Here is a 71,302-nt window from a genome sequence, read left to right as displayed (position 1 = left end):
TGACCAAATACTGCTAGACATGGCTGCAGAAGAAGCTACCACTGCCACCGAGGAGGCCGCGGCCACAGCGTCGAGGAAAGGGAAGGAAATTGCTGATGAAGCTTCAGAAAACGAAGCCTTCATGTTTCAAAATTTGGTTGGAGAAAAATTGTCAAAACCCGAAATAGAAGAACTTAAAGAGTATGCCAAATCTTGCGGGTACAAGCCAGGAGCACTCCTCTTCGGAGGTATTGATGATGAGAAATTAGATTGTATCCGAAACCAAACTGGAGCCAAAGTTATCGGTACTCTGTCAAAGAGTATCGGTTTTCCGAAGCTAGAAATGAACATTAGCCGCTACCGACGACAACATATCGTTGGTAGTTTATTTTATTCAAATTTCAAGGTGAACTACTTTTCCTTTAACTTTTATTGTTTCTAATAATGAAAACATGTCTAACGAAGGTTGGTTTTGTGCAGAGTATGCTGTTGAGCAAAGCCTTGAAGATGCAACAAGATTTTGGAGACAAGAAGCACGAAGTTATAATTGAAAATTTGGAAAGCAAAATAAAGGAGCAATCAGATGCTATCGAGAAAAAGAACTTTGAGCTCCAGGCAACCGAAGGTTTATTGGCGGAAGCCGAAGCAAAAATAACAGAACTGAACACGAAGCTTCTCCGCCAATCTGAGCAGTTTAAAGAAGAAAAGCAAGAACTTAATATAAAACTTGAAGCCGAAGCTCAACAAAATTCAGATTTGAAAAAACTATTGTCGGGCCTTCAAGAAAAATGTTTGGAATTTAGCAACAGATGCATTCAACGATTAAGAAAAATTTTCCACTCAGTTGGAGCCAGCAGTGAAAAATTCACCCCCTCAGCTGAAGATTTACCGAAGACCTTCGAACATATTGGGGATGAAATTGACGAGCTCGACGAAGTTATAGCTGGGCACGGTGACTTCTGTGCCTGGGTAGCTTCTCGGGGCACTGCTGCAGCTTTCCTAAAAGCTGGCTGTGATCACGGAAAGATTGTCAATAGGCCAAATTTTACTTTATCACCATCAATCTTAGATGACATTCCTGATCTCGCCCGAAGTATCTCCAATAGATTTATAAAAATGATATGGACAAAAGGTGGACGAGAAAAGGCTGGAAACGAAGCTCGAAGTCATCTTGAACCAGTAAGAAATCATACCTTGTGCTTACCTCTTCCTTCAAGCTCGATTTTGACTTACAACAACTTAATTCATGTAGGATGACGAAGCCGAAGTCGATGATTGAAAGAATGACGCCGAAGCTAAAATCCCCCGAAGATTAAGTAGAAGTAGACTGTAGACAGACTTAGGAAACTTTTGAGATAACTTTTTGTGAATGTAATTAAACTTGCCTTTAATGAGTTCTGTTCATACCTTGTATTATGCTCTTACCCTTCCATTAATGCGTGTGAAGTGCTTTGTTGTGGACGAAATTATCTTTTTTGAGCCGAAGGCGAAAAAACACCTTCCCTTCTTTTCGTACACAGCGAAGCATAGAAAACAACATCTCCCCCCTTTTTTCGAAGCTTCTCCTGTTTGTACGCGAAGAAGCTTTTCTATTATGCCGAAGCAACCACATATGCCATGATGATTATCCTACATATGCCTGGATGAATGTTTATGAATGCAAATGCTATGATGTAATGTAATGTGCGAATGAATGTCCAAACACATATCCGAAACCATACTCTCAGCCATTATTTTCTTAGAGACGATCACACATCAGCTCTGCATTCCCTTAGGAACGTCTTTGGAGCTTCTTCGCCTTTTACTTTTGGCGGAATCAGCGTTGACTTTTCGCTGTAAGCTCTGCATTCCCTTAGGAACGACTTTGGAGCTTCTTCGCCTTTTACTTTTGGCGGAATCAGCGTTGATTTTTCGCTGTAAGCTCTGCATTCCCTTGGGAACGACTTTGGAGCTTCTTCGCCTTTTACTTTTCGGCACTCGATGGTGCGCTCTCAGCTTTTACATTTACATTTCTTGGGGGATTTTGCTCTTATAGAACTAGAAAAGGAAATTACATGTGATGGCCCCATTAAAAATCTTTCTCCCCCTTTAGAAAGGAAAAGGGTGCCATGAAAAAGGAAAAACAAAAATTACATCAAATTACACATAATACCGCCGAAGCTCATCCACATTCCAAGATCTAGGAATGTCGTTGCCGTCCATATCCTTCAATCTGTATGAACCGGGTCTTGACGAAGATGCTACTAAGAAAGGTCCATCCCATTTCAACTGCAACTTGCCCACTGTTTCTGGGTTAGCCACTCTCCGAAGCACCAAGTGTCCTGGCTCAATATTCTTTAGCCGAACCTTTCTATCTCGCCATTTGATTGTCTCGGCTTGATACTTATTGATATTGTCCACAGCTTGAAGCCTGATCCCTTCTAAAGCATCTTTTTCCACAGAATAAGCTTCGTCAGAACCTGATTCTGCCGAAGCTACTACTCTTATTGATCCAGTTTTAGCTTCCTCCGGAGTTATTGCTTCATCACCAAATAATAACTTGAATGGAGTAAAACCTGTAGACCTTGATGTTGTTGTGTTGTGGCTCCACACCACTTTGGTTAACTGATCTGGCCACTTTCCCCTAGGTTGGTTGAAGATTAACTTCATTATCCCTGTCATTATAATGCCATTGGCTCTTTCAACGAGCCCATTTGACTCCGGATGCCTGACTGATGCAAAATGGATCTTCGTACCAATTTGATCACAGAAATCACTGAAAGCTTCGGAGTCGAACTGTGTTCCATTATCCATAGTGATGGCCTTTGGTACCCCGAAACGACAAACAATATTCTGCCAGAAAAACTTTTGAATGGTGGCCGAAGTTATTGTGGCTAAAGGCTTTGCCTCAATCCATTTGGAAAAATATTCCACAGCCACTACAACATATCTTAAGTTCCCTTGGGCCGGTGGTAATGGACCCAACAAGTCAAGGCCCCACCTTTGCAATGGCCAGATGGGTTGTATGAGCTGTGTCAAGGACGAAGGTTGTTTTTGATCTCTTGCACATTTCTGACAACCTTCGCACTTTTGAACTAATTCCGCCGCATCCGAAGCTGCCTTCGGCCAATAAAACCCTTGACGGAAAACTTTTCCAAGTAACGGCCTAGATCCAATGTGAGATCCACACAGGCCTGCATGTATTTCTTTCATCAACTCTATGCCTTCGGTTCTAGACAAACACTTGAGTAGCGGAGCACAAACTCCATGCTTGTACAACTCCCCTTCTATCATGATATATGGACGAGCTCTTGCCTCTATCCTCCTGTTATAAGTTTCGTCATCTGAAAAGAATTTACCCTGAAGGTAAGAGATGATCTCAGTTCTCCAATCTTCGCTATAAACAGGAGATATATTGAGGACTGCTCTTTCAAGAAGTTCCACCGAAGGTGCTTTTATTGTCTCGAAGAACACATCCGAAGGTAAGGGCAGCCCCTGTGCTGCTGACTTAGCTAGCAAATCAGCATGCTCATTTTGTCCTCGAGGGATATTTTTGATAGAAAATCCTTCGAAGGAAGCTTCAACTCTTCGAACCATATCCAGATATTTTTCAAGCTTCGGATCTTTAGCCTTGCAACTCTTGTCAATATGACCCGAAACAACCTGGGAATCAGTTTTAAGTATGGCCCTTCTAATTCCCATTGCTTTCAGCTTCCGAAGACCCAGAAGCAGGGCTTCGTACTCGACAATGTTATTTGTGCAACTAAAATCAAGTTTTGCCGCATAGCAAGTTTTAACTTTGGAAGGTGAAACCAACACAGCAGCCGCTCCCGCTCCGAAGGTTCCCCAAGACCCATCGCAAAACACTGTCCATGCTTCGGCGTCTTTATTTGTTTCTTCCTCCTGAGCCCCTGGCGTCCAGTCAGCAATGAAGTCTGCTAACGCCTGGGACTGAATCGAAGATCTATGAACATATTCAATACAAAATTCGTTGAGCTCTGCAGCCCATTTTCCAATCCTTCCAGTTGCTTCTCGGTTCCTCATAATATCCTTCAGAGGTTTTGAAGAAGGAACAATTATGTTGTAAGCTTGAAAATAGTGCCAAAGCTTCCTGGATGCCATCAAAACAGCATATAACACCTTCTCTAATTCTGTGTAGTTTTTCTTTGATATACTAAGAACTTCAGATACAAAATACACTGGGACCTGCTTCCTGACTTGGCCATCAAGCTTCTCCTGGACAAGTGCTGCACTTACCGCTGAGTGCGAAGCTGCCACATATAATAACAAAGGAGCCCCTGGCGTAGGTGGAGTTAGTGTTGTTAGATCTATCAAATACTGTTTCAGCTCTTCAAAGGCCTTCTGCTGGATTGGTCCCCATTGAAAGACTTCGGCTGACTTCAGCACTTCGAAGAATGGTAAGTTTCTCTCTGCTGATCTGGATATGAATCTATTGAGAGATGCCAACCTTCCTGTCAATCTTTGAGCCCCCTTTTTTGTAGTTGGTGACTCCATCCGAAGTATAGCTTCAATTTTACTTGGATTAGCTTCAATTCCCTTTGTTGAAACCAAGCATCCAAGAAATTTCCCCTTCTTTACTCCGAAGACGCATTTTTCTGGATTCAACTTTAAACCAGCTTGCCTGAAACTGGCGAAGGTCTCTTGCAAATCAGCAATATGATTCTCCTGTTTCGTGCTTTTTACAATGATGTCATCAACATAAGTTAGCACATTTCTGCCTATCTGAGACTGGAGAACCTTCGCAATCATTCTGCTGAAACTTCCTCCAGCGTTTTTGAGCCCCTCAGGCATCCGAAGATAGCAATATGTGCCACTTGGAGTTATGAAGCTAGTCTTCGGCTCATCTTCCTTCTTCATCCAGATTTGGTGGTAGCCTGAATAACAGTCTAACAGACTCATGAGCTCTGAAGAAGCTGCTGCATCAACTAAAGAGTCTATCCTTGGCAATGGGAATTCATCCTTCGGACAAGCCTTGTTAAGATCTATAAAATCGATGCACATTCGCCACTTGCCATTGGCCTTTTTTACCATAACAGTGTTAGCTAGCCATTCTGGGTACTTTACTTCTCTGATAACTCCTGCACTGAGGAGTCTTTTGACTTCGTTACGAGCACCTTCGGCCTTATCATCTGACATTTTCCGAAGCCTCTGCTTTCTAGGTCTGAAAGATGGATCAACATTGAGCGAGTGCTCAATAACATCCCTATTAACTCCGCAGAGATCATTGGCTGACCATGCAAAAACATCTTTGTTGTTGAACAAAAACCTTTCAAGGTTTTCTCTTGCTCTTCGGATAATTGAGAGCCCAACAGCACCTTCTGCTCTGCTATGTCCTCACATAAGAGCATGGGCTTCGGCTGATCTGCTGAAGCTGCTTTCTCCCTTCTGAATTTGTATTGTTCACAAGCTTCAGCTCCATCAATGTTATGGATTGCTTTTGAGTCAGTCCAGTTTCCTTCGGCCCTTCTGGCAGCTTCCTGACTTCCATGAATAGCAATGGGTCCTTGATCCGAAGGTATCTTCATGCAGAGATAAGCAGGATGAAGAATTGCTTCGAAAGCATTGAGGGTGCCACGACCAATAATTGCATTGTAAGGGTATTCCATGTCAACAATGTCAAACACAACTTGCTCAGTTCTAGTGTTGTTGATGAACCCGAAGGTCACTGACATGGTGATCTTGCCTAGTGCTACAATCTGTCTTCCTCCGAAGCCACAGAGAGGATGTGTGGCATCATGAATCTTATCTTCTGGCTCTTGCATTTGTCTGAAGGCCTTAGCAAATATGATATCAGCTGCACTACCTGTGTCAACTAAGACATTGTGGACCAGAAATCCTTTGATAACACAAGAGATAACCATGGCATCATTGTGTGGGTAATCCTTGAGCTGAAGGTCCTCTTGGGAGAAGGTAATAGGAATATGAGACCATCTTGACTTGATGAAGGGTCCTTGCACCCCAACATGTTGTACCCTTCTCTGTGCTTCTTTCTTCTGTTTCTTGTTGGCTGGCTCTGAGGACGAACCACCTGTAATCGGGAGCACCAGCTTCGGGTCCGAAGCAGCTCCAGCTTGATCATTGAACGAAGCCATTAGCTCAAAAAGTGGAAGTGAGTTCACCGGAGGTGGGCACCAATGTTGGGGACTTGTTCTTGAATGCTATGAATTAAGAACAAGACAACATAAAACGTTAAATGTTAACGTCCTTCGTCCATGAAACATTATTCCCTTGAGGATAATGAGCCTTGGACGAAGGTTGATGAGAATATAATTACGAAGCACAAGTCTTCGTAATAAAATTTTAAAAGATTGTATAAGATAACATAAAATAAAGGGTATAAAAGGGTAAATAAATCATAGATGAGTTATATTATATTTACTTAATGTATTGAATCGTTGAACACAATAATACCTCTGCCTTGGCAAAGGTTGGTTCCCGAAAGATGCGATTGCAATTACCAGAATGCGTGAACAGTAAAGGAATATTGTTCACTATTTATAGGCACAGGACACAGCCTATGAGGAATTACAATTATGCCCCTCATAAAAGTTTACAACGTTGACTCAGACCTTTATGGACTAAAAGGTCATTCTACTTTAAGTCGGTTTGTAATACCGAAGCTTCATGAAGAGGAACCTTCGGCCATCTCATACAAACAGCTTCAGCCAAAAGCCGCTTCTTCCTAGAAGACCTTCGGCGACGAAGCATAGACCCAACAATAACGGTTATGCATAAAACCGAGGCTTGCCTTCCAAAGCTGGGGCAGGCAGATCCTCTAGGGCAGGCTCTGGTGCTGGATCCGGGGCTACCTCCTAAGCAACTCCTTGCTCTGGCACGAGGATGTACTCTCCGTCCGCGAGGTTGCAATCTATCGAATGCAGTGAATAAGATATATGCATGCTATGATATGTAGAATTTAATAGCAATTATGCCTTAGTGCAGAAAAACTAAGTTAGCTAAATCATTAGGGTTTCCTTGTTATAAGAGGCTCTTAGGGTTTTAGGCTTATCAATTTAGGTTTGAGGTTCTTGCCTAAGCATAATGGATTGAGACTTGGAATGCCCCTTAAATGTTTTAGTGGGTACTCAAGGGGTTTTGCTGGTTTGGTTAGGGTAACATTAGTCTCCACTATTATTTTCCTTTTTCTTTTTCTATTTATGCTTTTAGGGTGGGTTTGAACTGCAACAGTGATTTAACTTTTTTCCAAAAATTCTGTAAAAATTACAGTGGGTTACTATTTGTCACCGTAGTCTGTCCTATAAATTTGAGGTGGATACTGATTCAGATACTACTTGTGCAAAATTAACAAAAACAAGTTTTAAAAGGGCATTTTACACTATAGCTGTGATTTAAGTGAGGTTTCTGTACCAAATTTTATTTTTGTCCAAATTCATAGGTGATATTAGGCCTCTGTGTTAAAAATCACAGAAAAAGGCCTATTGGATATTTAGTTGTGAATTTCTAAAGTTTCATGCCAAAAAGGTACTTATAACTAACTTGTTATTTGAAAAATATCAAACAACAGATTTCATATTTTTCCTATGTTCATAATAACAAAACATTAGTTATCCCAAGGTTTGGGGTGTTTTCTCCTTAGGGTTATGTTTCTAGGGTTTTTCTAAGGTTTCCTGGTTTTCCTAAATTAAAAGGTATCTCCTTTATTTTGCACTAAACAAGGGTATAATAAATTTTTCTAGTGAACTAAACTGAATAAGGGAGCCAACAAAAATGTGGGTGCTCCTTGGTTCTTATTTTAAACTACCTTTAATATTTTCTCTAACTTTAGGCTAAAAATGATTTAAATGGTAAACTCAACCTTAATTTGGTGTACAGAGGGGTTTATTATTTTTAAACAGGTTAGGAAGCGATTAAGTACTTCTCTGAGTTTTCTTAACCCAGTCTAATAGTGTAGCTATTTTCCCTTATTTTCTTTAGCTTTTGACTAGTTAATCAATTAAATCATAACTTTAAAGTTTTCTGCAACACTTAGTGGTTTTATATTTTTCCTAAGTAGTTTATATTATTTAGGATCTGGCAAAATTGGTTTGACTTGATTTGGATGAACCAAACTAAAGTTATGAATTTTTCAAGTTCTGTTGGCATTTAAATCAGAATATTTAAAAAGGTTTCCTGGAAATCCACATTGCACCGAAGACCCTAGGTTCTTTCTAAACTAATCCCTACAGTTATACCAATGTGCCACTATTCCTTTGAGTCACTGACAGCACACAAAACCCCCTGCCCTTTTCTTCTTCTCCCCCGAGGTCCCTCCCCTTATGTAAACAGTAACCGCGGAAAGGAATAGGGCGGCGTGGCTTACCGGCGGCGAGAGAGGTTCGGTGAGGGGCGGGGTTGGCTTCGAGAGGTCCTGGCGGTCACAGCGAGGTACGGCTTGACGACGGGGGTGGCCGGAATCGACCAGTCCACACGCTCAGGCGGGTGAACTCGTCGGCGGCGAGAGCTCCGGCCTAACCACGGCGATCTAGTTCAATTAAACGACACGATGAGCTCCACGGGATGACGTAGAGGCTATGTGTGCAGTGAATCGGAAAATGGCGCAGAGACTCACCCGGTCCACGTGCGCCGGCGGGGTTCCGAACTCCGGCGAGCACGATTGCGCCTTTCCGGTGGCGGGGGTCCTTGGTTCAAGCTCTGGCAAGCTTCACAGCCTCCTAGGGAAGCTACCTAGGGGCTTGGATCGAGTGGAGGAGGGCGGGAAACGGTTAGGCCATGGTGGTTGTCCTCGGGCGGCTCTGGCGGGTCGCGGAGAGGTCGCCGGAGCTATGGGCGAGCTCCGGGGAGTTCGGCGCGGGACAGAGGATGCAACAGGGAAGATAGCCGGGCACTGGGGCGGGCTTTATAGCCGTGGCGCGGGCGTGGTCACGGGCGGCCGCGGGCGCGCGAGGGTTCGCGCACGGGCGTGCTCTGAGCACGCCCCCGAGTGTCAGCCCGCGTCGAACACGTGTGTTTTTGCTTCTGCCATGGTTCAACGGCCGATTGGAGCACCTTAGCGTGCAGATCTTGGAAAAACCATTGTGTACGGTCTCTTCCCTGCACCATATCCTACCTTTTTGATGTGAGTCCCAAGCCAAGATACGGTCGGGGTAGGGAGATATAGGGGTGAGAAGTTGCCTCTGTCCTAGCTGTCCAAACTGGGACAAAAGCTATGCCAAGTCATGTCAAACGACTTAGGGTGGGGTTCAACTTTCTCCAGGGTATTCTAGAGGTAATTTGGCGCCACTTTGTCAATTGGGTCAAATGCTTTTAAAGTTTGAATGAGGGTGAACATGTTTGATCTTTGGCCAAGGGTTGGTTTTGGACTTAGAAAATTTTTGATTTTTCTTTTGTGCTCAACCCTTTGGTGAATCTTTTGGGGTTTTTCTGAAACCTTTTTGGGGTTACTTTCTTACTATTATTTGTAGGGTATTAAGTGAACTACATCTTTTATAATTGGCCCAAGACATGATCAAGTGGTTTTCATAGCTTTTTGGGTCATACTTACTTATAGTACTCCAATTGTCCACAGGGGGTGCATTTGGGTTTTGGGCAATTTCTCCCCTTCTATGTGCATGGTAAGCCAAGGCATGACATCTAAGATAGGTTGCACTTATTTAGGATCTTGATTTCCAAGTTTGAATTCCTTTACTCAAGTTAAGTCACATTTGATGATGGGCTTACTTGTGTAGTCTTAATTGAAAACCCTAAGTAACACCTGAGGTGTTACTGGTAGACTCCACTCTGCGGATTTGGAAATGAATCTGTTAAGGGCGGCTAATCTGCCTGTCAGATGCTGGACATCCCTGGTTGACTGCGGAGGTGTCATGTTGATGATTGCTTGAATCTTGGTCGGGTTGGCCTCGATCCCGCGGTGCGACACCAGGTAGTCCAGTATCTTCCCCTGGCGAACTCCGAAGACGCACTTCTCGGGGTTGAGGCGAAGTCGTGCGTCTTGCATGTTCGCGAACGTCTCTGCAAGGTCGGACAGGTGGTCTTCTTTATTTTTGCTTGCAACAACGATGTCGTCCACGTACGTGAAAATGTTGCGGCCCACTTGGCTCGAGAGCACTGTCTTGGTGAGGCGAGAGAAGGTTGACCCAGCGTTCTTGAGTCCCTCCTGCATTCTGATGAAGCAGTACGTGTCAAAGGGTGTGATGAAATTGGTGCTGGCCTTGTCCTCCTCCTTCATGTAGATCTGGTGGTAGCCGAAGAAACAGTCGAGAAGTGACATGACTTCGCATCCGGCTGCACTATTAACTATCTTGTCGATCCGTGGTAGCGGGAAATTGTCCTTGGGACAGGCCTTGTTGAGGCTGGTGAAATCAATGCACATGCGCCACTTGCCGCTTTTCTTTTGTACCCTGACTACGTTGGTGAGCCACATAGAGTAGGCGATTGGTTCAATGAAATTGGCCTCCAACAGGCGGTGCACTTCGGCTTTGGCGGCTTCCGTTTTTTCATCGGACATTTTGCACAGCCGCTGCTTTTTTGGGCGCACCGAAGGGTCGATGCTCAGACTGTGCTCGATGATGGTGCGGCTGACTCTGACCAGGTCGAGGGCGGACCAGGCAAAGACATCCTTGTTTCTGAAGAGACAGGAGATGAGTTTCTCCTCATCTTGTGAAGTCAGGTCTTCGCTTATTACGACCGTTTGCTTGGGTGTCGCCGGGTCGAGGGGAACTGTCTTCGTTCCATCGTTGCTCTGCAACTGTGCTTTTACTATTTCGTTGGTGGTTCGGCGGGTTGCCTCGGAGACTTCGCGCTGTGTTGTAAGGCAGTGTACATTCCGTTGACCTGGAACGAAGTCTCTCTCGATGTTGCGCACAGTCTGCTGGTTACCGTAAACCGTTATCACACCTTGCGGGCCCAGAATTTTCATGCAGAGGTACAATCCGTGAATGGCCGCTTCGAATTTATTGATGGAGCCCCGACCCATTATAGCGTTGTAGGGATAGATCATGTCGACGATGCCAAAAGTGACATGTTCACTTCGCGCATTGGGTGCTACGCCGAACGACAGGGGTAGTTCTATCTTGCCCACAGGGAAAGTGCCTTTGCCACCGAAGCCATATAAGGGGTTGTCCGAAGGCTTGAGTAAACTGTGGTTGATGCCCATGCAGTCAAAGGCGTGCAGGAAGATGATGTTCGCTTGGCTTCCGTTGTCGACTAGGACTTTGTGCAGGTCCCAGCCTGCTACGCTGCAATTGATCACCATAGCATCGGCGTGGGGTGCGCTGCGTAGATCAACATCTCTGGCGTCGAAGGTTAGTGGCACATGTGACCACTTCGTTTGCACGACTGGGCCGGTGAGGGTGACGTGGTTGACACTTCGGTAATGATCTCTCTTTTGCCGCTTTGTCTCGAAGTCGACGCTGGACCCGCCGGTGATCATGTGGATGACTCCGCGATACGGCTGATCGGCGAAGTCTTCTTGTTTTGGTGCTTGGGGGTGATTTTGGTGGTGTGGATTTGGTTGATGTGGAGGCGGGAGCGGGGGTGGTACAACTTGTACCTCCTGGTGGTGCTGGTATGCGTGGTTGGGCGGATGCTGGGCGTGGCCGTTGTTGTATGGTTGTGGGTGGTGGTGGTATGTGTGCGCGACAACTCTCTAGTTGTCGGCCGGTTGTGCCCGAGACATTCGGTCTCTGGTGGCCTTTGTTTCTGGGCAGTCCCTTGTTGGATGCGCGCAGTCTTCGTCGTGAAACAGGCAGTAATATTTGCGTGGTTGCTGCGCCCGCCCCCGGCCCCGGCCTCGCATGCCATTTCCACGGCCCTCGGGGGGACATTCTTAACGGTGAACGGCCTCGCCGGTGGGGTGTTGGTTGGCTATGTTGTGCACCTGCTGCTGACTATGGTTGTCCCGTCCGGAGTCTGACTGCAAAGGCCTTGTCCAGGTTTGGCTGGACTGCGGAGGGTCCTTGGGCTTTCTCTGAGACTCGACCTTGCGCTGATGGAGCTCTTCGGATCTGGCATATTTCTCGAACAGCTGATAAAGCTCTTGGAGATTTTTGGGTGGATCCCTGATGCAGTGACTGTATAGGACGCCAGCCCGAAGGCCACTGATGGCGTAGTGTATGGCGATGTGGTCGTCGACCGAAGGAAGTTGTGACTTGAGAGTCAAGAACTTGCGGTAGTACTCCCGTAGGGTTTCTTTCTCTTGCTGTTTGCAGAGTGATAGCTCGGCCAATGCATTGGTGTCGGGTCGGTACCCTTGGAAGTTGAGCAGAAACTTATCTCGGAGACTTTTCCAGAAATCGATGGACAATGGGGGCAACCTGGTGTACTAGGTCAGGGCCGGACCCTCGAGGGCGATGATGAAACACTTGGCCATTGTGGCGTCGTCCCCTCCAGATGATGCGACGGCGACTTGATAGCTCATGATGTATTGTGTTGGGTCGGTGCTGCCGTTGTACTTAGGGTAGGCCCCTGCCCTGAAGTTGGTGGGCCATGGTGACACTTGGAGTTGCGGAGCCAGGGGGCTTCGCTCATCAAGGTAGCTGATGCCTTGGAAAGCTGCAGCGTGCGGGATGAAGGGTCAGTGCTAGGGTACGAATAAGTCTCCGGCTGGCGCGCGCTGTTGGAGGGGCGGGCCGTGCTGCAGATCATGCTGGCCTTCGACTGCATGAGCGCGATCTCTTGCTCGAGTTCCCGGGCTTTCTGCTCCTCGTCCTATATCATCTGGCGCACCTTGGCTTGCGCGGTGACACGTCGACGCTTGGCTTCGAGGATATCTTTCTGTTTTTGGAGGTTGCTTGATGCGCAGGGCCCGCAGTTGTAGCTGTTCTTCGGCTAAGACTCCGATGACCTCGCCGTCCTCTATTGCGTCTTTGCCCTCTGGTGGAGCGAAGCCTGGGGGTGGCACTTGTCGTAGTCCTCCGGAGCTACAGGTGCATAGGGTGCCTTCAGGAGTGGGGTGTTCGTGGTGTTGTCTTATGCTGAGAGGTTCATCTTCGCAGGCTTCTTGGGGGTGTTGTCCGCGAGGGCCTTGCCTTTTTTTCTCAGCTAGCAGCGCTGCCTTTGCTGCTTCGTCGACGGATGGGGCTGCCTTCGAACTAGCTCTCTTGGGTGCCATCGCGGGTGGTTCGTTCGTAGCACGAACGGTGGACGCCAAATGTTGGAACTCACTCTCCAGGGCCAGTTGATCCAACAGGGGAGTGGAAAGAGTACAAACAAAGTTTAGTGTGGGATGGCAATTGCTCTGTTAATTTGGCCTCTCGAGGGCACTGTACGGGTGTATTTATAGGTACCCGAGTGTCGAACGTCCCAAGACAAGGACGGTTATGTCCTCGGGTACCCGGTTTATCCCTAGAATATTCCCATAAAGGAGGGTTACAGACCGTCATTACTGAAAAGCTATTACAGATGAGGCCCGTAACCTGCCTGTCCACGCGGGGCCCGTTGTAGTGGGCCGAATTCCACGTGGGCCTCCGAGCGAGATGGAGGACGCGGGACCAGCAGACTTCGTCGTGGTCTGGCCTTTGTCTTGCAATGGAGAGGACGAAGGGCAATCACGCTAGTCGTCACGCATTCGTTGATGTAGCGACGTGACGAAGGCTTCGCGCGAAGGGTAGCGTCTTCGGCTTCGCCCCAACAAAGGGCTCAAAATCTCTGGCGTTTTTGTTATTTCTTCAATTTTTGACCCTTCAGCGTCATCCTTATAAGCCTTCGTCTCAACTAGCTCAACTAAAGGTAACTTCGGCATTATAGCCGGCTCTTCAGTCCTCTGCGCAGGAGGAACAAATTCTTTTGTTTTGGCAGCCGAAGAGGCCCCTTCGCCAAATTCAGGTATCACAGCCGGTTCGATGTAACGTGGCCGATGAGTTAGAACCTTCATCTTCTTGCCCTTTGGCTCAACTGTGATGGCCAAAGTGGCAACCTTTCGAGAAACAGTAATCTTTCTTTTACCCCTTGCCCTCGCAGTGGGTAACAATAGTCAGGGTATACGAAGCCAACTGCATCGAATACCCTGTTCAACCTTTTCTTATTTTGACCCCCGAAGGCTGCGGACAAGGCATTGTCCTCGGATTTGGAATACGCCCTAAGTAACTCATCGCTAGTAGCTTCAATGCACTTCAGCCAATCATCATTTGGTTCATCAAACTTATCACCAAACATGAATGTATATTTCAGCCGGACCAAACCACCTTCGCTAGATTTAGTGATGGTCTCCTTCGGCATTTCCCAGCTTTCCACAAGCGGCCATAATCTGAATGCTATATGTTCTTGAATTAAATCTCTCAAGCCAATGAAGGAGCAAACATTACTGAAGGCCTTCTGACACGCTTCGACGACGTCATCAATTTCGACCTTCGGCCTTCGGAGGCCGAAGCGGGACCAGATGGGATGCATAATGACTTCTTTTATGTCTTCCCTCGTCTTTAGATCATTCTTCACATAAAACCACTCTTCCATCCAGGCTACGGGCCATCTTTTCCGAAATGTCGGTGTTGGGGACTTGTTCTCAAATGCTATGACTCAAGAACAAGGAAAGATAAAATGTTAAGTATCAAAGCCCTTCGTCCTTCGGATCATTATTTTCCTTCGGATATAATGAATCTAGGACGAAGGTCGTGAAGGTCATACCTTCACGATCATGATAAAAGATGGAGAACATTCATACAAAATACAGAAAGCAATATAATTTTTATAAACATTATCATTAATCTATTTCCATTTATATTCCTTGTACAAACAATAATAAATTACAAGTGTACCTTCGGCTTGAAGGAATGAAAATACAGATGTGATGCAAAAGTGAATGACAAGTCCGCGTGAACAGTACGGGAATACTGTTCACCTATTTATAGGCACGGGTCGCAGCCCATGCAAAATTATATTAATGCCCTTTACATTTATCAATAACTCTATAGTAATTCTTCGAGGTCTAATTTGGCTTTTCATCTTTAAGTCGGTTTCTTCTTCCTGCCGTTATGCCGAAGCTCTTCTGCGCATAGCTTCATGATCGTCTTATCCTTCGTCGTGATCGTCGTCCCAGTCAAGCTTCGTCTTAACCATGTTCTTGTATACTCGCAATCTGACTTCGAAAGTACCTGTTCACATATTTCTCTTGGAAAACATAGTCAAATTACGTTTTTGAGGACCTTCGGAAGCCGAAGGCCCCCAATAGTAGCCCCTCGCAATATTAATTTGCTGTAAAGACAAGTTTATATTGCGATATGGACGAAGGCTATGGGCCGAAGGTCCGAAAAAACACCTTCCTTTTGCTAGAATAGCAACAGTCATTGACAAGCGGGACCCTCCAGTTTTCGACATACTGGGTGTATAAATAAGGGCTCACCCAAGTTATTTGGCACACTCTCTTGCCATCTGTCTCACCTGCTCAAAAAGCTTTCTGCCCACAAATATTTGACTGCCTCCCTAGTTTTAAGCTTCGGAGCCGAGAGGCAAGATTTCCGAAGGGATGTCTGAGGAAAAGAAAGTTGCTGCCGAAGTGAAGCTGAGCCTTTCTGAGGAGAAAAATCTGGGCTTCATTGAATCAATAGCAAAAACAAATACAGAGAAAATTACTAGGGAGATTTTGGAGGGCTTATCTGAAGATACTGGTGAAAGTGACAGTTATGATGCGGACAGCGGGGGTGAGGATTCCGAAGATCGACCATGGCGACCAAGCCATTCAGTCTTCGGAAAATCAACTATTGGGCAAAATCACCTTGAAAACATGAGGGGAAGATATTTCCGAGATATGTGCATCGTGAGGGCAGATGACGGAGAGAGGACTGTGCCGACTCCCGAGGATAATGAAGTCGTAATCTTCCGAAGCTTTTTTAAAGCTGGGCTACGATTCCCTATAAGCAAGTTTGTGGTAGAAGTTCTGAAAATATATCAGGTTTATCTTCATCAACTTACCCCTGAAGCAATAATAAGAATGGGAGTCTTCGTCTGGGCCGTGAAGAGCCAGGGCCTAGAGCCAAGTGCGAAAAGCTTTTGCAATATACATGAGTTATTATATGAGACGAAGCCCTGGGGCAAAGAGCAATATCATAACAACTTTGGCTGTTACAGCTTCGGTGCTCGCTCTGGATCAAGCTGTCCTGTGCCAACCTTTCGGAAGAGATGGCCTGGCGAATGGATGAAGGAATGGTTCTATGTAAAAAATGATTTGAAGGTTCGAGAAGATATTAAGGATATCATCATGTGCCCTATCTGGCAGCGCTTCGGACTCCGGAAACCGAAGGTAGAAATGGATGAAGTAGCCGAAGAATGCCAACGGGCCTTCGGCGTAGTCTGCTCTTTTATTGGGACAAGGGATTTAATACAAGAACATATTGCCTTCAGAGTGTGGCCACTTGCAGATAACTGGGAAATGCCGAAAGAAACTGTTATAGAAACTGACGAAGGTGGACTAGTCAGGCTGAAGTATACATTCAAGTATGGAGACAAGTTCGTTGAACTAGACGATGATTGGTTAAAGAGCATTGAGACTATGAGTGATGAATTGCTTGGGGTATATTCGAAGGCCGAAGACACTGCATTGTCAGCGGCCTTCGGAGGCCGAAAAAAGAAAAGACTCAATCGAGTATTTGATGCAATTGGTTTTGTTTACCCCGACTACCGCTATCCAGCGCGGGGGCAAAAAAGAAAAGGCACAACTTCTGCGAAAGAAAGTGCTTCAGCTGCTCCTAGCGAGCCAGCGCCGAAGAGAAAAAGGGTAAAAGTTCTCACACACCGGCCACGCTATATTGAACCAGCCACAGTGCTTGAGTTCGCCGGTGAGACCTCTTCGGCCACCGAAGCTAAAGAACCAACCCTGCTGCTAGAAATCAAAGAGTTGGCCGAAGTGCCAGTAACAGAAAAGATGGAAGAACCAAAGACTGAAGAAGCAAAAACATCAGCTGAGGGAGTAAAAGTATCAGAAATTTTAAGTCCTTCAGGAGAAATTGAAGTAGCAAAAATTAAAAAGGGGCCAACAGTGACCCCGAAAAGAAAAAGAATGGTTAATGTGTTAGATGTTTTGGAGACAATTAAATCTTCAAGCATAACTCCAAAGAAGACTGTTGAAACTTCTGAAGCGTCTGCTGAGGCATCTGTCGCTGAAGCTTCGAAACAACAGACTGGAACTGAAGCCGGGCCTTCAGAGCCAACCAAGGTAAAACCTTTGGAAACAGAAGAAATGAAAATTGCAGAGGCAACCGAAAAAATGAAAATGTCAGAGCCAGTTTTGGTTGAAGAAATTGATACTGTTGCCCCCGAAGCACCTTCCAAAATATACGACTACATTGTGCGACACGCTTCGGGGAAAAAATTATCCGAAGAAGAAGTTTTTGAAGCTAATCACTATGCCAAAGAATTGAAATATCCGAAGGGGGCACTAGTATTCAATGGGACAAACGAAGATGACTTCCTATACTGCCTCCCAGACAACAAAGAATTATCCGTCTGTCGGGAGATGGCTAGAAGTATGGGGTTTCCGAAACTTGAAGCTGGACTCTGTGCTATGACGAAGGACGATCTTGCAGATAGCCTTGCATATAATAGCATGAAGGTATAAGAACTTTGTGTTTGGAAATGTTATAATTTGCAAATCATTCTTTTATTCTTATACCAACTCTTTTACATATAGGGTTTAATACTAAGCAACGCGTTGAGAGCGCAAAAGAATGCCGAAGACGAGAGTTATGATATTGCTTTCAACAACCTTCGATCAGAGGTTATTAAACTGAGAAACGAAGCTCTGGAAAAGGATAAAATTTTGCTTACATTGGTGGACAAGATAAAAGATGACGAAGCTGCCTCAAAGGCCCAAGCCAAAGCCCAGAAACGCGAAATTAAAGATCTTCAGAAACAGCTAGCTAGAGCTAAAGAAGAACGTATACTTGAAGAGACAAAACGAGAGCTTAGTGATCAATGGGCCAATCATCTAGAAATAAATGTTAAAGAGCTTCGTGCCTCTCAGAGAAGATGCTATGTTAAATCCATAGAGTGTGTTATGAAGATAAAATCCAGCTTCGCCAACGTTGGCGCATTCTCTAGCGAAGAGAATTTCTCAAGGGGCAATCCTGAAGGTCCGATGGAATGGATCAGTAACGAAGCTGAGGCCTTCGAAGAAATCCTGAATAGCCGCGGAGACATATGTGCTTTTTCGGGTGCTAGAGGAATTGCTACTGTTTTGGAGAAGAAAGGTTGTGAACATGTAAAATCTTTAGCGCAATCTGAAGCTACTTTGTCCTCCGAAGACATTAAAGACCCCTCAGCCGAAGCAAGCATGATTGGCGGAAAATTTTTCACCGATATCTGGGACAACGGCGACCGAGAAATGGCGCAAGAAATTATTCAAAAGAGCGAAAAAGGCATCCATGATGCTAGAAAAGTAGCGGCGGCTGCCGTGAAAAGTACAGAGCCCGAAGGGCAAATAGGTATTAATTAGTGATTTTTATTATGTTGTAATTTTTTATTCCAGACTTTGTTCTCAGTTTGTAATAGTAATATAGCCGTATCTTCTCTTCCCTCAGAACCTGCTGAGGCATCTCCGAGCCCCCACCCGAATGGGGACGATGAAATTAGAAAAATGGCCGAAGCCATTATGGACAAGGTTGTCGACCAATTACTGAACGAAGCTGCAGAAATAGTTCTTAAGGAGGATTAAATGCTATTGTAGAAACATTTGGAACGTAACGTGTGTAATATATTGTAACTTTGAATGTAATATATAATCTATTTATAGTTTAATTCTTTACGATGCATGAAATTTGCATACATACCATTTTTTGAGCCTTCGGCGAAAAAACACCTTCCCTTCTTTTCATGCTTCGTGAAGAAAATCTTATATCACAAGAATTTGCATACTTCTCTGATGAAGAATATCCAAGCTTCGTGAAATATTCTCCGAAACTATGGAAAAGCTTTTTGTTGTCTCTCTAATGAAGCTACACCTCTTCTCGATTTATCTTGTGCCTTAGCACGATTTTCTCTTTTCCAAAATATTCTCCGAAGATCAATACTGTATCCCCTTCTTGTTCCACATGCAATATGCTGTATGATGCTTATGTTATGCAGAATGGTGTGATGATGTTATGTTATGCAAAATGATATTTGTGCCGCAGATACATATCGCTGCAATAGAGCACACACACTTTTTATATCAGCGTTGACTTTTTGCTGTAAGCCTCCCTTAGGAGCTTCTTCGCCTTTTACTTTCAGCGGAATCAGCGTTTATTTTTCGCTGTAAGCCTCCCTTAGGAGCTTCTTCGCCTTTTACTTTCAGCGGAATCAGCGTTTATTTTTCGCTGTAAGCCTCCCTTAGGAGCTTCTTCGCCTTTTACTTTCGGCGGAATCAGCGCTGACTTTTCGCTGTAAGCTTAGAAAACTTACACTGCGCTCCCTTAGGAACGACTTTTTACTGCTTCGAATAGATTGCAGTGTGCCTCTTAGAACAAATTTTTGATAAATTTGAAAATCCTCCTTGCCAACATAAATTTTCATGCTTCAGCAGCTTAGGCCTATGGAGAAGATATATTTTTATTACAGAAAAAAGCGAAACTATTACAGAAAATTGAAAGGCGATAAAAGACATTAAAACTACCCTTAATTGTTTCTTATTAAAAAGAAAATAATAGTGAATATGAAAATGCGAAAGAGCTGCTGCTGGGGTAGGATATTTGTCAGTAAATGTGCTTCGACTCTGGCACAGTGCTATTGACTGTGCGAGCTTCGGACTCCTCTCTGAAGTCCCGCTGAAGGTTATTGCGCTGACTCCCTTCTGGCTGCTGACCTCTTTGTGTTGGTGGTGGCGGTGGAGGCTGCTGCCAAGATGCTTGGGGTTGGCTTGCCGAAGTGACAGAAGCTGCAGGGTGGTTGCCTACATATTCTGGAATGTAAGGCGAATGATACGAAGCAGTATGCATGACCTGCTTCGGCTGACTTTGTTGCGCTGCTGCTTCTGCTATCTCCTTCTGCTTCTGGATGGTAACGTGGCACATCCTGGTGGTATGGCCCTTGTCTTCACCACAGAATAGGCAGTAAATTTTTCTTGGCTGATCTCCAAACCTTCCCCTGAAGCCCCTGGCGCCTCTGCCCCTTGGCGCTGGTGGCCGAAAAGAACTTTGTTGCTGCCCCGAAGCTTGTGAAGAGTATTGTGGCCTTTGCTGCTGGCTCCCTCGATCATCACTTTGAGTGGAGTTATGAATTGACCTGACATGCCTCGGATGAAATCTTCCTCCGAAGCCCCTGGTCATCTCAGAGAACCTGAATGCCTCCTCCCTTCTCTGGCGGAAATCATTGTCAGCTCGGATGTACTCGTCCATTTTTTGGAGCAGCTTCTCCAAAGTTTGTGGTGGCTTCCTGGCAAAGTATTGCGCTGAAGGTCCCAGCCGAAGCCCCTTAATCATGGCCTCAATGACAATTTCATTGGGCACTGTTAGCGCCTGTGCCCTCAGACGCAGAAACCTTCGGACATATGCCTGAAGGTATTCTTCGTGGTCCTGGGTACACTGGAATAGAGCTTGAGCAGTAACCGGCTTCGTCTGAAACCCTTGGAAGCTAGTTATCAACATATCCTTCAACTTCTGCCAAGAAGTGATTGTCCCTGGCCGAAGAGAGGAGTACCAGGTCTGAGCGACGCTCTTGACGGCCGTGACAAAAGACTTTGCCATGACTGCAGTATTGCCACCATACGAAGATATGGTTGCTTCATAGCTCATCAAGAATTGCTTCAGGTCTGTATGACCGTCGTACATGGGGAGCTGGGGTGGCTTGTAAGACTGGGGCCATGGTGTAGCCTGCAATTCTGTTGAGAGAGGAGAAGCATCATCGAAAGCAAAATTTCCATGATGGAAATCTTCATACCAGTCGTCCTCATTGTAAAAGCCTTCTTGATGAAGCTCTCTGTGCGGAGGCCTTCGGTTCTGATCATCTTGAACAAGATGACGAACCTCTTCCGAAGCTTCATCTATCTGTCTCTGAAGATCAGCTAGACGAGCCATCTTCTCCTTTTTTCGTTGCACCTGCTGCTGAAGGATCTCCAGGTTTTGGATCTCCTGATCCAAGTCGTCCTCCAGAGGCGTTGGACTAGCGGCCTTCCTCTTCTGGCTTCGGGCCTCCCTAAGGGAAAGGACGTCCTGATTGGGGTCCAGTGGCTGCAGAGTAGCAGCCCCTGTTGCTGAAGCTTTTTTCGGCGGCATAACGAAGGTGATGCTTGCCGAAGGTGTTCAAAGCTCAAGAAATGGAAGTGAGTTCACCGGAGGTGGGCGCCAATGTTGGGGACTTGTTCTCAAATGCTATGAATCAAGAACAAGGCAACATAAAATGTTAAGTATCAAAGCCCTTCGTCCTTCGGATCATTATTTTCCTTCAGATATAATGAATCTAGGACGAAGGTCGTGAAGGTCATACCTTCACGATCATGATAAAAGATGGAGAACATTCATACAAAATACAAAAAGCAATATAATTTTTATAAACATTATCATTAATCTATTTCCATTTATATTCCTTGTACAAACAATAATAAATTACAAGTGTACCTTCGGCTTGAAGGAATGAAAATACAGACGTGACGCAAAAGTGAATGGCAAGTCCGCGTGAACAGTACAGGAATACTGTTCACCTATTTATAGGCACGGGTCGCAGCCCATGCAAAATTATATTAATGCCCTTTACATTTATCAATAACTCTATAGTAATTCTTCGAGGTCTAATTTGGCTTTTCATCTTTAAGTCGGTTTCTTCTTCCTGCCGTTATGCCAAAGCTCTTCTGCGCATAGCTTCTTGATCGTCTTATCCTTCGTCGTGATCGCCGTCCCAGTCAAGCTTCGTCTTAACCATGTTCTTGTATACTCGCAATCTGACTTCGAAGGTACCTGTTCACATATTTCTCTTGGAAAAGATAGTCAAATTACGTTTTTGAGGACCTTCGGAAGCCGAAGGCCCCCAACAGTCGGCACTGGGTGGCTTGTGTAGAAGTTCGTGCCAAAGTTGTTATGGTACTGTTGTTATGGTACTGTTCTTTACCCATGGCCTTCGTCTCATATAGAAGTTCGTGCATACTGCAGAAGCACTTCGCGCTTGGCTCTAGCCCTTGACTCCTTACCACCCAGACAAAAATCCCCATTCTTATTATGGCTTCGGGGGTGATCTGATGAAGGAAAATTTGGTAGGCCTTCAGCACTTCAACAACAAACTTGCTCAAAGGAAACCGAAGTCCAGTCTTGAAGAAGCTTCGATAAATCACAACTTCGTTCTCCTCAGAGGCAAGGACGTTGTTGTCTCCGCCAGCCCTCACAATAGACATATCCCGAAAGTACCTTCCTCTCATGTTCTCAAGATGACTTTGTTTGATGGTCGATTTTACGAAGATTGAATGACTTGGCCGCCAGGGCCGATCCTCAGAATCTTCATCCCCACTTTCAGCATCATAGCTATCGCTGTCACCAGTATCTTTAGACAAACCTTCCAGTATCTCTTTAGTAATTTTCTTTGTGATTGTTTTCGCCATCGATTCAATAAACCCAACAACATAAGGATCCAAAGACTTCTTCTCCTCAAACAGCTTCACTTCTTCGGTCAGCTTCATTTCCGCAACAACCTTCTTTTCCTGAGACATCTTTTCTCCAGACATGGTGAAAACGCGTTTTTTAAACCGGAGTTTAGAGAGCTTGAAAATCTAGCAAGAGCTAGTGAGCAAGAGCTAAAAGATTGAGAAAAATGCAAATGGCACAAGCAGTGTATCAAGTGTAGTTGGTGTGAGTTCCTATTTATACGCCTAGTGCGCTGCAAATTTGAGGGCCCCGTCTGTCATTGACTATTGCTATTCTAGCAAAGGGAAGGTGTTTTTTCGGACCTTCGGCTTAAGGCCTTTGTCCATGTCGCAGTCTGAATTCGTTATCTTAACAAATTAATACTGCGAGGGGCTACTATTGGGGGCCTTCGTCTTCCAAAGGTCCTCAAAAACATGATTTAACAATGTTTTCCAAGTGTAACATATGAGCAGGTACCTTCGGACTCGGGTTAAAAGCATACACGATGTGAAAAGCAAGGTCGTGACGAAGGCTGGTGTTGCTCCGAAGCTACGCGCAAGGGAGCTTCGGCTCAATGGTGGAAAAAGGAACCGACTTAAAGGGGATAAGGCTATCTAGTCCCAATTGGGTTGTCCATAAGTCAATAGTAAATATGAAGGGCATGAATGTAAATTTACACAGGCTACGCCGTGTGCCTATAAATAGATGAACAGTGCCCCCGTACTGTTCACGCTGACTTGTATTCATTTGTGCGTCACACTTGGACTTTTACCTTCTGTCAAGCCGAAGGTATAAATGTAATTCAATATTGTTTCTGTTTATCCATAATAATATAAAAGAAGAGATATTAATGATGTCATATGATTATTCATGTTGTCTCTTATATTTCATATGCTTCTTCTTTCATTTAACACATGTTGTGATGATGAAGGTATGTCCTTCATGACCTTTGTCTAAAGATCATTATATCCTAAAGGAAATAATGCTTCGAAGGACGAAGGACCTTTAACCATTAACATTTATGTTGCCTTGTTCTTAACTCATAGCATTTGAGAACAAGTCCCCAATAGTACCCTAGGGGGTGATTTCAAATTCTATACACTTTTGGACCAAAGTGTATATATAAAAGTGGTAGAACATCAAAAACCAAGCAACTTTCACATTGGAGAATTTTCAAGTAGTATGGAGAAATTTGGACTTAATTGCAAAAGTCCAAAGAACACCCATGTGCTAAACTCTGAAATTTTAGTGAGATTAAGCTGACTTTGGAGCCTTGTATTTCTTAATTCATGAGGATTTTGCCCTAGGTCAATACATCAAACTTGTAGAGCCATGATAGGTGTACAACTTTGATTAAGTGACTAAGCATTGATGCTGTACAAAAATTGGAGATAAATGGACATGAATTTGGACTATCAGTCACCACTAAAGACTGAAACTTGTCTCACAGTGAGTTCTGATGAACTTTGGAGTCGATTTAAGCTTGATCGAGTGAGCAAATGACCAAGGTTCCTATAATCGAATTGGAGCTGGTATATAGGAGATTAACTTTGTTAGAAACAGATTAGGGAGTTGCCACATAAAATTTTGAGAGCAAAGCTTTGCAAGTTGCCCTGTCAGGCGCTCTGATGAACAATTGCGATGGTACAGTGACTAAACAAGATCAGGTTTAGTGTATCTCACCGCCGGTGATCTCCGCGCCGCGATCCTCGCCGATGTCGCGATTCGTGTGCCTTGGCATGCGGATAATGGTCGACAGTGAAAAGATCGTGCGCCTGGATGAACGTGGGGCACTGTTGGCCCTATCGCCGTACCCACTTGCATCGACAACGTGGCCGCGCGACCGTCACCACCGTGTCGCCGTTTCTCGCGGTTATGCCATGCTCTAGGACGTTTCACCATGTTGTCGCAATCTGTGAAGGTTAGCCAATGACAGCCGTAGGTCCTTGTCATGTAAATGCCACGATAACACTCGCCGGTGACTCACCCCTCTCTCCGGCCGCCAGCTTTCCCTTCAAAATTCGGAGCCACCGCTCTTAGACGCTATAAATTGAGTGCACCGTTAGCTCCACTAGGTTGTTATGAAGCTAGAGCACCAGCCCTCACCTCCGATCGTCCAACATAGCGCCCTAATTTCGTTTTCCCCCAAATCCACTCTCTGCGCCACCGTGAGTCACCTCGTCGTGGTCAGCCATCTACAGGTCCGCTCTCGTCCTCATGGTTCGTGTTTCAGCACTCTAGCATGCTTGTGATACTCGTCGACCCCGCCAATTAAACTATATCGCACCTAGTCGTCGGGAACACCTCGGTTTTCCCTCGGGTCTTACCGTCGTCGTGGGCAGAAGAACTCCGGTCCATACTAACTCAATTAAGGGATGGATTAGGATCGCCAGGGGTGGAATTAAGTGTAGACCGAGTTAGGACACTGGTCGTTGCGTATTCCGGCCGGTACGAGTTCACCGGAGAGCACGCACGCCGTCGTTCACCGTCAGGGACTTGGAGTTGTGAACAGAAAGAAGTGTGAGGGGTTTTGCGCAAATGTCAGAGAGACACATGAATTGAGTCGCGACTTCTTTGCTGGTTATTCAAAAGGCCAAGGGACTCTGCGCAAGATGGCCAACGCGGCGCGCGCGGGCGCGGGTTTCCACCCGTTGGTGGGCCGGTTTGGGCTGGTTTCAGCCCAATACTGGTCCTTCTTTTTCCTTTTCTTTTTACTGCCAGGCTTGGAAATTTATAGGAAATTCTAGAAAAATGGTAAAATTATGGGACTAATTTTGCTAGACTCCTAAAAACCTATAGTATTCTATACTACCTATTAAGGCTCTAAGGGGTAGGCTGCCTCCCCTGGTTCTGCCTTCGGTGAATCTGCACCGTCCGATCGCTTCGGTAAATCTACACCGTCCCGCCCACGCCCACGATCGTCCCCCCCGCCTCCCCCACCCCGCGTGAGCCGCTCCCTCCGCTCCCTGACGATGGCGACATGGCATCGTGGCTGCAGCCGCCCGTGTACTCCGTGATGCACCCTTGCAACCACCGCCCCGCGTCCAGATCGCGTCGCCCCACAGCACCCAGAAACAACCACCCTTGCGTCTATAGACCATAGCCCAAACCCTAGAGCGCCCGCGCCAACGGCAACTAGCAGATCTCGCGGCGCTAATCGAGGGCATGGGCCATGCCGTCACCGACGATAAGGTGTCATGCATGATGGAGGAGGTCGACGCCGACGGCGAAGGCTGCATCAACCTGCCCGTGTTCGCCGCGCTCATGGAGTCTGCGTCCGCTGCCGCCGCCGTCGAGGATGACGTGGACCACGCCTTCATGGTCTTCTACACCGACGACAACGACCTCATCACGCTCGCTGAGCTCGCGTGTGTCCTGCGTAGCCTTGGGGGAGCCTGCCACCGTCGCCCACATCTTACACCCAGCACCACTCCTCTTGGTACGGAACCGTGTAATTTTGTAATGCCTGCCATCTCCTGGGTTCTTGCATCTAACATGGTCTTGGGCATGTTTGGTTAGGGTTCTTGGTGATTTGTGTAGTTGTGCTTGGTGTGCGATTCTTTAATGATGATGCGTTCTTGCCTGTTCTTGGTGGGTAAAAATGTTGGCATTTCACCTTGTTTAATTGCTTCTTAGTTCATGCAGTCTCGATGTAAATGTGGTGTGGTTTAGTTTAGGGAGATCTTCACTAATCACTACATAGTGCAGCAGTGGGCTGTTAATTTGATATGCACTTCCATGGTTCAGAGGGTTGCAGTGTTAGTTGTCGCAAATTGCTCCCAATTTGTTCTGGATGTGGTCCCAACTCTGTGTAATATTCTGTAATCTAAGGAAAAAGTGGTACAATTGTTCCCCTATCTAACTGAGAACATTTTGACCGTTCTGCATGAAGTTGCCAGCCCGCAGTATTAATTTGGTATATTCAATTTGATTGTGTAGATGCTGGCAGCTAGAGGAAATGCATAGTTCAAAATGGAAGGCCATGGAAAAAGTCGAGGATTGAAATGAAATGAGGTAATGTTTTTTCTGCTTCTCAGAGTGTCACTGATTCATCTGTAAAGATGTCAAGAATTAAAATGGATGAATTCTAGCTATGCAGGTGATTTTTTAGAGTTCTTGCATCTCCTCGGGTGTAGTTTATCTCGGTTGTGTATCCACAAATGTTGTTTACACCAATTCCTGTACAAGCTGACATTATGACTTATGTTTTGCATTCAAGGGGAGCGCAAATGACGCAAAGCATGCTGACTTGTACACGATGCTAAACAAGCAAAGCTCCAGAGGGCAGAATGGCAGTGGCGTCACAGGTAGTTCTGGGTACTCCTGTCTATTTGATATATTTTTTCTTCGATTTAGGGTCTTAGCTTAACATTAATCTGGAGCATTGACATAACTATGGAAGTTTGAATTCATGGTCAGATGGCAAATCCCACAGCCCCCTACTTACGAGAATGGAAAACATGCATATCCAAATTAGTCATCAGAATTCCCTTTGGCTCATCTGTGCATTATGGTGGTCGGGAATTCTACAGCAGAACTTTACAGTGGTCGATTACTCAGCAGGTATAACCTTTTTTCTCCTATCAATTTTTGAATATATGTCGGTAGCCGATTTGATATACATCAATAAAAATCGCCCCTTTGTATTCCGAAGCAAAATAACAAGCTTACATGCTCTTACTAATATTGTCCCTGTTCTTACAGCCACGATTTCATGGCCAACGTTCAGACGGGCTCCGGGAAGCCGATGACCTTCTACTTCCCCATCACCGGCATCGTCATGCAGCCTGCTAGAATGCCATAGCGAGGCGGGAGCATGAGGATGAGGACCGCATACCCATCTGCCCTCATACTCTTCCCACGAGAGAGCTCTCCATGCAGGTCATTCTCTCGCTTGATTGCTTGTTTCTACATCTCTTGCTTTTTTCTAAGGATGCTTTGGAAGTTCCATGCATGTGGTGGTTGGTTGGTAATATTACTCTGTTCTTTTTTACGCTACAAATTCATGAAGAGACGAGGAAATTGTCGTATCAGACTGGTGTTAGGGTAGTTGTCGCTTATGGTGGAGTGTCGATTACTCAACAGGTACAGCCTCCTTTTCTCCTATCATTTTTGAATACATGCCGGTAGCTGATTTGATATTGTTTATTGTATTGATTGATAGGCTACTGGTAGCCTTTAGTAGCTTGATTAGTTTTGTGAAAGAGTTTGTTTGGCATATATATGGCTTCATCATTTTTGTTTTCATTTTTCCCACAATCATTTTATAGGTATTTCAACAATATTATGTTCATCAATAATAGCACTTCATTCCATTTTGTTGCAATTGGCTTGTGGCTTTTTTATTTCAGTGAAACAATAATAAAGCATCAAGTTATCCAGAAAATTACTAATCATTTCTTTTCATCTGTAGTGATAGATGTACAAGTACCCATATTATAATATGAAGCCAAATTTAGAAGTTTTTTTGCTGAAATACCTATATAATAACTATGGGAAAAATGAAAAAAATGATGAAGCCATATATATACCAAATAACAGAGAAACCTTAACATGCTTATGGAGGCACATTGTACCATACTGAATTTATTGTCTCATATAAGGATCTTGCAGCCATAACCCACATGTTTATTTTTCAAACATAGAAAACTAGGATTGATAGCAAGCGTTAAAAACAATTGCATTTGCATATTCCCCTGACTGTCATGCGAGTATGGTGCTGGACCAACCACTAAAATGAAGGGGAAAGGTTATGTGCAAACAAAATGAACAGGGGAAAACATGAGGAGGGAACATGGGATGAGCCCTGGTTGCAGTGAAAAGCAAAGCAGGCTACCATGGTAGAAAAAGTGAACAGACAATGCAGCCTTTGGTATATTCAGAAATAATAAAATTCACTCTTTCATTAGTAGAAAAACCAGACATGGCCAACATAATCAATACAGTCAAGTCCCAGGTTGAAATCTTCCTTTTCTTAAGAATCAGTGAGGTTTTAGGGTAATCTCAGTGAGCCATACGCCATGTTTTCTTATGATGATTTTGCATGTCGAAAACACAAAACAATTTGAAGTTGTGTAATCTTCACATGACTAGGTCGATATTTATCCCCAAACTGGTACCTATTACGTTGGTTAAAGTTTGGTTATGCTTGGATTTAAAATAACACGATGAGATCTGCTCTTGTAGATAGGCTACGATTTGTTACTGACACATTTTTTGCTACTGGCTTCTAGGAAACAGCCCACAAGATTGGTGTGGTGATAGCCAAATCTTCAGGCGGTTTCAAACCATGGCTGCGTAAAAAGCTATTGTTGATTCTGCTAGAGAGCAATACTTGAGTTCTGAATTAGTCCAAATGCCTGTTCGTATATATCTCCAGGATCACATGTAATCTTCTCCTTTTTTTCCTTTTTCTTTTCCTCCATACGTCGAGCAAGATTGTTTTTGTAGTTAATATTCGTCTTGTTGTGAAGGGTGCGGACGTGGCAAGACTCTTTGATCTTGTGTTCTGATGCTTCTCTACTTGATACTTACTCATCTCTCTCGTCATCTATACTTTATGGTGCACATCATCATCATATGTTCATGTATGAGAGAATAATACCTTTTTGATGTGGATTCTGATTCCTGAGTACATACGAGAGTTGGAAACCTACAACGAGAAGATGTGAATGTGATGTTGCATATCTGCTAGCTATACCTCATCTTGGAATAGGCACAGATCAAGCGCCTCCACCTGAGCGACTGGGGATTACTAATGAAGAATCAGGTGTGTACAACGATAAGTTTATATTCATATAATATCCTTTTATTTTTCATAAATCTGCTTTTGATGCATGAAAAATATGATAGCTGCTCTTTGTTCCTATTTTTTGAAGCCAAGTTAAGCATTATTTTGAATGAATATTGATGTCACCTTTAAGAGATTATATGTTGCGGCCTAATAATATACAATATAAAGGCTAGGTGTTTTTTGCTTTTAGTTTCGTTTCAAAACAAAGCAATGAGTTTTTTTCATTTTGCCTAACATGTAGGAGCACATGTTTGAAAAAGGTAAATCGGAGAGGGAGAAGAGAACCAGGAAAGGGAAGATGTTCATTAGCAAAGTATTGTCCACTTTATAGTAATGCTTAGTGCACAGCGCATCTGATATTTTGGGATAAGTGTTGACACACCTACAAAAATAACGATGACGGGTTAATTGATGATCCACTTGTTTCTTCAGGCACTTGGAGAACCAGTTCTGTTGGGTGCAGTTTATAGTCGCACATGATGGTTACTATACCTTGATAGCAGGGAATCATCAATCAGGAAGCGAAGGCAACAACTAATTAAAATGGTGAGCAATCTCAGGCTTCTGGTCCTTAAACTATGTGTTTTGTAATGACTTCTTTGGAACTTCTAGAAGTCAGCTGGATGAATAAATATAAAGTGAGCATCACTAAGCCGTGAGCATCACCAAGCTGTGAGCATCACCAAGACTTCGTAATGGGTTTATTTACTTTTTCTATAGAAGCATCACCAAGCTTTCCTTAATATTATGACTATCTTTATATGTGTAGTGATGTTAATTGCAGGGTCCATTAAGTGTAGAATAGTGCTAAATCTATACTACTCTATTAAGATAGTAGCGTCAGCGTCCACACCCTTCATGCCCCCGCCTGACCCCTCACCCTCCCACGCGCGCGCATGGAAGCAGCCCGCAGCCCCCGCCGTGCCCCTCCCCCCACGACCGCACATGCACCATCCCCCGCCGCCCCTGCCCCCGCCCCGGATCTCGCCCCCGCCCGCGGATCCCGCGCTGGCTCTGTGCGGGAGTGCTGCCGGGCTCCTGCGCCATGGCCGCGGCCACGCTGCTCCTGGGATCCGCCGCCGCCTTGCCGCGTCCCGGTTTCGCGGCTACAACGCCGTTCGCGTCCCAATGGAGACGTCGCCAGGTACGCGCCCATACGGGCACTCACCCACCTCCTCATTCACTCCCGGGGCCGGTGACTGTCGTCGTCATCGTGAGGTTTGCCCCACCCTCCAATCTCGCTGCAATCCCTGCTCTCTCCCGCCCGGATTGCCGCAATCCGCGTCCGACTGTCTATGGAAGGGGTGAATCCCTCTCGTTTCGCCGCATGCTCTCCTCCGCCCTTCACTCAGATCACCGGCACCGCCCCTCGATCCGCGTCCGCGCTGTCCATGGAAGGGGCGAATCCCACTCGTGTCGCCGCAATCCCTCTCGATCCGCGTCCCATCCGCGTCCGCGCTGTCCATGGAAGCTAAATTGATGAATCTATATGTTTTAGTTTCCATTTCCTAAACATAACTAAGAAGCTTATCCAGGGAAATCATTTTAGCTTTTTGCTGCTCCTTATGTGCTTTAGATTCAGCAAGACAATTCAAACTTTGCAAGTTTTGGAAGACTAATACCTAACTTTTTGGTAACTCGAATGAAACATGCACATACAGATCACCCTGATTACACGATTAATGGAGAGGAGGTACATGGGGTGGGGTCCTAGAACATACTGTAATGTATCAGGAGATGGCGGCGAGCTAGGTACTGGAGCGGCGGGGACTAAAGCTCTAGCGGCATGAAGATGTTTACTTGGTCAGGCTTTCTCTTCCCAGAACTGTAGAAGTCAATCAGACACTCCCTAAAGAAACATCAAAATCCAACAAGTAATGGGAGAAAGCATGTCAGTAGTACATAACTCCATTAAACTACATCCCGTTATTACTATATATTTATAAAAAAATTGTCGGATCTCATCCAAGCTGAGCTTCTCAGGTCAGTCACCATGATTTCCATCTAATTTGAGTATTTATTTCGTCAAAAGGTACTAATTATAAGGTACAAACTAAAGAAATCAGCAAACTTTCATGTAAAGTCTGGAATTACTCACTGAATCTAAATGCTCTACCAATGTTTTGAGGAGAAAGTCATCACACCAAGTTACCAAACTTGATGCAATTAATTATAGTTTGTACCTTATAATTGTTCATTGCAATGGGATGGATGCATGATTGTCCACTATTAGTTTGATTTTGGTAGCTCACTAGAGTTATGTTCATGGACTGTTGGAAGTAATATTAATTAGGATTTTGTATTGTATTATCTCTGCCCACTAACTTTTTTGTTTAGTGTATTATATAATTCATTTCTTTTACAGGTGCAATGAATCATGGCGACTGGCCAACTTTTCTCTAAAACTACCCAAGCATTATTCTACAATTACAAGCAACTTCCCATCCAACAGATGCTTGATTTAGACTTCCTTTGTGGTACACATCGACTCTTCATTCTTTGTTAACATGGTTGAGTGGCATTCCTGACTTACTTATTCTTTATCGACTCTATGCTTCTTTATAGGGAGAGAAACACCTCCTGTGCTTGAATAACAATCCTGGTTCTTATGATTTTTAGAAACTTTTCTTTGGACAAGTGAAATTGCTATTCCAGTTCATCCCACGTAAGTTCTGTAGGTCCTCGTATCTAGCATTTGATTAGCCAAAAAAATTGTTCTGGCTTTGGTGTTGACCATGCTATTTGATTGCTAGCACAACATGGTATATTTACTTATGTATCTTTTGTAGTATTAAAGTTGTCTATAGTGCACACCCAACAGCTGATGTATTTATCAACTTTGCATCCTTCCGAAGGTTAGCCATTATTTCCATTTTGCTTTTGTGAAAGAGCACATGATCTTGGATAACTAGAAGTTAACTATATTGGAGGCTTTTGCAGTGTTGCTATGTCTTCAATGTCAGCTTTGATGTGGCCAACAATAAGGGTTGTGGCCATTATCGTTAGTGTGTTTCTGAATCAGATGTCGAGTAGCTAATTTGTTATGTGTCTGCTAATAACAAGGTAAGGACTACTTAACCAACTGTTTTAAGAAAAAAATAGATGGTTCATTTACAAGTTGTCATCCGAACAATACATTTCCATATATAGGATTATATCCATGTATACAAGTTTATAAAAAACTTTTGGTTCATCGAAGACAATGTTATTGGCACACTCCATGTCATCTGCATATTGTCCCTTATTTTTAGTAAATAGTTTAAATACTGTTTGTAGGTTATCATCGGACCTGCAACAATTGGAGGAATTCAAGCGGGTGCTTTCAAGATTGGTGATACCACTTGAACCATTGTTTACATAATTCAGTGTAAGCTTTGCAAAAAGCACTAACAGCTGTTGTGCCATCTCTAGGACTAGCTTTTTATTTCATTCAGACCATTGGACGGGTTGTGCCATCTCTGGGATGAGCACTAACATCAGTTGTTTCCCTTGTTCTAGAAATGCTGTCGAGAAGGGAGAAGGCAACAAACTTCAAACCAGACTATGATATTGATATCCATATGAAGGTGAGGCTGTTACAGATAATATATATAAAGAGCATTATGTGCTTCACAAAAAAAATATTTATGAAAGTAAAAAATAGGAAGGTTTCAACACTTAATGTGGACTGTTATAAACTTCTCTAGGTCCTAGCTATGAGTGTGCAAGAATCCAGTATTCTTACAGGCTACAAAATGAAGGTACATTTTGCTACATCTTACACAAGAATGAGTTTTTTAAAAACAAAACAAGAATCTGAGATCTCATGCCTGCTGCTCTCTCTATATACAGTGCTGATACGGTGGTAGGAAATGAGATGATGAGGGGTATTTTTGGTGGTCAACGAAAGTGTGTCACAACAGGTACAGACAATGATCGAAATACAAATACGCGAACTCAGTTCATGTTAACGAGGGAGATGCATATTTGTCACAGTTTTACATGTTATTTAGCCTTTTCTTGTAGAGCTCCAGGTGCAGAGTCTAATTGGTGCTCCTTTTCCTCTCAGTAGTGCAGATTACAATGTCCATACCAAGATCAGCTGGGAATGCTGAAAGATGTGCTTTCATTATTGCACTCTGAAAGTTATGCATACATGACTCATGGTACAATTATATAGGTACTAGGATTTATCTCCCACCAACCCATTTAATTTTCGTTATTTTTTATTGCACATGCTTATCATTACATGTACTAAAACTGATGAATAATAGCTTCGACTATAATATCTGTAACTCATCCTTTTCTTTTTTGAAGGTTCGCACTATTAAAGTGGAAAAGAGGATCAATGAGATTGTGAACCGCTTGAATAAGACAAAGGTGGAACGGAAACCTGATTTAAAGGGTATGTCACATTTATTTGAAAGCATTTCTGTCGTCATTTTTATGTCAGCAACTCAGCATTCTATAATGAACATGGTTAAGTATTTTTCTTTTTATTTTTGGGATTCATAATGTGAGTTTTTATCTCACAAAGAAAGTGAGGATGTAATGTCTAGGCTTTGTTTGGTGGAGCTGTAGCTTTTCCAAAAGCACCTCCTGAAGAAGCTTTCGGGAAAAGCTTGGGAAGCTGCTCCTTGAAAGCTTCTCTGCTTTTAGTACAACAAAGTGCTGCTTTTATCAGCTTGAAGAAGCTGCTGCCCTGTTTGGGGGAGCCTCTAGCTTTTTGAGCTTTCTGTAGAAGCGAAAGCTGCCAGAAGCTCCCCAAATAGGGCCTTAGATCATTACGATTTTGCAGAATCTAGATGCGCAAAAGGATGTTATCATGATAACAAGATTTTTGAGAATCGTGAAAATGTTTGCGTATATGTTGGTATCTGTTTGGTCTATGAATAAAAGGCATGGTTGATGGATTATCGTTTTCAACTGAATGATAAATTTGACGCGTTGGCTTGTCGCATGTGCACTTCAGTCCTGTTATTTGAGTCAATAATCATCACATCGTTTCCTGCCAGCTGAAAGAGAGGCTATTAGTGCTGCTGAAAAGGCAGAAAGAAAGGCACAGCTTAGAGACAAGGTAAAGATATTTCTAATGCTATACCAGCCGTGTTTTCTTGTGTTGCCATGTGCTGGTTATGTAGAAATCAAAGATCTAACTTGTTTGTATTTCTAGAGCATATCAAATTATATTTATGGGCAGCAAACTGGTTGTAACGGATCTTGTAGGAACCAAATATTTATGTAGTTGATTCTATTGTAATAAATTTTCTAGGGCATATCAAATTATAAATAGGATGTTGGTACTACCTGATAAAATAACTGAACTGCTGAACTTTTGATAGTTAGAATATTGACATAACAGATCACTGGATTCTGTTTTTCTTCTGTTTCAGAAACGTAGGGAAGAGATGGAGAGGCTTGACAAAGAGAAGCAGGCTGATATCAGGAGCTACAAGGGTCTAATGGTCCAAGAGAAGATGACTTCCAACAAACAAATCGCTTCTGGCAGCAAGACCCTGCAGGAACTTGAAGAAGACTTCATGTGAGGGGTGGACATTATAAATGCCATGCTGAAGATTTCCTTGAACTGTTTCTGTCGAAGACAGAAGGGGTACCACAGGCTTGTGAGATACTGGATCTAAATGACTCATGGGCAGGCCATGGTCTGTTATTATCTCCTCTTGCTGTTGTGGTCTATGTAAACCTTGTTTACTTGCTGAAAAAACAACGGTTCATGCTCCGTGTGTTCAAATAATATTGTAGTGTTAAGTAACTGCTCCGTGTTGATGATTTGCTGGTGTTTCGTGATTGCTGCAGACATAGAAATCGTATATAGTTCAAATGATTTGAATTGAATCATTTTTATTTTTATTTGGAACACGGATTTTTTGTTCCAAAAGAATCATATAAAAATATTTACCTGTCACGGAGCAGTTACTTAACACTACAATATTATTTGAACACACCACTGCTTATGTACATCATTATTGAGCGAATTCACAACATTATGTACGATGTAACGGCCACAGACTCGCAGTATACGGGTCTCCCGGATATTGAAGCCAGTTGTGATAAAATGTTCAAACAGATACAACAGTTCATTGGCCATGAGTTTTGCCAATCCAGCAAGCGCTAATTCGCATCAGCTGGGCCGTGGTAGTTTCTCCTCCTCAGCTGCGATTCTGGGGCAGGTTGCTGAAGGTAAATCTTGGTAGGGTCATTTGGGTCAACATACCTGCGCATATATATCCACTAACATGAGTCCACAGCAGATAAACCAATAGCCAGGAGAAGAAGTTGCTAGACTGTGAGCACATACGCATGACGCATCATATCATCGACAGGAGTCTGCGCGGCTTGCAGAGGATCCACACGCGGTGCCATGTTAGCAGCAGACTGGGCTTCAAACTCATTGTAGCGCCGCACAGATGCAGTCAGGTTAAGGAAGAGAGGAACGAAAGTACCACAGCCGCCTTCCTTGAACAAGATCTTGAAGGTGTGAGTTGAGTACAGGGCCCTGTTCTGATTGTCTGGAACGACCTGCATTGGAACATTCGATGTTAGTGACCAACCATGTCATATATGTATTCTCTACCAAGCATTCTGTCATACTCACTGGTTCAACGAATCCAGAGATGTTGTTGCAGTGAAATATGGGCTGATTGAACTTCTCACCATGCACAAACAACTGCAGAGGTAAGCAAGAAAGAGCAATTAGACTGATATTGTGAAGAAACCATTTCTTAGAACCCCCAACATGTAATGTAACCTTGAATCAGGCAAAAGCACCTAGGGATTTTTTTTAAAGAGAGAACCCCGCACCTAAGCACCTAACAAAATGTGTTGGCAAACGTGACACACGGTAGACGCTACAACCACCAACAATCACCATATAAATTAGACACACTATATCGGTAGACAAAATATTCCGCTACTCGATACTCACCTAGAGCCTAAAGGGCAGTGACACTGTAGCAGCCCACAAGCTCAACAAAAGGCAGGTTGCAAGCTAAGGAAGCAACAAGGGCTTCTAAATAAGGAAGTGTCATACCGGTTGCAATTTCATTTAGAAAAGCATGTGCTGAAATCCCACATTGCACTGATATATAAACAATTTTTGCTAATAGAACACATCAATCATTCAAGAAACATCATATTGCTTGAGCACCACCTTGATGAATGCTTGATTGCTACAATATTCTCGAATGCCTTTTGGATCTCAGTAATGACATTAACCATGCATAGCAATATAATATGTGATATTAGCAGACACCTCTTTTTAACGAAAGCCCTTTATAGCTAACTAGACTGCCTTTCTTTTTAGTTTTTACTCTTTTAGTTCATTCCATTTCTTCAGTTCGCTTGGCTAGCAATATACTACGTTCACCTAAATTCTGATTGAGCACACATAAGCATTTGTCTTGTAGGTTGTGCTTTGCCTCCAGGCACTTTGGACAGGATCGGAGAGACTATTTTTCTTTGTAATAACATAGATCAAACAATTTTTTTAAGAAAATTGCAGTAAAGCTTAAGAAATGGGTCAATAATACAAGTCATCACGACACAAAGATAATATGGTGGAATTAGCATATGCTGGGGACCTTTTCCTATAACAGCATTACATACTAGACAAGGGTGAACCTCCACATGTGCAAAATCACAAGCTAACAAAAACATGAGTAGAAATTTTATGCTGATTATTAGTGATTATCGTATCATGGGTCTGTCAACGGTGTTGGTGCCATTGCACTTTTTTCCTATCCTTTTTTGTTCTGTGCTTTTGCCCTTGCATTTTGTTCAAATTATATAAGACTGAGAGCAGAAATAAAGAACCAACTTTCAGAACGGCATTACTTACCAGTGGCATATCAAAAGCAAAGAAGTTGCCAACAGGCTTGCTGGCAACAAACACCATCCTTATATTGGACAGGTAAATTGTGCCTTTTGTTTTCACATGACCTCCAGGAGCTCTGATTGATAATAACAAGAGAAGCAGCAGCAGTAAGAAAATATGGTTAGATATGTTTGCGGAGAGCAACTATTAAAAATGAAGCTTCCAATATAAGCATAGGTAATGGGCGAATGAGAAGGCAAATGATGTTCAATCTTAGAACTTATTAGTGACAAAAAAACTATTTTACTACTGATTTTTTACTGCTGTTGTAACATATGAAAGATTAATTTGGCTAGACAGTCCCCCCTTCCTCATATAACACCTGATTCTCCAACATTGTCTAAATAAGCAAATAGATGAGGTCATAAAGATCATAAATTAAACTTAAATTGTAGTAATATAATTGCAAAAACATATCGATGAACCAACCAGATTCGTCGCCAAACAAAGGGGCGGTGGCCGGAAGAATGGCCATCCTAGGCAGGACTTGCTCGGAGGAGAACCCTCCGAGGGCTCAATTCCGGCCGGCCACCACGCCACCTCTAGCGTGCCCATCCCGAACCACCCTCGATGTTGGGCCGACACCACGTCCCCTTCGATCCATTATATTTGACTAATTTCTGCCTCAAAAAACTAAAAAACTAGAGATGTTTATGTTTTTGACTCATCTTCAATTGACAAGGTGAGTGTCCCTGCGTCACAGGTCCAAGTTTCTCTTCGATATCATCCCGGACAGCTCGCATATATGTTATCCCCTATCTCATAACTATATAACACATGTGTGCATATATAAGTTATCGAGATATTATATGTCCCCGTTGCAACGCACGGGTACTGACCTAGTTAATAAAAATAGTTCCAAGATTTTTAGTCCAAACCTGGATTTATTTAGCATTTAAAGATGCCTAAACCTAGCCTTTTAGAGTTTTAGAATTATTCTGGTAGCTCAAAAAATCATAAAACTTTTTAGGTAAGCTTAGTTTAGTGATTAAAGCCCTTGGGTAAAGTTTTTGACATGCTTTGGACATTGTTTGGTCCCAAACCCCATACACTAGCTCCATAGGGTAAAATTGCCTAACCCTAATAGAATACTAACTTAGAAAACTTTAGTGACTAGTGGGCACCGTGAAGGAAAGTTGTATTCAAGATACAACTTAGTGTGCTTCTATTATAACTGCATATTCATAGCATCACATAAGCATTCATGTATATGTATTGTTATGTATATAAAACAAAGAAGAAGTGGTAGTCGAAGAGGAAGTTGCCCCGCAAGCTGAAATTCCACCCGTTGAGAACAACTTCTACTTTGATATCTGTGGGACAGACCCTGAGCTTCCTACAACACAAGGCAAGATCGGTGCGTTTACCCCTTTCCTTGTTGTTTTAAACTCTTTATCACTTGAAATGATGCATTATGTGATAGGAGTTGAGTGATAAAAAATTGATGCATTTCCTTCCTTGGAACTGATTACCATTCCTTGATACCTGTTTTACTTAAAAGTTTTCTAATGCTTAGTCTTGCCTTAGAAAACAAAATGTTTTGTTTTAAACAAAAATGATGCTTCATGTGAGATGGGAAGTTTTCAAAGAAAAGACTTGATGGTGAATCCATCATGGCCATGATGGGTTCAACATCTGAAAGGATGTACCTCTGCCAGGTACCTAACTTTGGGTTGTAAATAATAAAGAAGAGACCAGGCAGGTGACTTGCACGAGAAGAGAGTCTCAGTGTAGTGTCTCCGACTGAGTCGCTTAAGGACCGTGTCGATGTGGGCCTGCTGACGGAGGACCCTTTAACTGGCCACATGCCTCGTCATGGGTAAGCTTTGCCTTGGTCGGACCAATACTAGAAAGGCCACCATGCAATGGGAGTGGAGAGATGGCGAGAGTAGCATGTACCCTCCGTGGCAAGAGGTTGGACAGTGGTGTATCTGTGCTCTCGGTTGGCGTGAACTCGTTCTGGTCTTGAGAAACCCAGTGGCGAGTTGACATATGCAAGGGTTAAGTGCTACATACGTGTGGATGGAGATCCTCAGCTGAGTATTAATTGATTCGGATCGCCGTTACTTCTCGGATATGAAGACTTGGTCACTGACTTACACGTAGCATTCCAGTGAACTCAAAGGGTGATAAAAGATGGCTAGTGTAGGTCAAGTGCTTGAACTAGGAAAGAAAGAAATCTAGATGCAGGTAATGACATAACCTGATAATAAAACTGGATTTTTAAGGATCCACTATTAGTAAGCATTTATGCAAACAGAGTTTTTGATTCTTGATCAGCTTTACCTTGAATCCCACAAGCCAGCATATCCTTGAGAGTCTTTTCCTTTGTCGGGTAAGACTTGCGAAAGTACACTCCGTACTTAGGGTTTTTGAACCCATGTTGTTGTAGGTGATGAAACAACGGAGTTTTTTTTGTTTCCGCTCGAAGGTGGTGCCAAAGAAGGAGGTAGTTCAGTAATCTGTTTGGGGAGGATGTGTTACCACCTAGTTTAAAACACTAAGCTTTTGTGTGGGAGGATGTTCTACCTCCCTGTTTTGTAATAATAAGTTATGCACTCATAACACCTGGTATTGTAATAAATACTCTCCTTATATTTTATGAATGTAAATTAAGTTATTGTAATCCGCTTCCGCTTATTCTTTTCTCTGATTACGTGTGTAATGTCTGCGTGATGGGTGAAGCGCTCTTGGGCGATATGATGATGATACAGATGACTGAACTTGTCGAGTGATTATTTGCATCTACATGGTTGTCCGAGGTCCCTAGGACAAGGACATCTGTAAGTGGGCCTAATACCTTGGGAGGTTCTGCCACACTTTCCCTCTCTCAATCGGTCACACAGACAGGTCGAGTGCTTCTCCTTAATCACCTAGGTCACTAAGACCTTGCAAGGATCACCACACACTTAGTTGTCTCTTGGCTAGCTTTACAAAGCACTTAAGAAGTTTAGAGTGAGAAGAAGAGAGCAATCCAAGCAATAAAAGAACACAAAACACCCTCTCTCAAATCACTAAGCAATTGAGTTGATTTTGAGGTTGGAGAGGATTTGATCTTTGGAATGTGTATTGGAGTGAATGCTTTTGCTCTTGTATTGAATGTGGAGTTCAGAAAACTTGGATGACTTGAATGGAGGTGGTCGGGGGTATTTATAGCCCCCACCCACCAATTCATCTGTTGGCTGACTCTGCTGTTGACGGGCACACCGAACAGTCTGGTGGTGCACCAAACATGACACTGTTCATTGTCCGGTGCGCGCCACATCAGCAGACCGTTGGGGTTTGGAGCGGTTGACCATTGAAGTCCTTTGTCCTCTTGCGGCACCGGACAGTCCGGTGGCACACCGGATAGTCTGGTGCGTTCTGACTTCACTGCTCTGACTTCTAACTTGCGCACTGTTCACTGTTCATCTAATATCGTAGTCGACCGTTGAGCGCAGTTGACTGTTGCTCCGTTGGCTCACCGGACATGTCCGGTGCACATCGGACAGTCTAGTGAATTATAGCGAAGTGACTCTGGAAAATCCCGAGAGCGGCCAGTTCATGGGTGCCTTGGCCTGGGCACCGGACAGTGTCCAGTGCGCCACTGGCAGCACCCCTACTTGTCTTTTGCTCCAAACTTTGTAGAGTCCCCAACTCTTTTCTTTGTTGGTTTGTGTTGAACTTTATGCACCTGAGATAAGTGACAACTAAGCAAACTAGTTAGTCCACGTGGTTTGTGATGGACGTCAACCACCAAAATTGATTATAGGAAATGTATAAGCCTATTTCCCTTTCAATCTCCCCCTTTTTAGTGATTGATGCCAACACAAACCAAAGCAAATATAAAGTGTATAAATGTTACTAGTTTGCAATTTTGACAGATGTGCATAAGTTACTTTGAATTTAAACCAACTGAAAGTATTTCTAAGTATATATGATTGCTTTCTTCTAGTTTAACATTTTGGACCACATTTGCACCACTTTGCTTGTTTTTGCAAATCTCTTCAAATTCTTTTGTAAGTTGCCATTGGTATAAGAATATGATTTCAAAAAGCATTTTCGAGATTTTGATAATACCCCCCCTGTTTCAAATGCTTTCCTTTGGCTAGATAAAAGCTCCCCCTGAAGAAGTTCTCCCCTTAGCTGTCAAGAGGTGTTGGGGGCCTTCCTCTTCTGAAGGTCCTCAAAAACTTAACTAACACGTTTTTCAGTATAACATAGATCACTACAGGAGGCTTCGACTTTGAGATGAAGGTGTGCGTGGTATGAAGATGCAGTCTGAACGAAGGATAAGCTAGCTCCGAAGCTGTGGCTGAAGGAGCTTCGGCTTAGCGTGATGGCAACGATAAAAGGAGAAACCAACCTAAAGGTGAAAAGACTGTTTAGTCCTCGACAGTTTGCTATATGGTCAACAGTAAATGTCAAGGACATGAATGTAATTTTGTTCAGGCTGTGTCCTGTGCCTATAAATAGATGAACAGTAACACCGTACTATTCACTCTGAATTGTAATCAATCCTGCATCACCTTCACTTTTTACCTTCTGTCAAGCCGAAGGTATGAATGTAATATAAATGTTGTTGACATTTATTCATGTTTATAAGAATAAGGATATAAATAATCTAATGACTTTAAATGATTATTTATGTTCTTCTCATGTTTCATATGTATTTATTTATATCTTTACCCACTTAAATGATGAAGGTATGCCCTTCTTGACCTTTGTCTGAAAAACATTATATCCCAGGGAAATAATGCTTTGAAGGACGAAGGGCTTTACTCGTTAACAACTGTGTTGCTTTGTTCTTGGTGCAGAGCATCCGAGAACAAGGACCAACATTGGCGCCCACCTCTGGTGAACTCATCTGACCACCTTCAGCAAGCATCGACCTTCGTCATGCCGCCGAAGAAGACAGCCGGGCAAGGGGCTGCACTGCAGCCCCTGGATGTTAATTAGGAGACGCTACACGAAGCTAGGAGCGAGAAGAGGAAGGCTACCAGCCCAACACCTTAGGAGGAGCAAATGGACCAAGAGATAAGGAACCTTGAAGCTATCCATCAATAGGTTCAAAAGAAGAAAGAGAAAATGCTTCGGCTCACTGATCTCCAGAGAAAGATTGATGAGGCCACCGAAGAAATGCGCCATCTCAACGAGGAGGACCAAGACCAAAGGCCCCATCACAGAGAGCTTCGTCAAGAGAATTCTTACAACGATGATGAATGGTATGGTGATTTTCATCATGGAAATTTTGCTTTCGATGATGCTTCTCCTTTGGCAGCAGAATTGCAGGCTACCCCATGGCCCCCATCATACAAACCACCTCAGCTTCCTATGTATGATGGGCATTCAGACCCCAATCATTTCCTGATGAGCTAAGAAGCAACCATATCTTCATATGGGGGCAATACTGTAGTCATGGCGAAATCCTTTGTCATGGAAGTCAAAAGCGTAGCACAAACTTGGTACTCTTCTCTCCGGCCAGAGACAATCACATCATGGCAGTAGCTCAAGGATATGCTAATCACTAGCTTCCAAGGCTTTCAGACGAAGCCAGTCACTGCTCAGGCTTTGTTTCAGTGCACACAAGACCATGAGGAATACCTTCAGGCATATGTCCGAAGGTTCCTGCGTCTAAGAGCACAAGCGCCTATAGTGCCTAATGAATTTGTCATCGAGGTCGTGATCAAGGGACTTCGGCCAGGACCTACGGCTCAATATTTTGCTAGGAAGCCCCCACAAACCTTGGAGAAGCTTCTTCAAAAGATGGATGAGTATATCTGGGCCGACAACGATTTCCTCCAAAGAAGGGAAGAAGCATACAAGTTTTCTGAGATGGCCAGGGGCTTCGGAGGAAGAATTCACCCCAGGCATGTCAGGTCGATCCATAATTCCAACCCAAGTGATGACAGAGGAAGTCAACCTCAAAGGCAGCAACATAGCTCCCAGTCTTTAGGGCCACAACAAAGCTCCTTTAGGCCACCAGCCCCAAGAGGCAGAGGTGATAGAAGCTTTGGAGGAAGATACGAAGATTAGCCTAGAAGATTGTTTTGCTTGTTCTGCAGCGAAGATAAAGGCCACACCACAAGAATATGCCAAGGCACAATTCAGAAACAAAAAGTGATTGCTGAAGCTGAGGCACGACGGAATCAGCCGAAGCAGGTCCTACATACTGCTTCGTGCTATTCTCCCTATATCCTAGAGTACGTAGGTAATCAACAACCTACGACTTCTGTCGCTTTGGCAAGCCACTCTCAAGCTTCCTGGGCCCAGCTCCCCCCACCACCACCGCTACCACCTACTCTGACTCGAAGCCAGCAGCCAGAAGGGCACCAGCACGCTCAACAGTAGCGCGATTTTTGGGAGGAGTCCGAAGCCCGCACAGTCAATAGTACTATGCCTGAATCCAAGCACATCTACTAAAGAATATCCTACCCTTGGTGTATCTTTATCTTTTCTGTCGTTTTATTTTTCTTGTATGAAAAACAAGTTACAAAGGACAATCCTGATTTCATGTCATAATTGTGCTCATGTCATGGAGTAAAATGCTTCCTCCTAACAAACTTCGGAAGCTATAAAAGTCATTTTTAAGGGAGCGCAGAGTAAAGCTTCGAAGCTACAAAAGCCGTTCCTAAGGGAGCGTAGAGTAACTTCCGAAGCTATAAAAGTCGTTCCTAAGGGAGCGCAGGAGTAAGTTCCGAAGCTCAAAAGTCGTTCCTAAGGGAGCGCAGAGTAAGTTCCGAAGCTCAAAAGTCATTCCTAAGGGAATGCAGAGCCAAAATACCACCGAAATATAAGGTGAAGAAGCTCCAAAGTCGTTCCTAAGGGGATGCAGAACTTAAATACCACCGAAATAGAAGGTGAAGAAGCTCCAAAGTCGTTCCTAAGGGGATGCAGAGCTTAAATACCACCGAAATATAAGGTGAAGAAGCTCCAAAGTCGTTCCTAAGGGGATGCAGAGCTTAAAGATTCCAAAGACATCCCTAAGGGGATGCAAAGTCTTGAGTGTTTCAGTGTGGGCGTGTGTCTTCGGCATAAACATCATGTTGCATCATATCATCGCATCATTCCGCATAGCATTACATCATACATCATATCGCATCAACAACAGACTGAGCACGAAGCAAATCTTCAGCAATAACTTGATGAATGAAAGTGTGCTGAGGCACGAAGCGAACCTTCGGCAAATACAATTTTACTAGGAAAGTCTGTTAACAGTATCACACAACAGATTTTCCATAAAAAGGCTTCTTTCTTTACAAAGCATGAAAAGAAGGGAAGGTGTTTTTTCGCCGAAGGCTCAAAAATGGTATGTGTGTAAATTTCATGCATCGCAAAGAAATATATTACATTAAATTACATGTTTGTTAATTGTCTCTTACACACATGTTACATTGTATCATTACAACAAAAGCCTAGTCTTCTTTGAGAATTTTCTCGGCGGCCTCATTCAGCAGTCTATCGACGACTTCGTTGACGATGGTATTGGCAACACTCATCACATCCAACGCCTCTTTCATAACGGGATCGGCCTAGGGGTCGTACGACTCGGGTAGCGGTGTGAGTTCAGCTATAGTAAACAAATCGTTAGTCCGAAGCCAGAAAACAAACACCGAAGCTAAAATCCAAAAATAATACCTATACGCCTTGCGCGCTCGGCAGCTTCTTCGGCTCGCTTAGCTTCTTCTCTGGCTTCATGGGATTCTTTCTCATTTTCTTTATAATTTTGTTCGCCATTTCTCGGTCGCCGTTCATCCAGACATCATAATAAAATTTCCCGCCCACCAAAGTGGCTTCGGCCGAGGGGTCCTTCGTGTCGTCTGTAGAGAAGATGGCTTCGGTCTAGGCTGCAGCTTTAACATGGTCACAACCAGCCTTCTCCAGAATTGCTGCAACCCCTCGAGCGCCAGCGAAGGCACAAATATCCCCTCGATCACTAACGATCTCTTCAAAGGCTTTGGCTTCTTCACTTATCCAATCAATGACTCCCTCGGGGTCACCTCGAATGAACATTTCTTCTGAAGAATACACACCCACCTTGGCAAACCTGGTTTTCAGTTTTCTTACGGAGTTCAAGGATTTCTCAAAGAATCTCTCCTTGGATTGACGAAGCTCCTCAACATTCTTTTCCAGCCTAGCATTCGACCATTCACTTATTTCTTGCTTTACTTTTGCAACTGCAAAATTTTCGTTAGCTTCGGCAAGTTTTTCTGAAGGTTCTCAACTTCGGCTTTACGGGCTTCGGATTGAGCATTAAATTTTGCCTCGTCTTTCTTCACTCTGTCCACTAAGGAAAGCAAAATTTTGTCTTTTTCTACAGCTTCGTTCCTCAATCTAATAACCTCCGACCGAAGGTTGCCAAGGGCTATCTAGCAGCTTTCATCTTTAGCATTCTTCTGTGCTCACAAAGCATTGCTAAGAATTAAGCCCTGCAAAAAGAAGGGAGACAAAGGATCAGCACAAGAATAAAAGACAAGAAATAATCTGTCTACAAGTCTATAGCTTCTGTACCTTCAAGCTATTGTATGCAAGGCTGTCTGCAAGGTCATCCTTCGACATGGCAGAGAGGCCAGCTTCAAGCTTCGGAAATCCCATATTTTTTACCATCTCCCAGCAAACAGATATTTCCTTGTTGTCTGGGAGACAGTATAGAAAATCATCTTCGACGATGCCATTGTACACCAAGGCCCCCTTTGGGTACTTCAGTTCCCGGGCGTAGTGTTTGGCTTCCGCAATTTCTTCTTCAGACAACCTTTTGCCTGAAGCATGTCGTATAATAAAGTCAAGATCTTCGGAGGGTGCTTCGGGAGTAGGAGATTTAATTTTTTTGGGCGCGTCCTTTTTCTCCAGAGCCAAACCAGCATCTGAAGGTCCTTTAGTTCTTTGCTCAATTCTAGCAGGCTCTGCCTCAGTGGGCACTGAGGGCCCAGCTTCGGTTTCCATGCGAGTTGTAGCAGCTTCGGCAATCTTCTTTGCAGGGGCAGGAGTTAATGCCCTTGTCGACTCCATGACAGCGTCCAACACACTTGCCATCCTCCGCCTCTTTGGGGTCATTGCAGGAGCTTTTGATATCTTCGGCAATTCTGGCTCCGCTGGTGGGCTCAAGATTTTTGGCAGCCCTACCATTTCCCCTAGCTTTGGCTCTGTGGCCGCTTTCTCTTTGGCTTCGGCACCATGTTTTGGAGTTTCGACTAGCCCGGCTGCCGGAGCCTTCAGCAATTTAGCCAGTTCTTCCCTAGGGAGGGTAGGAGCAGGTTGTCCTTCCTCAGTAGTGGAAGACGTCCCTTCACCAAGCTTCGGCACTGTGGCCGTTTCAATGTATCTAGGCCGGTGCATTAAAACCTTGATCTTTTTGCCCTTTGGCACAACAGAAATGGCCAAGGTAGCAGCTTTTCTTTTCTTTCCCTGCTTTTGCGAGGGATAGCTATAATCAGGGTATACGAAACCACTACAACACTTATGACCTTCTGTGACGTTCTCTTTATGTCACCAAACCTTGAATTTATGTCATTTTTTGAAATTTATGACATCTCCATGATGATAATTACTTCGTCACCTATCATGCGTGGCATAGCATGATCTGTGACGTTTCATGTTTATTTGTCATAAATTTAGTGACATATTATACGTCGTCATAGTTTTGTGACACGCTATTTTCGTCACTAACAATCTCCAAAAAACGCCACAACATGCCTCCACGTAGGATAGAAAACGTCATAAAATTAAACATGCGCATGACATGGCATCTTACGTGGCATATTTCTTATGACAATTTTGTTCGTCACAAAATATTTAGCCCTCAAGTCAATTTCTTTCACCATAAATTTTTTTGCCTTTTTTAATCTGGTATTGCAGCCCATAAATCGTACAACCGATTTGTTATACCATTTTTTTGCTTTTTAATTTTTAAACCTGCAGTCAAGAGCACAGAACACAGTGTAGAAACATAGCTGCTGGAAGCGCTGGGTTCCAATAGAACCCAGACATTTTGTTTCACAATGTACCATAAGAAAAATCCATTGTAATTAAACACCAATCAACAATCAACACATATACTTAGCAACATATTATCATAGACATCATTTATCAACAACCAAATCCTTCAAAATTTTCAAAATTGTCACCATGTTTCATCACACCAGCATCTAGTAGTGTGCTAAGGACAGTAACAAAAGGACATATCAAAATTAAAACTATCATCATGTTTTATCACCAGCATCAAGTAGAGTGCAAAGCAGAGTACAAATAGGACAGCAAAATCAGGGCACAATCGACCAACTACTTATTGAGGCTAAAGAGACGACGAAGGAGAGCATTGGTCTCATCTGCTCCTTTTTGCAGATCATTAATCTTTTCTAACTCCTTAGCCCTTGCTTCTTCTGATTCTTCTACCTTCTTCTTTAGGGCATCTAACTGAGCTCTAACTTCTAATGAGTTTTGCTTCTCTGATTCAAGTTCAGCCTCAAGTTCTGCCACACGTGTAGGATCACCACCATTGCAGCTTTTCTTTGTGGCGGGTACAAGACCAATATTATAAAGAAATTTTGATGAAGACAACACTTGAGCAACTGCTTCTGTAGGGGTCTTAGATTCTTTCCCTTCTACTCTAGGCTCAGCCACAAGTGCTTCCATTGTGTCCTGTGAATGGGAAGGTTTAAAAATAAGACAAGTGATATGGATAAAATGAAACCAAAACAAGCATTCAATAAACTAGTCACATTTATGTTTGGTTTCTATAGTACTAGCTCATTCATAGTATTCACTTGGATAAGAACAGGTTACATCGGGGAAAATTCCTCAACCACAACACAGTCAGCGCAAGGTGCACAAGTGAAATATAATGACAAAAATAAGCTAAACACTCAATAAAATGGATAGTTTTGCATGTATATTACTAAACTAAACACCACAAGTTATTAATCACCTTGGGCATCTTCATACACCCATTCAATAACTTTTGCCTAAGGCATGTAATCAATCACATTTGAGACTCTTCTAGTGTACAACTAAATTATTAATCATAATGTTTATAAAAAAACCTTTTCACTCACATAAATTGGCCATTGATATTCACAACTGAGAATTTCATACCACATAGAGTAGAACTGAAAGTATCAACTAACTGCTAATATAACACAACCAGTACTAGGATTCTGCATACAGCAAAAAAAGAGAGAGGATATGGCATAGCCAGCCATAGGATAAGCACTACAGAAACTGAATAGGTCTGGTTGTTTATTACTTAACGATGAAGAACATCATACATTGCATATCTACTCTGATTTATGAATGGTACTAAACGATATAGGTATTTGGCCAAAGTTGCTTTCAATGCCAAACGATTATTCAGTTTGAAATCAATAAATAAAATTGCAGTTAAAAATGGAGCATAACTTACAATTGCTTCCTTTACAGGCTCAACAAAACCAGTCTTCCTACTACAATGGCACTCTTTAAAAAGATCAATCGCGCTTGGTGGTGCATCTCCATATTTGGCTTGCTTCTAAAATACATGCAAACAATTTCTAAATGTAAGATTCAAACATAAAGGATAGGTGAGGAACAATTGAACACAAATTGTATATGTATATTACCACGGCATGCATATGTGCAATGTAACTCCGAGATCCTGTCTTTTGCTGGAACCGAACTTTTCCACGAATCACTTTGTTGTTCACACATTTATCCTATAAAACCATTATATTGTAAAACTAGAAACATAGATTAAAGTATGTTCCAGCTTGTTCCTTTGAAGAAGGTATGTTTTGTTGGAATACTAGGTATGTTACTGCGTGTTCCTTTCAACAGCACAACAAGGTATGTTCCTGCATATTCCTTTCAACAAAAAATGTAGCTCAAGAAACAATGGCACCACACTTGTTTCTTACCTCATATGCCCTGGAATTTTAAGTCTACACCAGAGCAGTCCTGTTGGGGACCTTCGGCGTCCGAAGGTCCTCAAAAACAGGATTTAACAGTATTTCTGTAGTACAATGTGTGAACAGGTACCCTCGGACTAAAGTCGGCATTGCAGTAGACCGGAATAATACGAAGCTTGATACAGAGCCGAAGGTGTTGAGCAGGAAAGCTTCGGCGTAACAGCAAAGAGTGGAACCGACTTAAAGATGAAAAGGCTATTCAGACCTCGATAGACTACTATAGAGTTATTATCAAATGTAAAGGGCATGAATGTAATTTTGTAAGGGCTGTGTCCCGTGTCTATAAATAGGTGAACAGTATCCCCGTACTGTTCACGCTGACTTGGCATTTGCTTTTGCGTCACACTTGTATTTTCATCTCCTTCCAAGCCGAAGGTACATTTATAATTTGATATTGTTTCTATTTCTCTATGATGATATAAAAAAGTCAAATGGATAATGTTATATGATTATTTATGCTGTCTTTTATGTTTCATATGCTTCGTCTTTCATTAATGTATACTGTGATGATGAAGGTTCGTCCTTCATGACCTTCGTCCGAAGATCGTTATATCCTAAGGGAAATAATGCTTCAAAGGACGAAGGACTTTATCGTTTAACATTCTCTGTGTTGCCTTGTTCTTAACTCATAGCATTTGAGAACAAGTTACCAACATTGGCGCCCACCTCCGGTGAACTCACTTCCATTTCTTGAGCTTTCAAACATCTTCGGCAAGCATCACCTTCGTCATGCCGCCGAAGAAGGCTTCAGCACCAGGGGCTGGCACGCTGCAGCCGCTGGACCCCAATCAAGACGTCCTTTCTCTTAGAGAGGCACGAAGCCAGAAGAGGAAGGCTACCAGTCCAACACCTCCGGAGGATGATCTAGATCAGGAGATTCAAAATCTGGAAATCCTTCAGCAGCAGGTTCAACGCAAGAAGGAAAAGATGGTCAGGGTAGCTGAACTGCAGAGGCAGATAGACGAAGCCTCTGAAGAAGTTCGTCATCTTGCTCAGGGCGAGCAACACCGAAGGCCTCAGCATCAAGACCTTCATCAGGAGGGTTTTCCCAACGAAGATGATTGGTATGACAATTTCCATCATGGGAATTTTGTTTTTGATGATGCTTCTCCTCTGTCCGCTGAGCTGCAGGCTACACCTTGGCCCCCGTCCTACAAGCCGCCTCAGCTCCCTGTATTCGATGGCCACTCAGACCCGAAGCAGTTTTTGATGAGCTACGAAGCAACAGTGTCTTCGTATGGTGGCAATGCTTCAGTCATGGCCAAATCTTTCGTTATGGCTGTCAGAAGTGTTGCTCAAACCTGGTATTCCTCCCTTCGACCAGGAACGATCACTTCATGGCAGAAGCTGAAGGATTTGTTGTTAACCAGCTTTCAAGGATTTCAGACGAAGCCGGTCACTGCTCAGGCTCTGTTCCAGTGCACTCAGGACCACGAAGAATACCTTCAGGCATATGTCCGAAGGTTCTTGCGTCTGAGGGCACAGGCACCAACGGTGCCTAATGAAATTGTCATCGAGGCCATGATCAAGGGGCTTCGGCCAGGTCCGTCAGCTCAGTACTTCGCCAGGAAGCCTCCTCAAACTTTGGAGAAGCTTCTCCAGAAAATGGATGAATACATTCGGGCCGACAATGATTTTCGCCAAAGAAGGGAGGAGGCTTTCAGGTTTTCTGAAATGACCAGGGGCTTCGGAGGGAGGTTTTACCCGAGGCATGTGAGATCAATTCACAATTCTACACAAAATGATGACAGAGGAAGCCAACAGCAAAGGCCACAATGCTCCTCACAGGCTTCTGGACAACAGCAAAGCTCCTTCCGGCCACCAGCTCCAAGAGGCAGAGGCGCCAGGGGCTTCGGAGGAAGATTTGGCGATCAACCGAGAAGAATCTTTTGCTTATTCTGCGGTGAGAACAAAGGCCATACTACCAGGATGTGCCATGTTACTATACAGAAGCAAAAGGAAATAGCTGAAGCAGCAGCACAACAAGCCCAGCCGAAGCAGGTCATGCATACAGCTTCGTATCATTCGCCCTACATCCCAGAATATGTGGGCAACCATCCTGCAGTCTCTGCTGCTTCGGCGAGTCAGCCTCAAGCTTCCTGGCAACAGCCTCCGCCTCCACCTCCGTTGCAACAAGGCCAGCAGCCAGAAGGGAGCCAATATGCTCCGCATCAAAGGGACTTCAGAGAACAGTCCGAAGCTCGCACGGTCAACAGCACTGTGCCAGAATCAAAGCACATCTATTGACAAATATCCTACCTTAATAGCAATCTTTTTCATTCAGTTTTATTTTCTGTAATAAAGGACATTGTTTAGGTTTCATGTAATTAGTTTCGTTCATTCCTACAAGAAAAATATGTTTTCTTCGCAGGCTTGTGATAATAAAAAGGACCTTCGGACTATCGAAAATTCTTCGAAGCAACAAAAAGTCGTTCTAAGGAACGCAGAGTAAGTTTGACGAAGTCACAAAAAGTCGTTCCGAAGAGAGCGCAGTGTAAGTTTTCTGCTCCAAAGTCGTTCCAAAAGGAATGCAGAGCATACAGCGAAAAGTCAACGCTGATACCGCCTAAGTAAAAGGCGAAGAAGCTCCAAAGACGTTCCTAAGGGAATGCAGAGCTTACAGCGAAAAGTCAACGCTGATTCCGCCTAAGTAAAAGGCGAAGAAGCTCCAAAGACGTTCCTAAAGGAATGCAGAGCTTACAGCGAAAAGTCAACGCTGATTCCGCTGAAGTAAAAGGCGAAGAAGCTCCTAAGGGAGGCTTATAGCGAAAAGTCAATGCTGATTCACAAAAAGATTATGTGTTTTATCGCGCAAATATGCGTGTATCTTCGGAATATCACCTTACATAGCATAGCATCATCACATCATCTTTGCATAACATAAGCATCATACATCATACTGCATGTGGCATAAGGAAATATGATATCAATCTTCGGAAAAACGCTTTGAAAAAGGGGCAAATCATGCCAAGTAACAAGGAGAAACAATATTGATCTCTGAAGTATAGCCTTGAAGAATGTTTCTACGAAGCTTCAAAACTTTCCAGGATACTTCGGATATTGTTGTGATAAATGGTAGTTCTTCTTCACGAAGCATGAAAAGAAGGGAAGGTGTTTTTTCGTCAAAGACTCAAAAAAGGTACGTATGTAAAGTTTCATGCATCGTAAAGAATTGAACCATAAAGAAAAATAAAACAAATATGTTACATACAGGATTACAAGATATTACACATGTTATGTTTAAAATGTTTTTACAATAGCATCTAGTCTTCCCTAAGTACCACTTCTGCAGCTTCGTTCAACAGTCGATCGACAACTTCATCCATAATAGCTTCAGCCATCTTTTTAATCTCATCGTCACCCTTAGGCCGTGCACCCGGAGATACTTCAGTAGGATCTGAGGAAGGACAGGACACGACTACTTTGCTATTACAAATCGCAAACAAATCTTAAAGCCTAAGATTACAACATGATAAAAACTATTATTTAATACCTAATTGACCTTCGACCTCTGCGCTCTTTTCAGCAGCCTCAGCTACTTCTCTAGCATCGTGGATGCCTTTTCACTTCTTCGAATAATTTCTCCGGCCATTTCTCGGCCACCATTATCCCAGATATCGGTAAAAAACTTTCCACCAATTATGCTAGCTTCGGCCGAAGGATCTCTTGTATCTTCAAAGGACAAGGCAGCTTCGGACTGTGCTAAAATTTTTACATGTTCGCAGCCCTTCTTCTCTAAGATGGTGGCAATCCCTCTGGCGCCAGAGAAGGCACATATATCCCCTCGGCTATTTAAAATTTCTTCGAAGGCTTCAGCTTCGTGGTCAATCCATTCAATGACACCTTCGGGATTGCCTCTCGAAAAGTTTTCCTCACTCGAGAATGCGCCGACCTTGGCGAAGCTAGCCTTTAATTTCTTAACACAATCTATAGATTTGTTGTAGCATCTCTTTTTGGATGAACGAAGCTCTTCAACAGTCACTTCTAGGTGATCTGCCCATTGATCGCTGAGTTCACGCTTTGTTTCTTCCAGTATGCGTTCTTCCTTGGCTCTGGCCAGTTGTTTCCGAAGGTCTTCAATTTCGCGTTTCTGAGCTTCAGCTTGACTTTTAAAAGCAGCTTCGTCTTCCTTTATTTTGTTTATCAATGAGTATAATATTTTGTCTTTTTCGAGACCTTCGTTCCTCAGTTCAATTACTTCGGAACGAAGGTTGCTCAGGGCTATAGTGCACCCTTCGTCTTCAGCATCTTTCTGTGCTCTGAGAGCATTGCTAAGTATCAAGCCCTGCAAAAAGAAATATGTGTGTGTCAATAGGTTTAAACGAACGGAAAAATACAAGGATTTCATATATCGTACCTTTAAGCTATTGTAGGCCAGGCTGTCGGCCAGATCGTTCTTCGACAGCACTGAGAGCCCGTCTTCTAAAGTCGGGAATCCGAAGCTCTTGCTCATCTCCCGGCAGACAGAAATTTCCTTGCTGTCGGGAAGACAATACAAGAAGTCTTCTTCTCCACTGCCATTAAATATTAACGCCCCCTTTGGATATTTCAGTTTTTGGGCATAATGCTAGGCCTCTTGTTCTTCTTTTTCTGATAATTTTTTCCCCCGAAGCATGACGGAAAATATAATCACGAATTTTGGAGGATGCTTCGGGGGCAATGACACCGGTTTCTTCATCAAAAGTTGGCTTTGTTATTTTTTCTGTCTCACTTTCCAAGGGTTTTCCCTTCGCGGGCTTTGAGGGCCCAGCTTCGGCTTCAATCTTTCGCTCTGAAGCTGTAGAACTAGGAATTTCAGTTGCTGTTTCAGGAGTGACAGCAGCCTTCTTCGGAGGTGTGCTTGAAGATTTGATTGTTTCCAGTACATCTAGCACATTAGCCATTCTCTTTCTTCTTGGAGTTACGGCTGGCACTTTTTCATTTTTTGTTGTCCCAATGTTTGCTGCAGGACTCAAAACTTCTGATGTTTTGGAGCCCTCAGTTGCTTCCCTTACCTCTTCCATTTTTTCTGTGCACGGCGCTTCGGCCTTTTCTTCTGTTCCTGATAACAAAATTTTTGATTGTTCCAATTTTGACTTTATTGGCACTTCGGCCGTTTCTGCGACTTCTGGCGCTAAAGTTGGCTCGGTTGGTTTTTCAGCTTCGGTTGCCGAAGAAGTTCCTCCGGTAAACTCAGGCACCGAAGCTGGTTCAATATAGCGCGGCCGATGCGTGAGAACCTTTATCTTCTTCCTTTTCGGTTCTGGCTCGCTAGGAGCAGCTGCAGCTTCTTCTTTTGCAGAGGTTGTGTTTTTCCTCTTCTGCCTTCGAATGGGATAGCAATAATCAGGGTAGACAAACCCGATGGCATCAAATACCCGATTCAGTCTCTTCTTTTTTCGACCTCCGAAGGCTGCTGACATTGCATTATCTTCGGCCTTCGAGTAGGTCCCAAGCAGCTCATCACTTAAATTGTCAATGCTTTTCAACCACTCATCATCTGGCTCAATAAATTTATCTCCAAATTTAAAAGTGTACTTAAATCTGATAAGTCCACCTTCGTCGGCCTCTTTAATGGTTTCTTGTGGCATTTCCCATTTCTCTGCAAGCGGCCACACCCTGAAGGCGATATGCTCTTGTACCAAGTCCCTTGTCCCTATAAAAGAGCAGACAACACCGAAGGCTCTTTGGCACTCTTCGGCGGCTTCATTCATTTCAACCTTCGGCCTGCGAAGGCCGAAGCTTTGCCAAATAGGACGCATGATTATACCTTTGATGTCTTCCCGTGCTTTCAGATCATTTTTTACATAAAACCATTCTGTCATCCAGCCGCTAGGCCACCTCTTCCGAAAGGTCGGCACGGGGCAGCTTGACCCAGACCGAGAAACAAAACTGTAGCAGCCAAAGTTATTGTGATACTGTTCCTTACCCCAAGGTATTGTCTCGTATGATAATTCGTGCATATTGCAGAAACTTTTTGCATCAGGCTTCAGACCTTAGCTTCGCACGGCCCACACGAAGATGTTCAGCCTTATGATTGCCTCGGGGGTAAGTTGGTGAAGATAGACTTCAAAAATCTTCAACACCTCCACGACGAAGCTGCTCAAGGGCAATCGCAGCCCAGCCTTCAAAAAGCTTCGGAACACTACTACTTCATTCTCTTCGGGGTGTGGACAAGTCTTCTCCCCTTCGTCGGCCCTCACAACGTATAAATCCCGGAAATACCTTCCTCTCATGTTAACAAGATGATTCTCTTTGATAGTTGATTTGCCATAAACTGAATGGCTTGGTCGCCAGGGGCGATCTTCGGAGTCTTCGCCACCGCTGTCCACATCATAACTTTCACTGTCACCAGTATCTTCAGACAGCCCTTCCAGAATCTCCTTGGTGATTTTTTCTGTGTTGGTCTTCGACATCGCTATAAGAAATCCTAAGTTCTTCTCTTCATCAAGACTCAGCTTCATCTCAGCAGCAGCCTTCTTAGCAGCTTCAGACATCTTCGGAAACACTAAAAAACTGTTTTCAAAGCCGAAGCTTCAAAGCTAAAAGCCTAGCAAATCACAGTGCACAAGAGCTAAAAATTGAGTGAGCGGGAGTGGTTGGCCAGAAAGCGTGCAAAAAGAGTTTGCGGTATGGCCGTATTTATACGCTCGGTGCGTTGAAAGTTGAAAGACCCCACTTGTCATTGAATGTTGCTATTCTAGCAAAGGGAAGGTGTTTTTTCGGACCTTCGGCATGAAGCCTTCGTCCATATCACAATCTAAATTTATTATTTCAAACAAATTAATATTGCGAGGGGCTACTGTTGGGGACCTTCGGCGTCCGAAGGTCCTCAAAAATAGGATTTAACAGTATTTCTGTAGTACAATGTGTGAACAGGTACCCTCGGACTAAAGTCGGCATTGCAGTAGACCGGAATAATACGAAGCTTGATACAGAGCCGAAGGTGTTGAGCAGGAAAGCTTCGGCGTAACAGCAAAGAGTGGAACCGACTTAAAGATGAAAAGGCTATTCAGACCTCGATAGACTACTATAGAGTTATTATCAAATGTAAAGGGCATGAATGTAATTTTGTAAGGGCTGTGTCCCGTGTCTATAAATAGGTGAACAGTATCCCCGTACTGTTCACGCTGACTTGGCATTTGCTTTTGCGTCACACTTGTATTTTCATCTCCTTCCAAGCCGAAGGTACATTTATAATTTGATATTGTTTCTATTTCTCTATGATGATATAAAAAAGTCAAATGGATAATGTTATATGATTATTTATGCTATCTTTTATGTTTCATATGCTTCGTCTTTCATTAATGTATACTGTGATGATGAAGGTTCGTCCTTCATGACCTTCGTCCGAAGATCGTTATATCCTAAGGGAAATAATGCTTCAAAGGACGAAGGACTTTATCGTTTAACATTCTCTGTGTTGCCTTGTTCTTAACTCATAGCATTTGAGAACAAGTTACCAACAAGTCCAAACTTGCTTTCTTTTCAGCTTTGCATATGGAGGTTAAGCTAAGAAGTGAGTCATGAAAATGACCCAAACAGTTGTAAAGGATACACCCTTGTGTTCAAAGAGCAACTAAAAAGTGTTTATATTATTTATTTTATGTGTGTTTCAGACCAGTTATCTCTTTTTAACTTAAAGACACATAACACTCCTACATGCTTGAGAAAACCAGTTTTTTTAGAAAACAATAGTATCCAACAATTTATCCTCTAAAGTGGGTATTATAATCAAAATGAAAATCTTTTGATTTAAGTACAAACCACAAGTGGAAATAGCTCCAAGCATAAGATAGTTTATGTCTAATTTCATGTTGACAATACTAGAAAACACAAATTGCAACTAGTAATTCTATACCTTGTGCTTTGGGGTAGACCACATATTGACGAGTTGCATCCATTGCTCATCTGTCATAGTACTCAACGGTGATGTTGTTCTCACTTTGTCAGCTGCCACACCATTAAAGTAAGCCTTCTTGAGCTTATATCTCATTTGTCGCTGATTACACCTCATCAAATCAGCACATGCATATTTGACATCTTTGTTTTTGGTGTCTATGGCAAATTGACCCTAGTAAAAAACATGCATATCAGAATAGAGAGATTCATAGTGTCTAATGAAATTGGATAGAACAATTTCTAAGGTAAGGTGTCATTTGGAACAGAGAAACATATGCAATTCTTTCTGCCATAGTTCTTTTAGCAATTTATGAGAGAAAGTGCACCTGCTAATTATATACTAATAAATTGGCAATATAGGACATAGGCCCTACCACCCTATTCATTTGATGTTTAGGAAGAAAGACTATTTACTTACACCAATTCTACCGACGAAGTCTTCCAAATAGGATTTGTCATTCTTGTATTCCTTCCAGTGTGTTAGGATCGGCATATGTTGCCTAATTACAATTCCTCCTTCTGATGCAAGCATTGCAGCTTGCATAGGAACCTCAGGACGTCTATTCCCTTTAGTGATGACCAATGTGATCTTAGTGTTTAAGCCTCGACTTATCCTTTCCAATTGTTTGCCCATACTTTTTCCCCTTATCCATTTATCTGTCATGACATCTATTTGACCTGAAAATAATGAACATTTTCACAAAATTAATGTAGATTATAATCAGTTTAATGCAAATTTCTAGAACATATTTGTTTTAGAATAGATCACTGTTTTCTTGCCTTCATCACACATCTGAATCTCGTCATCATGGTGTGCAGGAAAATTGGCAGAAATCAATGTGTGCTCATCTGTATTTGCAGTCGAACCATGTATATCTTTCTCAACTAAGGATAGTTCCTTTGTCTTCTGCCTAGTTACTCTACCAACTTGGTCTTCTACATTAGGTGCTACCACTCTCTTGGATCCTTTTGTTCCTCCAAAACCAGTAGACATGTTGGTGGTCCTTCATTCAATGCAGAAAGGTTCATCCTGCATGGCCTCGTAGGCATAATAAAAGAATTAAACCCAAATTTATCTTATTGCACATTGAACAATAATCAGTAATAACACCAAAGGGGTACAATAAGAAATCAAAGTACCTGATCAGCCACATGATGATCATTGTCCTCACTATGATCAGGTTCATACAATGGATCAAAGTCTTCACGAGCGATAGAGTTCTTCCTTGTACTACTTGATCGAATAAGTGATGTTAATCCAGTTATACCAAGACTACTCAACATTTTGTTGTTCCTCATCACATTTAAAGCCCTCTCCTTTTCATACTCAGTAATTGGCACCTCTGAACATACATTAAATAGACAAAATATGAGTGTTCACCTGTTAACTAGGACATGACTGCTGAACTAAAAAATGAGTGTTGCATCAAGTGAACTAATTGATGCAAATTCTGTTAACTAATTGAAGCAAGTGAATAGGACACGACTACTAAACTATTTGGAGCAAGTAAACTAATTGGAATTCTGTTGAACTAGATAAATATCAGAATTGTGCTAACAACACGGTGGTTGGTGGAACATAGTAGTAAAAAGCCATAAAGTAATTATTGGTGCTCAGTTCAGAATAAGTGATGTTAATGATTCACCAACTTTGTCTGTTATTTTCTTGTAAACAAAAAGAAGTAACTAGTGGCCATGCATATATGTTGCCTTTGCTAGAAAAAGAGGAGATAACGTACTATCCTACACTCCTACTATCAAAATCATATAGAAAATCATAACTTATGACATAATCTGTTTAGATAATCACTATATGCCATTAGCGACAACAATCTCTGCAGAAAAATAAGCATATAACTAAATTATGCATCTCTATTTACCACTGTGATAGATAACCTATAGAATCCATCTATAAAAAAGGAGAATAGGGGATCCGATCTGAGCACCTGAAACCTCTCTGCTGCAAAAAATACACATGTGTTTGCAAGGATAGAAGACATCCCTCTGCAGCGATGGACCATGCTGGGCAACGGCAACGGTGGCCCGTGTTAGGCGACGGCATCGGCGACCCGTGCTGGGCAACGATAGCAAAGCAGTAAATGGGAGAAGAACTTGAAGTCACTTACCACCAAGGTCTTTGCGTGTCCTTGCCTCATCCATTCTTCCAGGGGGCATCTTGAACACGGCCAGGTAGTGAGGAGCAGACACCCGTCGAGGCAGTTGGATGGAGCAGCGGCGCTAAGGTGGGGCAGGGCGGTGGCGTCCAGGCAGTTGGATGGAGCGGCGGCGCCAAGGTGGGGCGGGGCGGTGGCGTCCAGGCGGTTGGATTTGGTGGCGGCATTGAGGCGAGGAAGACGGGCGTGGGGTGGGGTCGTGGTGTAGCGCCTGGGAAGATTTGTTCACATGTGCTTTTAAATCTGAAATTAATGAAAAAACACGAGCACGTCTCCTATTAGCAAAAAATGCAAAAAAGAAAAGAATAAAGTTCATACATGGGAATCGAACCACCACCTAATAAAGTGCTAGTAAACCAAGACAAACCACTACACTACGTGCTTGTTACTATCTAATGGACAAAGCTAATTTATTTGAGCAATTCAGTTTCGGTTTCAGTTTTATGGACATAGCAACACATGTTTAATTCTGTGTTCTTTTTAAGTTTATGGGAAATTCAGTTTTAACTGAAAATAAGCAAATTCAGTTTCTCTGTTCTGCCCACAAACTGAATTCAATATTTTCATCTGAAAGCATCTGAATGTGCCACAAACTGAATTCTGTGTTCTGGCACAAACTCAAGTGAACAGGCAAGCAACTGCAAGCATAAACTGAATTCAAGTTGGTCAGTCTCATCTAATTCAGTCTCAAGTGAATTCAAGCAAGCAACTAGATGAGTCTCAACTGATTTTTTTTGTATTTTTCAGCTGACCAACTGACCAACTGGACTGGCCAACCGTCGTGCACTGACCATCTTAATTAAGTATCTGAATTTTTTTTTGAATTTTTTTGCACTGACCAACTGAATTTCAATTCAGTCTTTTGAATTCAGTTTCTATTTCTGGTAACTGCACTGACAAACAAGACTGTCACTGATTTACTGACAAACAAGACTGGTAACTGCACTGACCAACTGAATTTCAATTCAGCTGCCTGTTTGCTTCGGCCATGAAAACAGTTTCAGCCTTGTTTCAGTCTTGTTTGATTCGGCCATGAAAACACATCAAAATTCAGTAGTTTTAGTTCAAAAACTGGTCAACGGTCGGAGCCACAAACTGAATTGGAGTCACACTGTCAACTGATTTTTTGGTGTTCAGCAACTGGTCATGGAACACAAACTGCCATTGTCTGGTCATGGAACAAAAACAGAATCACACATACACATAGTCTGACACAAAAACAGAAACTGGTCATGGATACACATACATAGTTTCATACATATACATAGTTTCATACATACACATAGTTTGACCAGCTGCAGTTCAGTTTCAGTTCAGTTACTTTCAAGCATTTTTCAAGCACCAGATGGCGGCAGCGAGGGAACCAGAGGTTGACGACGCAGGAACCAAATGGTGGCGGCGCGGGCACCAGTGGGCAGGGAGCGCCACGGTCAAAACTGGACAGGAGCTTGGGCAACGTCGCTAGTGGTAGATTAGTACATAGGAATATACGACGTTCATTAAACGCAACAAAACAGACGGTTACAGTGGGCGGGATACTAACCATACCAATTTAGCGTGTGCACGTGCTCCATAATACCATCCTGGCGAAGCGGAGCTGCGGAGTAGTAATCCGGCGAAACCGCGCGACGAGAGTGTTATAAAGTCAATTAACTCGTTTACACGCCATGTGCAGTTTCAGTTACACGCCATGTTCAGTTTACTAGCTGAAAGACATGGATCACAAGCTTGGTATTGTGTACGACAAGGTGTTAGAAGCGGATCACAAAATTTGCATGCTCGATCAGGCCTTCAGACACAAGCTATGCGACATGAAAAGGAAGCCATCTATGGAATGCTGCAGGAATTGGTTCATAACCAGAAGAAGAAAAAGGGAGATGTCATTGGGTAGAAAAATGTAGGGGTCTTGTAAACAGGCTGTGCACTACTGATGCATGGCTGGATCTATGTTCTGAAACCTGAAATGTATTCTACAATCTGAAATGTGAAATATGTTGTGCACACAAATGTGTTCTGAAATGTGTGTTTTCTGAAATCTGAGTTGCATAGAAATGCGTTATGAAATGTGTATGTTCTGAAATCTGAAATGTGTATTCGGTGTAGCAGTAGTATTACATCAGTTAGAGTTCACTTCTTAAAAATCAAACAAATTGCAGCATACAGTTCACTTCTCTCAAATAACAGTAGCTAGTTCACTTCTTAAAAATCAAACAAATTGTAGCATACAGTTCACTTCTCTCAAATAACAGTAGCTAGTTCACTTCTTAAAAATCAAACAAAATACGGCATAGAGTTCACTTCTCTCAGATCAAACAAAAAACATGCTACTCGTTATCGCTGAAATCATCATCGTCATTGACAATAGTTATTGATTCTTCGTTGTCACTAGCATATTGCCATCCAGTTTCATCTTCATTGTCGCTTGTCTCATACTCTTCCACTTCCTCTTCTCGTTGCACCCGAAATTCATCAACCACACTTGCACTGACATTAATAGATTCGTCAGCATCCTGATGTCCAGTTATCTCCATATCTCCTTCATTAACTTGCACTTCAGAACCAACACATGTATCATCTTGGTATGATAGTCCTGAGGAACTAGGTCTTTCATCAATGTCATTTTCAGCCACACACCACAAGTGCCTATGTGTAAATTTTTGAACAATCTTCCAGCTTCCAGAATTCTTGATGTCTTGCAAATAAAATACCTTAGTTGCTTGTGCTGCTAAAATAAAAGTATCGTTTTTGTACCAACAACTACTATGGTTTATGCTTCTAAAATATCCATCATATTTCATACTGACTTTCTTGCTATGAGTGTCAAACCAATCACACCGGAAAAGAACAACTGTCCGATGCTCCATCAAATCTGAGTTATACTGCAACTCGATAATTTCTTTTAAGCAGCCATAAAAATCAATGAATTCATTATTATGAGTGCCCTCAACCATGACTCCACTGTTTTGGGTTCTTCTATTTCTCTCACGGTCAATGGTGTGGTACCGAACACCATCAACAAGACATGCAGAAAAAATTCGAACTCGCAAATCTGGTTCGCATGCCAATGCATATAGGTCATCATCAATGTCTTCTCCCTCGACAAAACGCAAACTTGCAATCTGAAGACATAAAAAATCCATGGTGAAAACAAGTCAATTATTGATGCTGAGGATATGAACTTGAAACTCACATGCTTCTTAAACCAGGAGGAAAAGTGCTTCTGAATGGTTTTTTCCACATTAACAATCCCTTCATTCTCTAACTCTTCCTTATACATCCTGATATGGTATATATTAGAGGCGATAATAACAATTCATATAAAAATGACAAACGTATAAGGAAATGCGTACTTTATATATGGCTCGACCTCCGAACAATTGTTTAGGACATACCAAACCATCTTATCATAATCATCTTGGAGGTATGTAATTCTTGGTGCTCCAAGAAGTTCAACTCCATGCTGAAAAACATAAAATTTGCCTCTGCTCAAATCAACACGCTCTTTGTTCCTACCCTCCCGATTGTGTCGTGTGTCAACATCATCGAAGTACCTCGAGCAAGCTGTCAAGCACTCATTAGCAACATATGCTTCTGCAATGGATCCTTCAGGTCTAGCCATATTTCTTACAAAACGTTTCAATGTATACAACCTTCTTTCCACTGGATACATCCACCCATATTGCACTGGTCCTCTTAGGATTGCCTCGTCAGGTAAATGAATAGCCAAGTGCAGCATCACATCAAAGAAAGAAGGAGGAAATATTTTCTCAAGCTTGCACAAAATGATTGGGATTTCAACTTTCATTCTTTGTAAAACATCCAACTTCAATGTCTTAGCACATAAGTGCTGAAAAAAATACCTAATTCAGCAAGTGCTTCATATATGTCCTTACTCATGATTCCTCTAATAGCAGCAGGTAAAATTCTTTGAAGAAGGATATGACAATCATGAGTTTTCAATGCTTGGAGGTTGCATCCATCAGTACTAAAACATGTTGCTAAGTTAGAAACATAGCCATCGGGGAATTTCACACTTCTCAAAAAGTCACAAAAATCAACCTTCTGTGTTTTATTCATTGTGTATGGTGCATGCGGAAAATTGTATGAGTCCCCATTATGCTTTAAGTGTAAATGTCTCCTTATGCCCATGTCCTCCAAATCAAGCCTAGCATTAATGGTGTCCTTTGTCTTTCCAACAATGCCAAGAAATGTACCAAGAAAGTACTCACATATATTTTTTTCAATGTGCATTACATCAAGATTGTGGCGCAACTTCAAACTTGACCAATATGGCAAATCCCATAGACATGATCTTCGCTTCCAACATTGACCTTCTACTTCCCTCTTTCTCTTTTTGCTTTTAGTATGTATTCCTGGTCTTACATCTTTTACCCTCTCCAATTGTTGCATCAACTCATCTATGCTAAATTCCTCTGGTTTCTCACGTTGTTCACTATGACCATCAAAACTTTTATTTCTCCTCCAAATGTGATCTTTTGGAAGGAAACGTCGATGATAAACATAGCATATCTTGTTCCTTATTCTTTTGGAGCAAGGATTTTTGTCACAATGCACACAAGCGTAATAGCCTTTTGTGACCCGACCTGACAATGTGCTCAAAGCTGGATAGTCGTGAATGCACCATATAACTGCAGCATGTAGTTCAAAATTGTTTCCACTCAATGCATCCCAAGTAGTGACACCTTTCCAAAGCTCCAACAACTCTTCAATGAGTGGTTCCATAAAGACATCAAAATCCTTTCCTGGGCATTTTGGGCCAGGAATGAGTAGGCCCATAATGAAGTTGGATTGTTCCATACATTCCCATGGAGGAAAGTTGTATGGTATAAGAAATATTGGCCACATGCTGTATGATGAGCTCATTTTGCCAAAAGGATTGAAACCATCAGTAGCGAGCCCAAGTCTAATGTTCCTTGCATCTTCTGCAAACTGACCATATTTTCTATCAAAATCTTTCCATGCCTCTCCATCAGCTGGATGACTAAGCTCATTCTCCACATGTTTCCTCTTGAACTTATGCCATTGTGCCTGTTTTGCTATTTCTTTGGAAGCAAACATTCTCTTTAGCCTAGGGATCAATGGAAAATGGCGCAATACCTTTTGAGGGATCCGTTTATTTGTATCTTTCCATCTTGATTCACCGCAAATTGGACATTGATCGTGCTTTGCATAGTTCTTCTGAAACAAAACACAGTTATTCACGCACACATGGATTGAAACATACCCAAGTCCTAGTGCACGAATAAGTTTCTTTGCTTCTCCAAAAGATGCAGGAAGGGAGCAATTAGGAAATCCTGATTTCAACAACTTCAGTATTGCAGTGAAGCCAACATTGCTGATACGATAAAACGACTTAATATGAAGCAACTTCACCACAAAAGAAAATCTTGTATAAGTTGCACCAGGATAAAGTTCTTGTTTCATCTCCTCTAGTATATCTCCAAACATAGATTTCCTTTTATCTTGATCTTCGGCTGTGTATAACTCCTCTACCATACCATTAATCCTATCATCAGGATCTTCTTCATCTTGATTCATACCAACATCATCATTGAAACTCACATGTTCATCCTCGTGGTCACCATTTTCATTAATTATGTCATCCATGGCTTCTCCATGATACATCCACCTAGTGTATGTACTAGCCATCCCATGAAGATATAAGTGGTCCTCCACCTGTCCTCTATGTCCACTAAGCCGATTCAAACACTTGCGGCATGGACAAAGTATCTCTTCATTCGCATTAAATCGCTCTATTACAAGCTTCATGAACTCACTAACTCCTTCTAGGTGTGGCTTGCTAAATAGTGTTGCATTGATCCAAGATTTGTCCATCTGAGGAAAGCAAAATTATTTTAGTGCCCAAAATAAATCAATGTTGCAGCAAGGTAATAGAAGTGAAAAACTTGGTAAATAATAATCATATTATTGTTATGCCACACTTACCACTATCAATAATCTGTCTTTTCTATCTACGGAGTACCCAGAATACAACAACTGCATAGAACAGCAAGCGCCATTATCCTCATATCTCCTCAACCAGTGCACCATATTGCTAATTGTAGTATTAGTTTCATATAAATAGATCTACATGGTTAGAGTAATCCTTACCAGGCGCAACAAATTGGTGATGCGCGTCAATGTCGAGGTTGAAATCTGGTAGCACAGGCAGACTGGCAGCACGTGCAAAGCAGAGCAATTCTTGTCGTCCCCCGCAGATCGCCTACGGAGTCCTCGTCCCCTGGCAGCGCCCACGACCCATCCCCCGCGGATCACCTATGGAGTCCTCGTCCCCCTAGCAGCGCCTAAGCCCGGCGGCAACTGCTGCGCGACAGGTCTCCGGCGGCGGCGGCTGCGCGACAGGCCTTCGGTGGTGGCTGCGCGACAGGTCTCTAGCGGCGGCTGCACGACAGGCCTCCGGCGTTGTGTGACATGAAGAGGAGAGCTACGTGGAGGAGGAATCCCAGCCGGGGCGACCACAATGCCGAACTCGTACAAATAATGGCGCAGTCGAACAGAACTAATGGATGGAGATTGTGTAGAGGATGTAAATAATTTGGTGATATACGTTATATTGTTTATATGTCCAAATTTAACAGATACCTTGTTTAGTTTAGTGGAGAAAAGATGTTCTTTTGCACTACATAGGAGCTCGAGAGTTCAAATCCTTGAAGCACAGTTTTTTTTATCTTTTTCTGATTTAAACATTTTGATTTTTATATAATTTTTTCCCTCGGTTTTGTAGCGTAGTATGGGCGTGAGTTCTAAATTATAGGCATTTTTCAACATGTATATTGATTTTTGTTAATAACTACAATTGACATTTTATACTTATTTGTAATATCTTATGACGATATAGAACTGTCATATAGTTATGACATTTACTGTTAGTGTCTTATGACAACAAGATATTCGTCATGATATAGCGATTGACTAGTGTTATGACGTTTTTTCAATGTTATTAGCGACGCTTACCAAAATTCGTCATAAAGTTGTCTTGCCACAAAAAAAACCGTCATAAAACAAAATAGCCAATGACGAAAATATTCATTGTCATGGGATGTTCGTCATAAAAGGCCACATGTGTTGTAGTGAACCAATGACGTCAAAAACTCTATTCAACCTTTTCTTGCCTCGGCCTTCGAAGGCCAAGGTCATTGCATAATCTTCGGCCCTCGTATAGGCCCCAAGCAATTCGTCACTGGTTGCCTCAATATGGCTCAACCATTCATCATTTGGTTCATCAAACTCGCCTCTGTATCTGAAGGTATACTTTAGATAGACCAGGCCACCCTGACTAGACCTGGCAATAGCTTCCTTCGACATCTCCCACTCATTCACGAGTGGCCATACTCTGTAGGCGATGTGCTCTTGAACCAAGTCTCTTGTGCGAATAAAAGTACACACAGTGTTGAAGCTTCTCTGGCATGCTTCTATATCATTCCCATGAGCAGTGGCTGGCCTCCTGATGCCGAAGCGAGACCAAATGGGGCGCTGAATAATCCCTTTTATATCTTCCCTCTCAACTAAGTTATTCTTCACATAAAACCATTCTTCCATCCAGGCTCCTAGCCACCTTTTTCAAAATGTTGGAACTAGGTAACTTACATCAGAGTGTGGCACGAAGCCATAACAACCGAAGTTGTTGTGATACTGCTCCTTGCCAGTAGCCTTTCGTTTCATACAGCAGCTTGTGCATATTGCAGAAGCATTTTGCGCTTGGTTCTGGCCCTTGGCTTCTCACGGCCCAAACAAAATCCCCCATCCTGATAATGGCTTCAGGGGTAATTTGATGAAGGAAAATCTCGAAGGTTTTCAGCACTTCAACCAGAAATTTGCTTAACGAGAACCGAAGCCCTGCCTTCATGAAGCTCCTGTAAACAACCACTTCATTCTCTTCGAGAGCAGGGGCGGCACTATCCCCTCCAGCTCTCACAATGGAAATATTCCGGAAATATCTCCCTTTCATGGCATCAATTTGACTCTTCTTAATGGTTGATTTTCCAAAGATGGTGTGACTTGGTCGCCAGGGCCGATTTTTAGCATCTTCGTCTTCACTTTCCATATCAAAACTTCCGCTATCGTCAGAATTTTCAGACAAATCAGCTACCATTTCGTTTGTAATCTTCTCCGTGTTTGTCTTCTCCATAGCCTCATAAAAGCTAGCTAATGTAGGATCAACAACCTTATTCTCGTCAGCCATTTGATGGGCACTTGAACAAATGTCGAAGCTCACAAAACAAGCGAAATCTGACAGAGCAAGAAAATTAAAACTTGAAAAAACAGCACAAACAATTGAGATGGCGCAGCAAATGCTGTTGCTGCGGGTTTCTATTTATATGCCCAAGCGCATTGCAACTTGGCGGGCCCTACATGTCATTGACTTTCGCTATTCTAGCGAAGGGAAGGTGTTTTTTCGGACCTTCGGCTAAAGGCCTTCGTTCACGTCGCAGACTGAATTTGTTAAATGCAAAAAAACAAATTAATACTGTGAGGGGCTACTGTTGGGGGTCTTCCTCTTCCGAAGGTCCTCAAAAACTTAACTAACACGTTTTTAAGTATAAAATATATCACTACAGGAGGCTTTGACTTTAAGATGAAGGTGTGCGTGGTATGAAGATGCAGTCTGAACGAAGGACAAGCTAGCTCCGAAGCTGTGGTTGAAGGAGCTTCGGCTTAGCGTGATGGCGACGATAAAAGGAGAAATCGACCTAAAGGAGAAAAGACTGTTTAGTCCTTGACAGTTTGCTTTATGGTCAACAGTAAATGTCAAGGACATGAATGTAATTTTGTTCAGGTTGTGTCCTGTGCTTATAAATAGATGAACAGTAACACCGTACTGTTCACGCTGAATTATAATCACTCCTGCGTCACCTTCACTTTTTACCTTCTGTCAAGCTGAAGGTATGAATGTAATATAAATGTTGTTGACATTTATTCATGTTTATAAGAATAAGGATATAAATAATCTAATGACTTGGTATGATTATTTATGTTCTTCTCATGTTTCATATGTATTTATTTATATCTTTACCCATTGAAATGATGAAGGTATGCCCTTCTTGACCTTCGTCTGAAAAACATTATATCCTAGGGGAAATAATGTTTCGAAGGACAAAGGTCTTTAATCGTTAACAATTGTGTTGCTTTGTTCTTGGTGTATAGCATCCGAGAACAAGGACCAACAAGAGGGTTTTTGCAAATGAAATAATTTCTTCCCCCTTGTGAAAGAGTTTTAGGAAATAGTACCAATTTGAAAACATATCAATTTTACCAATTTTGAAAATTTTGAAAACAGTGGTGGTGCGGTCCTTTGCTTTGGGCCTATATGAATTTCTCCCCCTTTGGCATTAATCGCCAAAAACGAAGAATTCGAGGCCTTTTTAGTTCTCCCCTTTGGGCCTATTTTCTCCCCTGTGGAAAAAGATATATGAGTGTAAGTTTATGAGGAGGGCAAAGGATAAATGATACTGATAGAGTTGAGTGGAAGCCTTGCCTTCGCCGAATACTCCATTTCCCTTTCAATCTAAGACTGATCATAAAGATATTTATGGAAGCACATTAGTCTTAGCCTTGGCACAAGAAGAATAAGAAATATGCATTTGTACCAAATGAAAGAGACATGATCAAAGGTATATAAATGAGCAATGTGTGTAGGATTTTAATCAAAGTTCCGAGAATCGAGAATATTTGGCTCATTCCTAAGTTTGCTAAGTCTTTTCATCTAGGGGCTTGGTGAAGATATCGGCTAATTGGTTGTGGGTGCTAACATAAGCAATTTTGATATCCCCCTTTTGTTGGTGATCTCTCAGGAAGTGATACCGGATGTCTATGTGCTTAGTGCGACTGTGTTCAACGGGATTATCCGCCATACGGATTGCACTCTCATTGTCACATAGGAGAGGGACTTTGCTCAACTTGTAATCATAGTCCCTAATGGTTTGCCTCATCCAGAGTAATTGTGCACAGCAATGTCCCACGACAACATACTCGGCTTCGGCGGTGGATAGAGCTACTGAGTTTTGTTTCTTTAAAGCCCAAGACACCAGGGATCTTCCCAGAAACTGACAAGTCTCTGATGTGCTCTTCCTATCAATTTTACATCCGGCATAATCGACATCAGAATATCCAATTAGATCAAAGGTAGATCCCTAGGGGTACCATAGCCCAAACTTAGGAGTATAAACTAAATATCTCATGATTCTTTTCACGGCCCTAATGTGAACTTCCTTAGGATTTACCTGGAACCTTGCACACATGCATACAGAAAGCATAATATCCGGTCATGAAGCACATAAATAGGGTAAAGGACCTATCATCGACCGTATACCTTTTGATCTACGGATTTACCTCCCGTGTCGAGGTCGAGATGTCCATTTGTTCCCATGGGTGTCTTGATGGGTTTGGCATCCTTCATTCCAAACTTCTTGAGGATGTCTTGAATGTACTTAGTTTGGCATATGAAGATGCCCTCTTGGAGTTGCTTGATTTGAAATCCAAGGAAATACTTCAACTCTCCCATCATAGACATCTCGAATTTATGTATCATAGTCCTACTAAATCTTCACAAGATGACTTGTTAGTAGACCCAAATATAATATCATCAACATAAATTTGCCATATAAACAAGTCTTTAGCAATTGTTTTAGTGAATATAGTAGGATCAGCTTTTCCAACTTTGAAGCCATTAGTGATATGAAAGTCTCTCAGGCATTCATACCATGCTCTTGGGGCTTGTTTGAGCCCATAAAGCGCCTTTGAGAGCTTATAAACATGTGAAGAGTACTCACTATCTTCAAAGCCGGGAGGTTGCTCAACATACACCTCTTCCTTGATAAGGCCATTGAGGAAGGCACTCTTCACGTACATTTGATATAGCTTAAAGCCATGGTAAGTAGCATAGGCAAGTAATATACGAATTGATTCAAGCCTAGCTATCGGTGCATAGGTTTCATCAAAATCCAAACCTTTGATTTGTGAATGATCTTTGGCAACAAGTCGAGCTTTGTTCCTAGTCACCACACCATGCTCATCTTGTTTGTTGCAGAATACCCACTTGGTACCTACAACATTTTGGTTAGGACGTGGAACTAAATGACATACCTCATTCCTCGTGAAGTTGTTGAGCTCCTCTTGCATTGCCACCACCCAGTCCGGATCTCTAAGTGCATCTTCTACCCTATATGGCTCAATAGAAGACACAAAAGAGTAATGTTCACAAAAATGAGCAACTCGAGATCGAGTGGTTGCCCCCTTATTGATGTCACCAAGTATGGAGTTGACGGGGTGATCTCTTTGAATTGCTTGGTGGACTCTTGGGTGCGGTGGTATTTGTTCCTAAATCTCTTGATCATCTTCCTTGTCTTGACTATCTTCATCTCCCCCTTGATCAATGTCCTCCTCTTGAGGTGGCTCATCATCTTGATCTTCATCCTCTTCTTCTTGAGCCATTTCCTCATCTTGTGTTGGTGGAGATGCTTGTATGGAAGATGACGGTTGATCTTGTGCTTGTGGAGACTCTTCAAATTCCTTTGGACACACATCCCCAATGGACATGTTCCTTAGTGCGATGCACGGAGCCTCTTCATTATCTAATTCATCAAGATCAACTTGCTACACTTGGGATCCATTAGTCTCATCAAACACAATGTCACAAGAAACTTCAACCAATCCAGTGGACTTATTGAAGACTCTATATGCCCTTGTGTTTGAGTCATAACCAAGTAAAAAGCCTTCTACTGCTTTAGGAACAAATTTTGAATTTCTACTTCTTTTAATAAGAATAAAGCATTTACTCCCAAAAACTCTAAAATAAGAAACATTGGGGTTTTTACCAGTGAGGAGTTCATACGATGTTTTCTTGAGGATTCGATGAAGGTATAGTCAGTTGATGGAGTAGCAGGCGGTGTTAATCGCCTCTGCCCAAAACCGATCCGGTGTCTTGTACTCATCAAGCATGGTCCTTGCCATATCCAGGAAAGTTCTATTCTTTCTCTCTACAACACCATTTTGTTGAGGTGTGTAGGGAGAAGAGAACTCATGCTTGATGCCCTCCTCCTCAAGAAATCCTTCAATTTGAGAATTCTTGAACTCCGTTCCATTGTGGCTTCTTGTCTTCTTGATTCTTAATCTGAACCCATTTTGAGCCCGTCTCAAGAATCTCTTTAAGGCCTCTTGGGTTTGAGATTTTTCAT

General features: G+C 42.9%; 2 protein-coding genes and 3 pseudogenes across 7 annotated transcripts; 2 read left to right on the top strand and 3 right to left on the bottom strand.

Annotated features, from left to right (window-relative positions):
* The first annotated feature begins 30,695 nt into the window (after positions 1-30,695).
* LOC109942385 (ATP-citrate synthase beta chain protein pseudogene) lies at positions 30,696-33,400 on the top strand (annotated as a pseudogene). The gene is made up of 10 exons (NR_161212.1): positions 30,696-31,044; positions 31,607-31,718; positions 31,807-31,906; positions 32,031-32,096; positions 32,182-32,304; positions 32,518-32,608; positions 32,740-32,807; positions 32,928-32,981; positions 33,073-33,143; positions 33,293-33,400. The product of NR_161212.1 is annotated as an ATP-citrate synthase beta chain protein pseudogene (transcript).
* Positions 33,401-33,468: 68 nt separating this feature from the next.
* Positions 33,469-34,955, top strand: LOC103640253 (DUF1682 superfamily pseudogene; annotated as a pseudogene). Its single transcript, NR_163492.1, has 3 exons — positions 33,469-33,625; positions 34,236-34,297; positions 34,614-34,955. The product of NR_163492.1 is annotated as a DUF1682 superfamily pseudogene (transcript).
* A 199-nt stretch (positions 34,956-35,154) lies between these two features.
* LOC100282525 (arabinogalactan protein) lies at positions 35,155-37,190 on the bottom strand (annotated as a pseudogene). The gene is made up of 4 exons (NR_174091.1): positions 37,079-37,190; positions 35,837-35,908; positions 35,540-35,760; positions 35,155-35,455 (listed from the first exon to the last, which is right to left on the bottom strand). The product of NR_174091.1 is annotated as an arabinogalactan protein (transcript).
* Positions 37,191-48,207: 11,017 nt separating this feature from the next.
* LOC103638965 (uncharacterized) lies at positions 48,208-57,946 on the bottom strand. Its single transcript, XM_035962847.1, has 6 exons — positions 57,694-57,946; positions 57,332-57,591; positions 56,873-57,085; positions 48,688-48,780; positions 48,492-48,596; positions 48,208-48,246 (listed from the first exon to the last, which is right to left on the bottom strand). The coding sequence occupies exons 1-6, from the start codon at positions 57,905-57,907 to the stop codon at positions 48,208-48,210; spliced, it is 924 nt and encodes a 307-aa protein (XP_035818740.1). The 5' UTR covers positions 57,908-57,946.
* A 3,211-nt stretch (positions 57,947-61,157) lies between these two features.
* On the bottom strand, positions 61,158-65,661 carry LOC103638964 (uncharacterized). 3 transcript variants are annotated; one of them, XR_004852740.1, is made up of 5 exons: positions 65,220-65,595; positions 65,055-65,105; positions 62,438-64,943; positions 62,278-62,365; positions 61,158-62,206 (listed from the first exon to the last, which is right to left on the bottom strand). XR_004852740.1 is itself a non-coding variant. In XM_035962642.1 (5 exons), exons 3-5 carry the CDS (start codon positions 62,890-62,892, stop codon positions 61,412-61,414), a joined length of 1,338 nt encoding a protein of 445 aa, XP_035818535.1. In that variant the 5' UTR covers positions 62,893-64,943; positions 65,055-65,105; positions 65,220-65,661; the 3' UTR covers positions 61,158-61,411. The 3 variants fall into 3 exon arrangements, 1 of the variants encoding a protein (XP_035818535.1); XM_035962642.1 differs by having other exon boundaries at positions 65,220-65,661; XR_559137.3 differs by lacking the exon at positions 62,278-62,365.
* Positions 65,662-71,302: the final 5,641 nt, after the last annotated feature.

The sequence above is a fragment of the Zea mays genome, chromosome 9, assembly GCF_902167145.1.
Source record: "Zea mays cultivar B73 chromosome 9, Zm-B73-REFERENCE-NAM-5.0, whole genome shotgun sequence".
NCBI lineage: Eukaryota > Viridiplantae > Streptophyta > Magnoliopsida > Poales > Poaceae > Zea > Zea mays.
The sequence above is the reverse complement of the archived record's forward strand: the minus strand, read 5'-3'. Positions and strand labels throughout refer to the sequence as shown.

Bases quoted from the DNA above. Each gene is read 5' to 3' on its own strand.
- LOC103638965 (XM_035962847.1), bottom strand. From the start codon at position 57,907: ATGTCTACTGGTTTTGGAGGAACAAAAGGATCCAAGAGAGTGGTAGCA. The intron at 57,592-57,693 runs GCAAGAAAACAG...CATTATTTTCAG, and splicing joins GATTCAGATGTGTGATGAAG to GTCAAATAGATGTCATGACA. The intron at 48,597-48,687 runs GTAATATACATA...CATGTATTTTAG, and splicing joins TTGCACATATGCATGCCGTG to AAGCAAGCCAAATATGGAGA.
- LOC103638964 (XM_035962642.1), bottom strand. From the start codon at position 62,892: ATGAAAGTTGAAATCCCAATCATTTTGTGCAAGCTTGAGAAAATATTT. The intron at 62,366-62,437 runs GTACGCATTTCC...ATACCATATCAG, and splicing joins GAGGTCGAGCCATATATAAA to GATGTATAAGGAAGAGTTAG. The intron at 62,207-62,277 runs GTGAGTTTCAAG...TTATGTCTTCAG, and splicing joins CCTCCTGGTTTAAGAAGCAT to ATTGCAAGTTTGCGTTTTGT.